This window comes from Durio zibethinus, chromosome 6 (genome assembly GCF_047325235.1).
Source record: "Durio zibethinus cultivar Kanyao isolate XHJ-2024 chromosome 6, ASM4732523v1, whole genome shotgun sequence".
NCBI classification, from domain to species: Eukaryota; Viridiplantae; Streptophyta; class Magnoliopsida; order Malvales; family Malvaceae; genus Durio; species Durio zibethinus.
The window spans coordinates 28,099,003-28,171,091 of NC_143167.1; the positions used below are offsets into that span (position 1 = coordinate 28,099,003).

The window sequence follows — 72,089 nt, forward strand, 5'->3', positions numbered from 1 at the left end:
CTTTTCTCTTGCCTCTCAAAAACAGAGTACTGCTTTTTTTTCTTGCAGATTCCACTATATATGACTACAAATTTGAAAAGAAATCACCCAGTAGTGAAGTTTCGCTCTGAAATATTTATATACACTTTCATATACTATCATGGGACAAAATTTCATTAGTGGTTCACATTGAGCTGGCTTGCAAGCAGAAAAATGGATAAATATACAAAGAAATATTGTGACGTTAATTTGGATTTAATAAATAACATCAAATGAATGGGGTATTTCCTTTTATTATGGACAAAAAAGCTTCCATTATTCAGCTCTTAAGTTAACGTTTAATCACATGAACCAATGGGACATCTCAGAAAAAAAGAATGCCCAATTAAAGAAAAAGATGCAGAGGCTAAAACAGAGAGAGGGAAAGAAAACATGCTATTTGTGCCATACAACCTGAAAAATGGGGGACCGAAATTGAGGAGATAGATACAATGACAAGGGAAGTAATTTTTGTCCAATTGTAATAACAAAATTATTATGTAATAATTTGGATAAATTATAAAATACCATTTCTCACTAGCATATGGATGAAAAAAAATTGAAAAAATTAAAAATTATTTAAAATTATAATGCTCGATTCAATTCGAATCGATTTTTTTATTTAATTTAAATTAAATTTAAATATTAAATATATATATATTAAATTCGATTTAGATTTCAAATTGAAAAGTAAAATATCAAAAAAATTAAACTAAACCAAATTACATATTTAAATTCATTTAAATATATTAAAATAATATAAACATTTAAATTTAAATTTAAAACACTGATAAATTGAACAATAAAATATGATTTGAATAAGAAATTCAATTTAGATTTAAATCAAAATTTTAAAATTAATAATTTTATATATTATAAAAAAATCAAATTCAGTTTGATTTAATCCGAATGATTATCCGAATTTTAACATATACAAATGCACAAGCTATTAATTAAATAATGACAAATCTAATTAGTACATCAAATTGGACCTAACTTAGATAAATTTTGAACTAATTAAAAAACTTAAGATTTTAAATCCTTTTCTTTATATATAATTGAAACTTGCTCAAATACAAAATTGATTCAAAATTGTCTTTCATTCCAAAACATAATTTGTATTTATATGTTTTATTTATTTTTTTTTGTAAAAAAAATATAGAGATAGATAAATTGTTCAGTCTTTCAGGTCAAGGTAAGATGTATCGTACTTGACAGTCTAAAACAGATGGTTACAGGTTATGCATTCGAGATGACCTCGATAAATGACCACTGATAAAACTTGAATAAAAAACTTTTTTATATAAAAAAATAACTTTAATCAATTGAACCAACCACTTAAAAATATAATTTATATTCACTCGCAATTCGCTCTTAAAAATATAGTCATCCTTACTTCCTCACATCAATATCCCATTAACCTCTTAATCTATTCTTATTTGATCACGAGGGGCAAAACAGATTGGATTAATTGTATATATGTACTCTTTATATGTGTTTTTGAGTTATAAAATGCGAACCATAATTTGTTTTCATCCATAACTATCATTGCATCTATTTTAAAATTAAAACTTGGGACTATCGAAATAAAATTTCAAGGTGAGCCTTGAATAAATTATTTTTTCTATTATAATAAATGAAACTGAAACTATGCATATAATGACACTTGAAATCATATTATGCGTCAATTCACATGAACTTATGAGATATTTTGGAATCACTGATTTAAACTAACCGTATGCCGTGGGCCATCAAAATTCTCTTGCTGGAAAATATGCAAATTAATATTTTTTTAAATCCTCCCCATCAACATGTGATTATACAGGCAGAGGATGATCTAGCCATCTTGATTGGTCTCCTATCATGTGGTCCCCTATATTGCAAAAATGAAGTGATTAACCAAACGATATTTTTTTCCCCCTCCGTAGTCATATCCTGAATCAGGCAAGTTGCCACTATAGCTGACAATATGGCTGTGAATCTTGACTGTGACCTACACAAAAAAAAGGGGCCATAGCCCATAGTTTTCATTATCTACAACACCTTGTGGCCCCTGCTTGTGGCCCCTGATTCCAAAAGAACCTTTCTAATTCTATACATTATATTTGGCTGTAGATATATAAAGCGGAGAAATTATCGCATTCCTTTTAATATAATAAAAATAATTTTAAAAATAACATGTGATAATCTTTCAACCCTACTTATAAAATTAAAAAGTTTCGCTGTTAATATATAAAAACGAACTCTATAAAATAACCAGATATTTTTAGATCATATATAAGAAAGATTAATAGTAGACATTATATGCAGCACAATACGTTACTAATATTTTCTTTGTCTCTCTTCTCTCTTCTCTTTCCATACATTTGAGCAATTGTTAAGGTCATCAGGTTAAACAAAAAAGGAGGGATAAACTTCGAATTAAGTAATACTTCTAATTGAGGGATGTCATGCTAACACCATGCTACGAGTTTCCAAGTTCTAATTTGGAGTTCAGGTATTTGAGTCTTAATATGAGTGAACTAGATTCATAGAACAATAAAAAAAAAAAAAAACAAAAAACTATTGCATCTTTTATTGTATAATTCAAAATCTAAAGCACGTATTAAAAAATTAAACTATGTTATGATCTATGTGTAAACTTAATTTAAACTTTAATGCATTATGCAATGTCATGATCAATCTTAAATTGAGAATTTAAGAGTGTTGATTATGGTATATATATATATATATTTGAATTTATAATTTTAAGATTTTTTTATAAAATAAAATTATAATTTTTTTTGTCAAAACAAATAATAACTCATACTTTGAATGCAGATCTCTAACACATTATATCATAGCTTCAAATGGTTGCATTCTTTGGAAGGGTAGTAATTATTCACTAATTACCTAGCACATATTTGGATGCCTACTTATGTATAATAATAGCTTATTTTCCAATATTTCTCTTTTAATTTATTTTTATTAAAATCAATAATACTGATTCCAAATTTATTTGAATGAAATGACTCTAATTTATCTAAGGCAAAAATAAAATAAAATTAATACTTATATATGCTATAAGAAAAATGTCGACACTATATCTTGACTTTGACAGAAGTTACAATAAACTTCACCAATTATATATTTCATATCTTCTAATTTCATTTTAAATTAAGAAAAGTGAAATATGCTACCATTTTAATTCAATATTATGAAAAAAAATAAATTAGAGATTTCCACAAGTTTAATCCAGCTATATATCATTTGAATTATTAATTAGAAACGTTAAATTGATCCAGAATTTAAAATCTATCGATTAATTATTTCAATTTTTTTATAGTAATCTCTTTAAGGAATGTGAAAATTGGATAGAATAATAGTTAACTTTTACCCAAAGGCCAAAGTTTGTCCGCATGTCAAATTATTTTCTAGGAAATGAATCAGCCATATCTAATTTTTGAACCTTTGTCTCAAAAAATTTCTGTTAACAGTGGTACGTAGGTCAACCAAATGACTAGGACCTCCACTGTCCACACTATGCTGCGGTCAGATTTTGTAGTATCCAATTTCATACCCCTTTTCTCGATATTTAATTCTTTATTAATTTTTCTAATTATTAAAAAAATTAATAATTGATGATCTAAGGCTGTATATAAATTGCACTGTTAGTTTTTTTTACTTGGAATTGGAATCAATCAATGAAATTAAGAGATTAATATTTTAAAAAATACATTATATTGTAATAGTTTAAATGATTAATTTATTTTAATTCGAAAAACTGAAGCAAAATTTATCCGAAGAAAAGATAGACTAAAAAAGGCAGTTTAAAATTTAATTCTCTTGTAGAAATTGATTGCTATAGATATATGAGAGGCGTGCAAGGAACCGGTATAAATAAAAAAGATAATTTGGGCAATGTTGGTTAACAGAAAGAAAAAAGTTTTTTTTTTTTCAAATCAAAATTAAATTGCAATGTTTTTAATTTTCTTATTAAGTTTTCAAAGATATGTAATGCCGATTAAAACGTCCAAAATAAAATTGATTGGCTTAGAACAAATACTCTAACCTAAGAATTAATATAAGGCAAAGCTAAGTCAAGTGAATTTATGATGAATCTTAGATTCAAATCTTAAATGTATGTGAGTTTGATTCAATTTTATGTTAGAATTGTTTAATTATGTTCTAATTAATTAATTAATTTGATTATTCAGTAATTTGTTATATATAATGTTATATTAGATATGATTGTAATTTTTTTTTAAATTTCAAAAGAGGATGAATATGAGTTTAATTTATTGATCCGGGCAATTACCTTTCAAAAATGATATTTTATAGATTAATATTAAAATCTTAGTACATATAATTTCTTTCTATATCTCAAACATAGACTTTCTTTGTAAAAAAAAAATAATAAATTTAAGGATTTTTTTATCAGATGCACGAAGAACAACACATTTGGGATAAATCACTAATTTAGAACAAGTGGTCAGTCTCTAGAAGGCAAACTGCTAACTTCTCGATCTACACTGTCGAGACCTCTCCCTTAATACAAAAACCATAAATTATATTCTAGCTGTTCTTAATCAAAATTGCCCTAAAACCTAGTTTTTCTTTCTTTCTAAATCAAACTAGAGGCCAAAACATTGTTAATCAAAGATGAAATATTGATAATAAAGCAGTGATTAAATCTTTCTTTTTCATAGATTCATGTACTTGTAAAGGCAGAGTAATAGTTAGCCAACTAGCAAAGTTTGGCAGCTGCCTTTTGAACTTAGCCCATGTTCACGTGATCTGCTTCTTCTAGCAAGGGCATTTTATTTTTTTCTTGCACTTGTCAATACTCTTATATAATTCCTACTTCTCTACAAGAATTTTACACATTTCCACTCTACTCTCTCTTTGTTTCAAAATGGACTCCAGCAAAATCTCAGCTCTCCTCCTCATTTGCATGCTTTTCATTTCCTCAGCCACTCCAATTCTTAGTTGTGCTTCATGTGGCAAGGCACCACCAAAGCATAGAAAGCCTAAGGGAAGGTCTCCTAAAGGCCCCATTACTTTGCCTCCCATTGTTACTATCCCTCCGATTGTAAAACCCCCAGTGACAGTCCCTCCAGTGACTGTTCCTCCAATTGTGAAGCCACCCATTAACCTCCCTCCTGTGACAGTTCCTCCAGTGACGGTGCCTCCTATTACTAACCCACCAAGTGGAAAACCCTGCCCACCCCCACCAGCCCAGGCCACTTGCCCTATTGACACACTGAAATTGGGTGCTTGTGTGGATCTGCTTGGAGGGTTGGTGCACATTGGTCTTGGTGACCCAGTTGTCAACGAATGCTGTCCAGTTCTTGCAGGACTTGTTGAGCTCGAAGCTGCAATCTGCTTGTGCACCACTCTCAAGCTCAAGCTTCTCAATCTTAATATTTATGTGCCGCTTGCTCTACAGCTACTTGTCACTTGTGGGAAGACACCCCCTCCCGGTTACACTTGCTCTCTCTAGATCCAAGTTAAGTACTTATAAATATCTCCTTCATTCCGATATGCTTTCTTTAGGTTCGACTTTTCTTGAAAGCTAAGATAAAAAAACAGCTTAAATGGTTATTTCAGAATTTATTGAAAGAAAATGCTTCTCTTCTTTGATTTTTCCACTCATTTGTTGATAAAATAGCAATGGTTTTGCAAGTAGTGTAACATTTTTGTAGTAACATGACCTCAGGGGTAAGATTAAGTCATAACATAAGGAACAAAAACCAAATAAAATTTAGATGCGAAGTGATTCAACCAAAAAGAATAAATAAAAAATGACAGTCTGGCATTTTGCACTCTAAATATTGAACGACTTTTTGCTTGTTAAGGGTTTTTTTTTTTTCTGCAGTTATACACAAATAATATTTCAATTTCCAGGAACCTTTTTTCCTCATTAGACTTTATGGCATACGGATTTGCAGGTTGCTAGATTCATGGACGCTCTGATGAAATCGACATGAGAGGATGTCGAGCTTTTCTCTTTCTTCCTTACCCCTTCCTCTTTCTCTCTCAATTGGATTGGAAATTATCTCTGCTGGTTAGCAGCTCTTATTGTGACACCATATTTTTTTTCTTTACTTTTTTAAAGATGGTTGCAAGCGTGTTTTTGTCTTCCACAAAAGAAGCAATCAAGAACGATATTTCTCTTTTTCATGATTTTCCGGGATTCTCATTTTGTTGTTTATGGTAGAGGGGCCGGGGTATATAACTTTTTCCATGCTTTCCTATTCAATTTTTAATCACTTCCTTCCTACAGTAACATGCATGTGAAAAGTCTTAAAACTTTAAAAGCCTTGAAGAAACTAAGATTTTGATTCCCTGAAGAATCGCTTCATATGATCATATGATGGTAATTCAGAAAGTTATAGCGCCATAGGACCCCAGTTGAAGGGCACTCCAATTAATGGCTGTGGATCCCCAATTTGAAAAAAAAGATGTTAAATACTTTAGTATACCAAAATCCACCATTTCAATCTGATAGCTTTCAGTTTTAGGTCATCATCTAAATATTGAAGAAAGAGAGATCAGAGATTTTAGTTTTTTTGCAGTTTTAGGTTATTTCAAACATTCTGGTTTTGGGTTTTTGAAGTCCTTACTCTTTAGTAGCCATTTTGATATTTTGGCCCTCTGCATGCTGACATGTTACTCTCAGAAACTATGGTTGCAGAGAGGAAATGCCTTTTAATTGCTTTTACAAAAACGACAGACAGAAACCCATACATGATATAAACTTTTCTTTTATTCTATGCATGAGAGGAGGCTTCAATACAAAGAGTCTGACAGTAGCCTTTTATAGTTCCATTCAAAGCCATTTCATTGTCCTTAATTCTTTTTTTCTTTTGTTTCTATGTCTGGTTTCCTCTTTCTCAAAACCCCAAATCCTAATGAAAAAAAGGGATTCATTCCAATATCTTAATATTATTATCAAAAAGTTTTTATCAACTAAACTAGCTGAAGACAATTAGACCTAGTTTGCGTTACAGGTAATACTAGATAGATGTGCATTATCACAAGTTAGGATTGCAAATTAACTACTGAAAAAGGTCTTAATAATTCCATTTGGATGAAAATTGTGGCACATTTGATGGCAAAGAACTCAATAATTGTACCGTCCCAATTTTTCATCTGAATATTATAAAAATCCGTATTTTTTATAGCAAAGTCATAAAACTTTCAAATTAAAATAATAATATCTCACGAATTTAGTCCGAATCTCTATGACTATTTTTTTTTCAGAATGGCATCAGAGATCATTAAAGAAGTCACACAAATATGTTTCAACAATATTGCTTTACAGATGCGTCGTCAATCATGGACGGTTCTGTTTATAAAATAATCTATTTTTCGTTTTTGGCATTTTTCAAATGGAATAATCAGGTAGAGGCTGGACAAACTTCCCATACATTTCGATGAAAATTTTGGTTAACCATGTTCAAATGGGTCCATTATAGACAAAGGGTCTTTAACTTATTCGTACAATTTTCATCTTACTCTTAACTTTTTCTCTCTTTATTTTCAATGAAATTACATTTATAATCCAATATTATATTTATATATTACAGATTACCAAAAAATCAAAACAAACTAATAAACTAAAACTAAATAAATCCAACATACTGAATATAACATTTTAAAATTTTAAAACATTTTGTTTACCATTAAACAAAAATCTCAATTACGGCAGGTGTCCTTTAATGTAAAACAATGGCAAAGAATTAGGAAACGACAGTACTCTAGAACTCTATATTAGTTTATCTTCTTGTTCTTTTGTCTTGATTTAGCTTTTCTGATTACTCAAGCACAAGATGGTCTATAGGCCACAGCTATGAATCGATCACAAAGGAGCAACTTGAAGAATAGAGTTTCACTAGAAATGGCCAGGATGAACCTGGCTAAGTTTAAAGGAAGAGGGGACAATTTTAAGCTATGGCACGTGAACCTTTTTTGTCTATATCTTCTATAACAACATGAGGTGTCTGTATGATAAGGGTTTCTGTTAGAATTCAGGAGATTCTTTTCTTTGGTTCACTCTAGCCATGTGGCAGCAAGTGATCCACGAAGAGGCTCCTTTAAGAATTAACAATCAATCAAGAAATGCTCTGTTGTTAGCCATTTAGCTTAATTAGACAATATTCTACAAACCTACCCAAGAAAATAATACTATATAAATTAAACAAGACCTTAACCTGCATATAGTTCAAGATATATATTATTAATAAAGTGATTGATTGAGTTTGATGTCCGGAATGAATCAAATGACGCCAAGCTCAAAACTCAAATTATATCATAATGAAATTTATCAAGGATATAATAAATATAATTTAATATAAAATTTAATTATTTTTTAATTAATTTGATTTCTATTCAAACATTTCAGTGGAAATACTACCAAACAATTTTATTTTTAAGGTAACTACTTTTTCCTCACCTTTTTTTTTTCTTATTTATTTTTCAACCCACATAATGAGTGTGTCAAAATCTAATTATATATAATGCTCTTGATTAAGTTGGTATCACAAGTCAATTCATACCAACTCAGTCAAGAGAATTTATAGAAATACCAAATTTAATAAAAATAATAATAAAATATAAATTTAGGATATATGTCATTTTTATTTTTTATGAACATTTTTTAAAAGAAAAATTACCCACTTTACCACATTTTTACTCAAATAACTTTCTTTTTCCTTTTCAAACATAATTAAAAAAAAAAAAAAAACACACGGTGGGCGGTCAAATTGTAGTACTAATATTAACACCTTGATTAAGTTGGTGTCACGTGTTAGGTAACACCATCTCATTATGAGGTATTACTAAAAATCACATGAAAAAATAAAAGATTATTTATTGTTAGAGGCATTATTTTAGTCTTTTAGTTTTATTAAAAGTGGATTTAAATATTTTTAAATTTATTATAATGCTTTTCTCTTTTTTAAATAACTGTACAATTACTTATAATAATAATGTTATTTTTTTCCTTTTGATATTTAAATAACTCTAGTTTTAAAAAGATTTTTTCTTTTTATTTTTTATAAAAAAAAAACAATTTATTATTTCACCATGACTAGTGAATGTGCATAAATCTTGTATCTATAAAAGTAAAAAAGATGGATTCAAAACCCCATTTTTCAAAATTTCAAAATATAAATGAGGTTTTAATAATCCTCAAATTTAACATATAATTAGAATTTGTTATCACCACTTCATATAAACATAAGACCAAAAAAAAAAAAAAAGCAATATTTGATGAAGCTTTGTTTCCTGGAAAGAAAGGCCACAACTCAATAAGATCATCTGCTTTATCAAGCAATTCCATATAATAAATGGTAACTGCAAGGGATTGGATTTTGGATATTTTAAAAGTTATGCGAGTCACATTAGAAATGGTGTCCATTCTTGTTCTCTACTATTACAAGGTTTGGTTTCAGAAAAAAATATTATCATCAAAGGTTGTCTTTAGCAGTGAATCAAGGTTTTATATGGACAGATTTTTGTTCCAAATTTTGGGTCCTACTCTACCGACCATAAAAATAGCTTTCAGGAATTGTAATCAAACACCAAATTGACCAGCAGCCAGATGCGAGCTGTTCTCATGTTTGCTTCGTTAGTACACTACAAAGCTGTCAATGTGGCAAACGCTGGTAAGATGTTTTTTTATTTAATATACAATCATGATAAAATATTACATCTTAATAATATATCACTAAATAATCAATTAATAAATTAAAATATAATTAAATAATCAAACTCACATATAAACTTAAAATCTCAAAATTATAAAAAAATTTTATTGCCATTAAACCGAAGCCTCAATTATACTTGTAAATTACGTCCCTTTTTGTTTGGATGTCTAATAGCACAATTGCAACGGATTTGGATTTGGATTTTATGAACTTTTGGATATCCAATTTTGCTTTGCGAACTTTGTGAATTTAAAATCATGTCTGGAATCTAAGCTTTGATTCAAAATTTGAGCTAGGTCTTCAAGAGCATGGAATGGGCCATGAGAAATTGAGAGAAACTCGATTGGAAATGTATAAAACGAAATGGACAAATGAAGTAAATCAAAATGGTAGGGCCTGTTGCCAATAGCTCATGAACAGTTGAGTTTTCTACGTAATGCATAACGAGAAGTAACAGTAAGAATAGCAGACACAACAGGGTAAGAAATTAAGTAAATTGAAAGGCAAGGCCACGACCCATTGGAATGAATGACTTTGGGATTTAAATCCAATATGAATAAAATCTATTCCGTTTCGATCTCAAGAGGCGCGCAATATCTCTCTATGCTTCAATACCAGAGGGATTAGCCACTAAAACACAATAATCCTGAATTAGAACTACATCTCAAATTCACAGGTGGGCATCAGCTCTTACCCAAACAATCAGCCAAACCACTGAAAAATGACCCCTACATATGGAAAAATGAAGGGAAAAACAAAAAAGAAGAAAAAACAGGAAACTTGTTATCTGAATTGAACTATATTATATGATACAAATCCTCTAAAAGGATTGCTTATCTACCTGCTAACTAGCAACTGAATGGTGGGCCAAAGGATTGAATTAGAACCACCCACACGACGATTAGGAGGATTTATTCAACTGTAGACTGCTGGGAAGGAACCTGACATGACTACAATGTTTTAACTTGGACAGAGCTTCTTGTGACTTACCTAGCATGAGATCAACATAAATCGCAGTCATAATGGCTTCGCTACTGTTTGGTACCAGGGACAATGCTTGCATTACAAAATGGTGGGCACGATCAAGTTCACCTTGTATCGCAGATAAGGTGGCAAGATTTGCATAAAGCGTTCCACGTGCCTCTTCTGGCTTAAGAAACATGAATTCCTGCAAGGCCTCAGGGGAAGTATTATTGGCAGCTGATGCTCCTCCATTTGATTCTTCACAATCAACAGGTTTTTCCACTCGCCACTGCTCACAGTCGTCTTGACCAAACGGCAATTTAACATTATTCCCCCCGGATAAATAAATGGACAAATGCTCCGCAGCTTCCTTAGGCTTGTTCAGCAAGCAGAGAGCCTCCGCTGCATAGACATGACCTAGAAAGATGTAAATTCTTGAACAACCTGGCAGTTCTAAGAGAGATTGTGCTGCAGAAAGAGCCTTCAAAGGATTTTCCAGTTCTAACTCTACATATGCCAGGTTAGCAAGAAGAGCTTGCTTAATCATCTGATTTTCTCTTCTGCATATATCTTCATAATAATAGATTGAGTTCTGAATAATCTCCTGATTAGTTCCCCCCTTTGGCTCTTTCAAATCCCCGTTTGAGTTAACTAGACCTACTAACATAGTTGAAGCCTTGGAATCAATCCCAGGTAAGTTATTATGGTTTGAGTTCCTGGAAGATGCTCCATCACTTGATTCGTCCTCCTCCGAGGACAAACTGGATGGTAAAACAGACTTTGAATTACTCCACTCAGAACAGTTCAACAAGTGCAGTGCATTATAGAGACACTGCCTAGCAAGGGGTAACGAAAGCTTGGGCTGCCCATTACCACCTAAAGCCCAATCATCCTTTTCAACAGAATCTACAAGTCCGTTTCTTGAAATCCCATCTTCAATTAGAAGTTTCCTCCACCTACCCTTTCCAATAACATGGACTCTAATTTCTGATCTGTCTGATGAAGCTCTACTTCCTTTTACAAGTCCTTTCTCTACAGCCATTAGACAACATTCAGCAAGCCGAAGCCACAAGAGGGGTCTTTTGTAGAAAATTAAACTTGACTTGTGGAAACAACGAGAGGCTAGTATTGGTTTCCCACAGGCCAAGTACTGCAACCCACAGTTATATGTTATGAGGAGAGATTTATCCTGTGAGAATGTTAAAAGCTTTAGAGGCTTCTCCTTCTGAAGAGATGAACAATTACTCAGTGCCTTGGAAAAGAACACTGCAGAAGTATGATACTTCCCAAGTTGATAGTAAATGCAGCCTAGATTGTTGTTAATCATGCTTGAAATTACTGCATCTGTCCGATTACTTGATGCCATCAACAACTTGATGGCCTTTCGATGGTTTCCACGAGCATACTCAAGCTGGGCCTTCAAGAGGAGAGCCACGGATGAATCTCTCCCTCGAGCAATGTTCATAGCATGCTTGACTTCGCGCTTTGCTAGCTTTACATTTCTAGTGAGAAGCAAAAACCGAACCTTGTAAAGTTGCAATTTGAGCTTCAGATCAACACCAGAGATAGATTTATCAACTGTGATCCTGGGAAGATCATTTGCAGATGTAAGACCAGCAGTCCTTGCCAAGTTCTGTCTACCAATATCCAGTGTTGAAAACATCTCATCCAGCTGATCCTCAGATAAAGTTCCAGATAGAGGATTCTCAGAGGAATTTAGACTAGCAGCTAAGTCTGAACTAGAAGCATCTGCGACAAACGTACCGCTTGGAAGTGAGGAAGATTTTCCAACTAGATTCATGGATTGTTGGGCAGCCATGTTACCATTGTCCCCTTGGCTCACATTACCAACGCCAAATGCCTTTTCCAAATAATTCAATACATCCTGAACATAATTAAAGCTGTTTCAGTATCAAAGTTATAAAATATAAACACAATTTAAAAAAATAATAATAATAATAATAACATAGTAAAACCTGCCATTAAAAAAACAAGGACACCCACAATGGATGTCATAAATGATAATGCCAACAATTCAGAATAGATGCTAGGAATTATCTCCTATATGCATCTCAAACCAAGTATGATCCACAAGATGTTAAACCATCTTCTCACCAATTCATTACAAAGTCCTTTCAAACAATAAGCAATATAAGGTGTATTACAAAAGAACTGGAGTTTGGTCAGAGAGCAAATTGGGTTTAGAATTGACTGAACTCAGAACATAGTTATAACTGCCCATACTGAAATGAAAACATAAAAGGTGAAGGAAATACAAGAACCAATATATCATATGATAAAATTTATTTTAGCCAAAAAATATTAAATTACACAACCCATGAAAAGCAGTACTGTTCTAGAATAAACTAAATTCTGGACCAGGAAAGGCTTTAAGCATTTTCCATGGAGCATGGAAGTTTCAAAACAAACTCAATCATTCCATTATCTTTTAGGTACATTTTAAGCAGGACAGGGGAAAAGATAGATAAAGCATCAACAGTTTTTTTTTTTTTGCCTAGTTGAGATATAAATGTGAAGAACTAGAAAAGTGAGGGCCAAAAGTAGCATCAAAAGTAAGTCATAAAATCAGAGCATTCTGCATATCATTTAAGACATTGTAATACAAATATAAATATGTAGTGCAAAACAATAAAGTTAACCAACAGTTTTTTTCCAATGAATTGCAACCGGCAACATATTTTATGCTTGCCTCATCACAAAGAACTTTGAAGTTTGAAATACTAATAACTAAAGATGCATTAGCAGACAATTTCAAAATGTTCAAAAAAAAAAAAATGCTGAAGTGGCTTCCAATACATAAAATGCAAGATGGAATAGGAACAAGGAGCGCAGCATTGTAAGGACAACAGTTTGAAAGAAGATTTTCCTTTTAATGCTGCAATTACATGAGAATTTGAATCCGAATTGCAGCATATGGTAAATATACATGCTATCTTTACCAACAATTACAGTATAAAGGGACATAAGTTCAACAATTGCAAGAAAAACAGTGGACCAATCACCAACAAATTATAAATTTTTTAACATAAAAGGAAAATAGATGTGGTTCGTTCTTCTTCAGTGGGTGGAAGAGCCAGAAAATAAGAATGCAGTCCTACTTTAAAATAAAAATAGAGAAAGTACCCAATGGTACATTAAGTATTTAAACAAGGAACAAACATCAGTAGTTTCATAGAGCTTACATAAATTAATAAGATAGTTTAAATACCAGGACTCTAGGAGGCAAAACAGTTTAGATATAGTTACCTACATATGATAAATAAAAAGAAGTGCCTTTAGAAGATAGGATTTGTAAATAATGGATTATGTTGGACCAAAACCTGTCTTCATGATTTAACTATTACTGTGTTACAACAAAAGAGAAAAACGGGGATACCAAAAACCTAGGATACACTCTTGCTAGACCGTGGCTGGCCTGTTTTCAAAGTTTTAATTTTGATTGGAGTACTCAGTACCTTTAATAGTTTGGCATTCCATATAATAAATCATTTTAAAAATTACAATAGGAGGAATATATCGGAAATTGGAGTCGTTTGTCATTCTAAAAAAACATTTCAAATCATCCAATTAAGACCATACAAAATGAAGACGGCTAGCCTTTGATGGATGTGTCATTCCCTAATCTAAAGGAACAAAAGCACCTTTAAATAAATTAGTCTATATTTAAATGTTCTAGACTGCCAAGCACTTCAATGCCCTCTAACAACAAGCATATTAGAGTTTTAAAGGCAGACACTCTAACCACTACAAACAAGCTATCTTTTCATATTTTTTTTGTTTACTGAACCCAAAAGTACAAGGCTAATGGTTAGTCATATCCATCTTACAGTGATCTCTAAAGTGATTACAGTGGAAATTAGCAAGGAATTATTTGATTTTGAAGTAACTACAAGTAATCACACTACAAATATTTAGAACTTACGGCAGATTTTGAAGCATCATGGCAAGCTAGCACAACATCCAGCAACAGGAGGCAGATATGAAGAGCTGTTGTCTGCATATAAATAAAAAGGGAAGCAATTAATGCAAAACCAACAAACATTAAAACAAAATGACAACAGTATAAAGATAAAGTACCTCATCTATTGGTTCGATGTTTTGATACAGAGGTTCAAGAACAGATAATGCCTTTGCATATTCATGAAGGTGGAACCAAATGACTGCCTATATTAGATTATTCAGAACAAACATGTTACTCCAAGCCACTGATGAAAAGATTATAGCGAATTCTTGAAAGGATAGCAAGAGGACATACTACGTTTAGAGCAGCCACAGAAGTATCAAATTCATCTGCGTAAATAACACTGGCACTATTTGAAGCAGAAAACAGTGTAGTTGTACCACTTCCTTTTGAACCTGAAATAACCTTATTTCCAACATTGCTACCGGTTTCCACCTGTTCCCCAGATGCATGTGCGAGCTCCTCACTTCTCTTCTGAACAAAAAAAAAAAAACAAATGATGCCAGTGCAAGTCAAAATAAGTCCTGAACATAGCAATACAATATTTCTCTCCAGACAGCAATCAACCTTCTCAAAATTGTTTTTTTTCCTACTTAGAGCAACTGAGAGAAAGAAAATAAATTCCTCACAGGCACCCTGATATTAGAGGTGAAATACAAACACACGAAATGAACTCAGGCTCAAAAAGTCTCAGGCCCAAATAAAATGGGATCAGATACATAAACCATTTCCATCACTATGCATTTCCCAGAGTCAATATCAGATAACTAGCATTGGTTTCATAGTAAAGCTAATCAAAGTTCAAATTGCCAAATGCCTAACACAATTGAAATCAGTAAATAGCAATTAAAAAAGACACAAACAACTTTGATTTTAGCTGAGCAGAGTTGCTTCACCAAAAAGATTTTATTAGAGTATTAGAAGATAGAATATTTTTGTTTCTCCTTTTTGTTCAAAATTTTTCCATAAATATCTGAAGCAGTTCGCCCCTTCACCCACCATCCATTCATGATTAGAGAAAACAAGACCTCAAAGTTACGAATTTGATGAACAGGCCGGGTCTAACATTCTTTCTAAGGATGTTAATCTTACCCATACTCAATGAAGAACCCGACTTTTTACTCGAATGGAGATGGGAATGGGTATTACATTGTCGGCATAGGGATGGAGATAAGTATAATTTTAAACTTTTATGGGATATGAGGATAAGAATGGGTAATATAGCACCCGCCCTGTACTCATAGCCTACATATATATTTATATATATTTAGTAAAAAAAATTTTTATTATATAATATAAATTATTATTTTAGATTAATTAGAATTAATATATTTTTATCGAAAAATATACATTAATATATATTTATAAAAAAATTACCAAAATATACAAGATAAAAATTAAAAAAAAAAACTAAAAAAGATTGGAATTTATTTTTTTAAAAAAGCTATGGGTATGGGAATTACTCATACCCATTAAATACTTGCGGAGATGGAGATGGGGATAGATTTAAAATACTTGTTGGGTATAAGTATGGCTACAGGGATAGGGATGGGTAATGCTCTACCAGCCCCATAGCCTGCCCATTGACATCCCTAATTCTTTCAGAAGGTACATGACTCATTAATAAGAGAAACTTGGTGGTGAGTGCACAGCCATGTAAACCCAAAGGTAGGGAAAAAAAAAGAACATTGTACCTTGACATTGTTAAGGACTTCAAGCAACTTCTTTGGATCTGAGCAACCATCCCGAAAAAACTCCGCAATTGCAATATTATGAAGAACCTGCTGAAAAATCCATTGGTTCAAAAAACTTAGACTGTGCCAACAGAAAGGGCAGAATCATAATAGATTGCAAAAGCCACTGATGTTGCTATTGGCAGTTACTGTAATTCCAATGAGACAGCAAAAATTTTACTCTTGCAATGAATAACACCAACAAACAGGATTATAAGAAGATCAACTATGTAATCAAAATTCAGAACATAACAAGAACTTTTTAGAAACGGCATTTGATTGAAATAGGACCATCACAATCAGTCTCATGACATTAAAATCTCTTTGAATTTCTCCAAAATTAAATCATTTATATAATAAAGCTATTTTAGGTGGTTTTGAGGCCAAAAAATTTCAACCAAAATAAAGTTTTAATAAAGCAAACAGAGTTTGGTGTTAGTGGAGGACCTAAAGTTCCTGCAGTGGCTGAACTTGTTCATGGTGACACAATTTAGGTACTACTTGATAAAGTTGAAAAGTCATTTCAACAAATTAAATGCTGAACTTTATTACTGCATGTTATAAGTACTAATTCACACTATATAAACTATTTTGGTATGCTACCAAAATTTTCATGCTGAATATATTTAAATGATTTGATAACTACAAAGAATAGATTGAAAGTTTTATGATCCTCATTTTAGCCTTAAAGCCATCACATCTTACACTATAATACCACTTGCACATGTTTTATATATCATGTTAGTATGCATTCTTTTTTAGTTGGTTTCGTTTTTGAATCAAGGCACTTTCTTTTTTGGCTTGGATAAAATTTTAAACGTATCTTTGAAACAGCCTAAAATCTTAAAAAAAAAAAGGTTTAAATATAATTTAAAATAAAAAAATCCATATTGCAAATAATTCATTCATAATTTAAAATTTGTATAGAAATTTATTTTTAATTAATATAGCTAGGTAATGTAGCCTAAAGAGTTTTTAAAACATCTCGATCAAATATAATCTACATTCAACAAAAACTAGTTACTAGCAGACATTTTCAACACTTCTTTCATTTGAAAGTTTTAATTAAGTAGCCCCAATATGAGTAACCAAACATTAACTTTATAATTTTCAACAACTTACTAGGTCATCAAACAGTATGCAACTTCACCTTAACATTGTTCTTTATCATGCATTACAACAAATATTTATATCTCATGCTAGTATTGACTAAAACACTCAAACATGCTTGAAAAATACAAATTTAAACATTTCCTTTCTGAAAGAGATAGCTCACATCAACATATCATTGCACATAACATAAATGTACTGCACACAGTTCTCCTGCCTATCTTAGTAGTACCAAAAAAAACATGACAGCACTTTCAACCGTCTATAAATCCCGTCTTTGATGAATATCTTCTAGTCCAACTTCATCAATATTGATTAACTTTTATTCAATTAAGCAAAGTAGATAAATTGAATCTGCACTGCCATTAAAGAAACCCCATACTTCGACAAATCCTACAATTACTAGCAGGACGGCATTGCAACGGAGTAGACTTATTGGTAGTACAGTAACATAAAAGAATCTGTTGTCACCAAGAAAACTACTATTGCCCAATACACCACTGGTGAAGCTAAAAACTCCACAAGCGACTTTATACATTTACCACGTGCCGAGTAAGTATAAGATTATTATCCTATATACACTGACAGTAGAGTTCAGAAACGCCACAAGCTAGTTAACTGATTACTACGTGTCCAAGTATAAAAGAAGAAATCAACAATGAAATTATTAAGTTAACATACATGGTGAAACCGCCATGTGACAATAATTAAACCTAGTTATGGGTTTTCTAAATTCCACAGTAAATGTATAGAATGATAATCATTAACTAATACAAATAAGGAAGTCAACATTGGATTGGATTATAAAGTTAATTGCTGTAAGAAATTCCAGCGATCGATTCAGCTAATAATCCAGTACCAGTGAGCCAAAAAAAAATACAGAACAAAAAACTTGAAAGTAAAGTTCAAATTCCAGCTTAAAAATATATAAATAAAACAGAAAAGAGCTAAGAAATGAACCGAGTCAATAGCATCAATTAACGGAACTAATGGATGCAAATGCGTAATAATTTGAAATAATTTACCTTTGGATCGTCTTCTTTGTTCTGTTTGAGCTGATTCAAGACATCGAGGCACTCGTCGAACTTCCTAGACTCGAAGTAAAGAGCGGCGTCTTTAGCAAGTGCGGCAGCGATGGAGAGGACGCCGTCGTGGTCGCCGGCAGCACCATCTCGATTCGGAGCCGACGACGATGATGAATCTCGCGAATCCATGACCAGATCAGACCAATTAGACTGGCTAAGAAAATTGAAAAAAGAAAAAAAAGCTCAGGCGTAGAGGATTTAAAAATATATATATATATATATAAAAAAACCCTAGCTTCTTTCAACTAAGGAAATGTCGTATAGTTTTTAATAAAATCCCCATTGGGAGGATATTTTTCGAAGGGAGCCTTCTAAAAGTTATAAGAAATTGCAAAAGAGGTCAATCGGCTTGCGATATTTTGCGGCTTGGGTGTCGCCTGATTTGCAGAAGTGGGGGAAAAAAAAAAAAAAAAAAGCTTTCGCGACCGAATTGGGGTATACTGTAGAGATACAGATAGAGACCGAGGAGAGAGGAGTGGTTCTGAGTCCAAAACGAGTTAAAACTATGGTCTTGGGCTAAATCTTGGTTTGGGTTTTAGACTGCTTTTACAAAATTGAAGTTTAAAATTTCAAATCAAACAGTTTCTTGTAGTTTGGCCGGTGGTGGAACAAGATCATGATTGACAACCATTTTTAAGGGGTTTTCTTTTTTTATTGCTTTTCTTCACTAATGATTTTTGTGTTGTTTTCTTGGAGATATTGAAGGTAATTTTTTAATTTCAATACGAATTGTCCCTTTTAAAACTTGCTTAACACTATCTTGATAAAAAAGAAAGTGAGAAGAAAAAATAAAGGGAAAGAAAGTTAATTTTTTATTGTGTTTGACATAATAGATGAAAAATAAAGAAAAAGAAATATATTAAAAGTAAAATTATAAATTAAATTGTTAATTTAAGTTAAATAAATATTTTTTCCCATGTTAGAAATGATTGGATTTGAAAAGCAGAAAAAAGAAATCAACTCATTTTCCTTTCTTGTTCTTATTTTTTTCCTATCAATCAAACAAAAAAGTGAAATAATAATAATAATAATAATTTTTCCTGCTCCTTTACTCCTACCAAACACAACTCTTTCCCTCCTACCAAACACAATATAATGTACCAAGAAAAAAGTCTTCAGAAATATAATTAGAAACAAAGATTATAAGTGCATGTCTTGATGATAATAGGTATCATAAAAAACAAGGTCATTAAATAATTCCACAAACACATTTGGACTTTTCTGCAAAGTGTATTTTACTGTAATTAAGAAAAATAAACATTATTATTAACATAATTTAATAACTTACATATAATTGTACCATAATTTACACCAAGGAGCGAAATGTGTGAAACTCTCACTCAACATCACTTAATTAGATTGCATTTATACCAGGCCTCATAGATAGAAACGGTCATGCAACTCTTCTCAACATCTCCAAGATGGCTTCTGAATCCCGTATGTCCTGACTCTCCTGTGAGTCCTCGTTTCCCTGAGAAAAATCAAGACTAGTATAAGTCCGGATCCCAGGTCCATGTCCACAGCAGTCCCTCTGCCTTCCTTGCTGTGCTTGTCTCACTTCCTTTTGATGCTCGGTTAGTTCTAGCCTTTTTCGTTTTGGATGCGGGGGTGGCTTATCCTTTTGGTTGAACTTACCAATCATACTCTCCATCAACTCTACTCTTTTTGAGCTCCGGTTTTGTGTTGCAGTGACCTTGCAACTCTGCGGTGCGGTATTGTTTCCTAGCTTACAGCATGTAGCCAGAAAAGATTTGCTTCTATTGTACAGGTTTATTCTTCCATTTCTCGACAGCTTGTCCAAAACATGAAGCAGATTTTGGGGATACTCCAGCTTGATTTGCTTGCCGTATGTGGAGTTCCAAAAGGTGATGGTAGGATCTGAAATTGAGGTATTTGGGTGACCAAGTGTTCTCTCAAGGAGGCATGCTTGAAATTTGAGGAAAGAAGAATCAAAAGTTAGCGGTGGCTGACTCCTTTGTAAACAATTAAGGCACTCAGCCCATAGGATTCCAAGTTGATCTCTGGCACTTTCATCCTGTATCTCTTCTTGTGACAGCCATTGAAGCAGTGGACAGGATATTATCTGCAGTTTAAGCATCACCGAATATTAAAACAACTGAATGCAAATTCCATGGGATAAAAGACTTCTAGAAATGGAAGTCCTGCAGAGGGGAAGAAGGGAGAGAGAAAAAAAAAATTCCCTCGAATAAGACAGGTTAATTACTTCGTCCTACTAAAGAGAGTTTTTGGGTAAAAATAGGGCTTGTAAACCATCCTTTTCAATTTTGAAATGTACTTTCATCTCTCATTTATGTGCTCTATCTCAATTTGAAAAAAAAAAAAGGAACACATGCTCACCTTCGCAAGTAAAAGGCTTACATTGATTTAACTAATGTGTTTGTATGAAAGTTGGGGTTTAAAATTGATCAGCTATATATTGATGGCATAAATGAGATGCAAGAGCTTAAAAGAAGTTCTACTTCAGCACAAAAAAAGAAAAATTACAAACCTCAAAAAATGAAAGAATATCTTGCTTCAAGTGAAGGCAACTAATGAAGCATAACAAGGCAGAAAATACCCTGCAACCCACTCACATAAGACAAATATAAACATGTAAACATTTATAAGAGAGAAAGCTCAACATGAAGCATATATTGGCAAGAGAAATGATTTACCTTGAACTCACAAGACCTACGGTTGGTTCTGTTCCCATATTTATGTACAGGAACTTCATGACTCTGAAGGATATTAAATAACAAATAAGCAACAGCTTTTGTGATTGGGGGAGATATTAAGCACCCTAATATACACACAAACAAAAACACCAGGGAAGATTTTCACTATCTAGTTATTTGAACTCAAATTAATGCCTGTTTGTTGATAGAAGTTTTTGAAAAATGTGCCTCCTTGATAATAGAATAAGCAACAAGCACAATTCAGATTTTTGCTGCAATAAAAATCTGATGAACTACTTGCCTAAGTTCTCATGTAGCTCATGATTGAGGTGGATTATTAATCCTTTTGCTTTTAGTTACCCTACTGAGGAACTTCTATGGTTAGGACAGCTTTGTAAGTAGCTGTTCTAAATGTTGAACATTTCATCCATAAAAATGATGCACTCTTAATTTGAATAGGCCAAAGGGGTTGGGAATTGTGATGCAGGCTGGGAAATGAACCAGTTGCAGCTGAAACATAGTAACTCCCAAAAGGGATTTCTGAAGATCCAGCACTAGTGCTGAGCAATTGAACTGTAAAAGATGTTAAAATTTTAACCTAATGCAGGTTAATGAAGGCTTTAGGAACATGAGTAGTTTTAAATGTTTTCATTTACCTGGAAGAAAATTCTAAAATATTGTTAATGCCACTGAATCTATTGCAGACACCAACACATTCTTTTCCACTTCCACATGAACTTGTATCTGAAGTCAGCTTCTGTTTCAAAATACATTCCACAACCTTGCTAGAGAAAGAAAGGCAAGCAGGCACCAGATCCTTGTAACATAAACCAAGCTCACTCTTTGACTGAAACATGCTACCATTTTCATCAAAACACCAATTTAACATTGCACACAGATCACCACCAAAAGTGTTTGTAGCAGAAGACTTAAAGCATGTGGCACTAACAGAACCATATAATGACTTCCAAACCTCAAAAGCCTGTTCAAGTTTTCTTTCTGAGGAAACAAAAGATTCTTTCAGGGAGTCACTAGCTATCCACAGGGTTAAATCTTTCTGAGAACAAGAGAACAAAATGAAAGGATATGATAAGAGATGGCATATGGCTCCATAAACAGAATTGTCAGTATCTGTTTTGAATAGAGAGAGATCCTGCATTCCATCAATATAGCCATTCAGACCTGTCACTATTGCCATCCATATCTCTATGTAATTAAAGCTCATGTGCCTGTACAATAAACCAACAGAAGCAAGAAAACTTTCCAGGGGAACATCCAAAGACAGTACAAATTTTAAAAAGCTTTGAAACCTCTGTAAAAGCAATTCCATCTCAGGAACATTTGTATTTATAGTTAATTGAACCACCAAACTGATGTAGAGTACAGTTAGATAAACCATAGGTGAAACCAATTCCATATAAGCAATAGAACATTGATGCAGTATTTTTGTATGTTTAATATCAACTGACTCCAGACTGCCAATGTACTTGATGTCTAAAGCCACCTTGTAAAGAGGGGATCCCACAATAGAAGGTTCTAACTCCTCCACAACAGCCTCCGTAAAATAAAGGGAAGTATTAAACAAGTCACCAGCTCCTTCCGAACAGGCATCTTCACCTATGTTCTTGATGAACTTTAATATTGTGTTTAAACAGAACATAATGTTATCATAATTATTTAATGGATTTCTAAACTCCATTCGGACTCCCTTTAAAACTGATCTAAATATCCTCACAGAGGCATCAAAAGCTGATCTTTTGCTTTCAGAGGCATTTGTTGCTGTTGCCACATGAGTAATGATAATAGAAATCATCTTTAAGTAGAAATCCAACTGACTAAGATCCCATGGCAACCATTTAATAGGATATTGCTTCAAAGAGTATCTGCCAGACATACAAGACCCAGGAATGAAGGTTCTAGATGATAGACAAAGGTTTACCTGGTCCTTTGAGTTAGAATTCAAATCTGAACAGTTTGCTGATGTACAATCATCAAGCAAATCCAGGCACAAATCCCATAGCCGCCAGATACTTTTGCTACCTGCTCCTATCTTAAAAATTGCTTGAAACATAGGATCCAATACCACTTTCATTACTGATGGAGAGTTGACGGAGGTATCAAGTTTATGCAGAAGATAACGCCATGTGTTTAGGCAGGAGAAGTGAACAGATACATCACATTTGCTCGAAATGATCCCTATAAGAGGTGTCATAATGAGCTTTAAGCTTTTTGAAAATCCATTTAGTTGCAATTCACTGCTTTTCCCTGGGGATGTTTGTAACTGTTGAATTTCATTCTTTAAGGTTGCATTTTTATTGCAAGCCAGTATTTGAGGGTGAACAAGGGCATCAATAAGACCTTCCCAAGCAACCTGCAAATTGAAGACACAACCATTACAAGGAAGATGTTCAACAAACCATAAATACTTCCAAAATAAATTTGTTTAGAGCCACGAGTAAAAGGTAATAAACAAAGTTGTTTGATCCTGAACTATGCCAAATCAGTATGCTTATACAATTCAAGCCCCTTCAGATTTTGAACATCAGAAAACTTGGGCTCGGCCCAGTCACAAGAGCCAGCATACTTGGATTAAGCTAAACAATTGTTTGTGTGTGTGTTGATTAGTTGTTGCACCTTAGACCTTCCTTATCTCTAGATTAATTCTGTTCAAAATTTCTCGTATTAAGTATTCACAAAGAAATAAATAGCTTTCTACATCATGTGCAAGCACAGCTAAACTCCGGAACAAGTAACAGAGAAAAAGAAATATTGAGTTATATTCAAGATAAACTGTGTCTGTGCAACAGATGGTCAAAGAGACAAGATAATTTAACCAAATCTAAATTTTTTAGCTGAATGCAATTTCTTATTCTGCTTTTGTAATTCCCTGTTTATTGGAATAAGATATAATTAGCCCTTCAAAGAAAAAGTTTTAAAGCAAAATTTTATCAATGATAAATTTTTTAGCTGAAAGCTATTTCTTATTCTGCTTTTGTAATTCCCTGTTTATTGGAATAAGATATAATTAGCCTTTCAAAGAAAAAGTTTTCAAGCAAAATTTTATCAGTAATACCAGTGAAGCAATCTGGACTTGTGGGTTGTAATCTGAAAATGTCTGCTCAGGGACTTTCAACATATCATTTACTAGATGTCTGTTCTTCAAGGCATCAGATCCTAGGAAGCAGATAAACCACCCCCATGCCATGACAGTCTGAACCTTCATGCCCTTGTCTAAAAAATCCTTCATCCCTGTCAGTAATTTTTTCCTCATGTCTTGAATAATAGCCTGGTTAAGAAAGATGATGCACAAGTGATCTAAGAGAATAGAATAGTAATCATGCAATGTTGCAAAACACCTTGAAATAAGTTTTATGATATTATACCTTGAAACTGCACCAGGGAAAATGGTTACAATTCTGCATTTCAGATGAGCGAAATACAGGAACTTAACAAACAGATTTTCATATTATTCAGCTCACACGTGTCTAACCTATAGGAAGCTTCATAGCCATTGGAAGCTTTATTTTTACGGTTAGGTTGAGATGTCTTGATGTTTGATATTGAAAGCTCTTCTTGTTGATCATAAAAGGAATAGAGATGAGTAGTTGGAACGATAGACTGGACCAGTTGTAAGCTTTAGATTCCAACAGGTGGGGCCAAAAAATCTTTCAATTAATCTCTCCCAGATAAATGGTTTGGGTATCAAATTATAGTGTAAATTTGTAAATTTCAACTTTTTATTATTGGCCTTTCCTGTGTACCAAATCTTTTGGTTGCACTTGTTCTGGTTGGAAACAAAGTGAATAGATGATATTTGACTTAAACATGCCGTTCTATTAAGTTTTCTGAAATTAAATGTTCTTGAAGCATAACATAAATGAATGTTCATAGAAGAATAACAGAATGTGTTAGTATTTGTGTGTATTCTTACGAATACAGTTTCAAGGGCATGTTCGAAATGCAGTTTATATCAAGCACACTCCACTATTCACTTCAGAAAATAGGAGAATAAATCATGGTAAAGAATGCAATTTAAACAATTGGTTAGAAGGCATTCCCTAAAAGCCAATGCGTTTCCCCTTTAACTAATAATGTTGGTAATAACTTTAAAGAAATTTTAATTTGATAATATCATCTTGTGCTGTAATGAATTATTGCAGGCTAGTGATATGTTCTATTTAGAATAATAAACAACTAAAGCTGGCAATCAGCCTACCTCTGTCAATAAGAATAAGGGAGGGAGAAAAAATGAATAAGTACCAAGATATGGGTAAAATTTGTCATGTCAATATGTAAAGCCCGTCATATGCACCCTTGAATAAATAGGGCGCCATGAAAAAAAAAGTGCAGTAAAAGACAGCAAGAGCACAACCAGTTAGAAGTACCTTGGAAAGACTTATTGGAGGAGGAAGTATTGTAGACCTAATTTTCAAAAGACATCTCTCTGACATATCTCGCTCTCTCTTATCAATGCTGAGAAGTCTTCTATATATTGGAGGTGTCCATAAGTGTGATGATTCTCTCATCATTTCACTCAAGTTGGATGCTAACTTTGCCACAGCCTAACACAGGTAACTGTAAGGAGTTAGTACATTTGACGAGGCAGTAAAAATCCTGCTGTAGCAAAACTTAAATTTTAAAGTTCAAGAGACCATAAATAAGACATTACAAATTGAATTCAAAGTTAGAACTATAGCAGCATGCATAACCTCTCACCTTTTTCAACAAGCAGTATCATGGATCTTTTTTCTTTTTGGCCAGCAAGGAATCATAGATCTTTTTAACACATTCTATTTAGGAGAGGTTTCCAGCAAATTCAGGATGTTATTGGAGGAATAAATAAGTAAATGAGTCTTTTAATAAACTTTGGCAAACATCTGAACATGATTATCAAACTACCAAATCAATAACTATACCTGCATGGCCTCAAACGTTGTTGACAACGAGCCAATAGGATTATCAAGGGCATGAACAACCGCCTGTAACAATGTATCGAAGAAGGCAGCCAAAAGTGTAGCATCAAATTGCTGGGTTGATATACACCACACGCCTAAATTGCAAACTGACTGCAATTAAGAAATGAACAAATTAAAAAGTTATTAACATAAAGTGCCAAAAGAATTATAGGGAAAAAAAAACCTACCATTGTACTATGATAAATTATTTACCTTCATTTTTGTAAAAGTAATGAGTTTAGCCAATGATTCTAAAACCAGCCTACCATCTTCAGCTACAACAGTACAACACCAAAGACAAAGGGAAAAAAAATAAATCAACATTAAATTAAAATTTCGAAATCTTACTTAAAAAAAAAAATAAAAAGAATTACCAGAAATACTTTAAAGATAAATAAATAAGAATTACCAGGAATTGTAGCAACAAGGCAAGGATGATAGATCATAAATCCCAAGCACTTCAACGCTTGAGCAGCTCTGCAGTCAACCAAAAGGATAAATAAAAAAAAAACCAAATCAACAATTAGAAAAAAAAAAAAAAAAAACTAGTCATTATATTTTACATTTCTTCGTCTTCATCATGGATATCGGAGACGATTAAAGCAATAAGATGGCGAGAACTTTGAGCTAAGGCTTGGATTGAAGGACTGTCACTGGACTGTTCTTGCAAGTGTAACAGAGTAGAGTAACCTAACGATTGGTTTGTTTTTGAATTTGATGATATTAAAGTTTTGATTTCTTCGATCTGATCGGTGATATTGGACATTGTCGAAACGATTTTCGATTGTGAAATCGAAATAGGTGAAAAACCCTAAAAGGTTTTAATTTGGGGGTTTTGCGTTGGCTCCAATTTTCGCGCCAATTGATGTTGTGTTCGCGCGGTGGGTAAAGGGACTGTTTGGCAAGGATAGGATTTTGAACTCAGGTTGCAAAAAAAGGTACACTCTTTTTCAGACTAAATTATTTTCTTTATCATCCAGTTTTTTTTTTCCTTTTTTTTTTTTATTTTGTTTTGAGTCATAAACATTAATATTAATAAGTATTACTACTTTTATTGCCTTCTTGTTTTGATGTATTTATATTTTTATTTTAAACTTGATTTTTCAAAGATTTTTTAGGGTTTAAATTCAAGTTAAATTCATATTTTTATTTTTTATTTTTTGCTGGTTTTTACTTCTTTTTTATTTGTTTGGATTTTTGTTGGTGTCTTTTTCCTTTGGATGATACAATTTTAAAAAACAAAATTGCAATTTTTTTAACAAAATATATCTAAATTTTTAATTAAAAAATAACTTCATATTTGTAAAGAAATTTTTTATGGTTTGTATTTTATTTAAAATTTTTGTTCATTTTATTAATTTTATGATTTTTAAATTTATTATTATTATTATTTGTAATTAAAGTTATCAAAAATTAAACTCCATTCACTAGAATGAGCAAAATCTATGATTGTTGGTCATTTTTTTATAAGTAAAATTTTTAAAATTTTTCAATAAAAACTTGTTACGTGACAAGTAAATAGTTTACTACATGATAGCCAAAGAAACCACTTAAAGATAAATTTTAATTTATGTTATAGAATTTTGGGATTATATTATTTAAGACCCTCAATTCAATGTTTAATATGAGATATCACTCTAAAAATTATGATAATTTATATATATATATATATTATATTATTGTATTTAGTAAGCATTTAATGATTTTACACGATGATGATTTTGAATCATTAAGAGTGATTAGGTCTCTACTTTGAAGAATTATCTAATTCTCATAAAACAAGTCATAAACTTTTATCACTAAAATGAATTGATATATAAACTTAACAATGTCAATTTTACTCATTTAATATATGAATTAAAATTTTATTACATCTTAAAATTGTAATTATTTTATGTTATAATTTTTATATTTTCCAATTAATATTCATTATAACAAGTTTAAAAAAACTTTTTTTTTACATTTTTAATATTTTATATATAATATTATTTTTTATTTTTTATTATGAATTTAATATATCGGTTTCATTTTATAATTTAAATATTATTTTGCAATTTATATTAAAAAATAAATTTACCTATCAATAAATATATTTATTAATTTAATAAATTAATTATATTTTATTATAAAATAAATAAAAATTACTAATATTTTACAAATTATTATCTTTATATAATCATAAAATTATTAATTTATGTAACTATTAAAATATGCATGGTTGTTTTCGTATTTTTAACAAAATAATATTTGATTTTTAATAATATCAAATACAATGATTTTTAATTTCTAAAAATTAATTATTGTTAACCAAACAATATGATTTTAAATCACGAATATTAAAATCATCTTGGTAATAAAATCACTTTAGTAATTATATTACCATAATGATCTTGCAAAAAATACCAAATGCTATCTTAAGAATAATTTTTTTTAATACCTTAGGGAATTTTTTTTTTTGATACCTTAGGGATAGTTAATTGATACCCTTTAGTTGGAAATAAAATGTTGTCATATATCTCTTCAAGGTGTGTTTAGTATATAAAATTATGATAAAACAAACTTGTGAGCTGTGCAATACACAAATCAGTTGTTTACTAAAATATTTATAAATACATAAAATTACTATTTTATAAACACCTATTTTAAACTTTAAAAAATATAACATACTTAAAATTCAAATATTAAAATGATATATTAAAAAAAACACGATAAATAGTTTTAAATTATAAAATAAAAAATACATGATAATAAATAAATAAATATTTGCATCTATGCCTGTATGCCTATATGTTTATATCATTAACAAAAAAAAGTTGCCTATATGTTTATATCCTTAACAAAAATACGTTATGTTTATTTTAAAAAGTATGAAATTATGTTATGTAGGGTTTATTATCAAAATAAATTTTTTAGATTTTATATATTCCAATTAAATAAAGTTTAACTTTTATTTTAAGTCAAATAAGAAACTTTCATTGCTAATAACTTGAGTTACTATAAGCAATGATAATATCTGTAATACTTCTCTAGCATTCTTCTATCTAAATTACATTATCAGTAATGCAAAGATCAAACCGTGCTAATACATTAGTACATTACCCAACCTAATTGACTTTTAGTCTAACATGCTTCATAAAAATAGAAAATGGAATCTCTTCTCCCAAGCCTTACTTTATCTACAAAGTTACATATCATTTAAAGGTATGTTAAAACTATTTAGATTGGGTTTATCATGCCTTTGCATCTCATTCAAGCATTTTGTATATCCTGTGTCCTTAGCTAAAAGCCTCCATTGTTGTAAGATTAGCCATTCTTATAAAACTAAAATGCAACAAAAACCATCCTATCCCTATTTAGGGCAAGTACCGTTATCCCTCAAATTGTATATGTCACACAAATAGTTTCATCAAAATTAACTTTAATAAAATTTAATTGTTAATTACTTCATTAAATAAAAAACCTCTAATTAAAAATTAGATCTGATTATGCTTAGTGCGTGAAAGAGTCATGTAGCTTTACTAAGCTATTTACTTCTCTTTTTTCCACTTCCCATTCTCTTTCTTGCTAGCTATCCATCAAAATTAACTTTAATAAAATTTAATTGTTAATTACTTTATTAATAAAAACCCCTAATTAAAGATTAGATCAATATAAAATAAAATAAAACAAATAACTAAAGAGAAAATATGAATAAAAATTTTTGAAATTTTATAAGTATTCACTGATTTATCACAAACATTACTACTAAAATAACCAAAAGTAAATACAATGTAATAGTAGAACTCACATTTGACTTCCTTTTATACTACCTTTGACCTATCCTTATGATTTAATGGAATAGAAAAATAAGCAAGATTACTCGATTATGCAATTGTAAAAGAGTTTTCTTTTTTGATTATATTAAGAGGACAAAACCATAATACAAATAAAGAGAAGGGGAAGAAACTTGATTTGAAACCAAGTTCTTAATGTCTTCTCCAACGCTTTTAACCATTAAACTAAAAGCTTGAAAACGTTGTAAGAGAGTTTTCACGTGAAAACCAAAATTTCAAAAGCTTTTAGCTTTATAGCCTTTAGATTGTTGAAGGTTTGTAGCTTTTCTTTTCTCTTACTCAAGCTAAAATATATCATTTATTTATGTAGGATTTTTTTTCCTTTTTCTTTGGCTAAAGATCTAAAATCCTTCTTTGCAGTAGCTCACTTTATTTTTAACTTTTTTAGTTTATACGGACTTTTCTCTTTTTCTTTTTCAGCCTTTTTTATTTATAAAAAAGTTTTAAGAGTTTGATTTTTTTGATGATTTATTTTTAAAATATTTAACTAAATCATATCACATAACAATAATTTAAGAGATATTTATTTTTTTCAATTTAGCTTAAATAGTTCAATTGAATTAAATTTATTTAATTAATTTTTTAAGGTTTATATAATCTAAATTTATTTAAAATTCGTATATAAGATATAATATTATCATACTTAAATTATAAGAGAATATTTGGTAAGAAAAATTTTGAACTAAAAAGATAATTTTTTATTTTTGAATTTTGAATTAAGAATGATTGATTTTATTTTTTTATTATATGTTAAGTATAAGTTAAATCAAAACATAAATAATTAAATATGCATATGATTCAGTTTAATTTAAATTTTAAAAGCATTGGATAATTAAATAATTTTTTAAATTTATTTATTTGATAAATAGCATAAAATTAGAAATTATCTTAACTATTGATTTTTTATTACCTAAATAATATATAATTAGATTTAGTTATATCTAGATAAAAATGGATTTAAATTCAAATCAATATTTATATATTTTGAATATTTAATATGATTTGATTATTTAATTTGAAATTTTTTTTATATTTGATTGTTTTGAATAATATTTAATTAGAATTTTTTTGTGTCATTCAAACAAATTATCTAAATAAGCATTCACTTAGACAAACCCTATCAAATTTTTGTCTATGTTGTGATATAATATTATATATGATATATGATATTATAAGATAAAATGATATTATAAATAGATTATATTAAAAAATGTCATTCTATTTTGTGTTTGATGTATTAAAAAATTAAGATAAAAAATTTATTTATTTGTCAAAATTATATTTTTTCAAAGTTTATATAATTTAAATTATTGATATAATTTTTAGAAGTCTAATTGTACATGTAAGTTTAATTCTATAAATTAAAAACAATCATTTTCACTTGGGGATGATTGAATCATTTTATGTTAAAAGGATGATTAATCCTCTATATAATCATATCGCTTTCTTTATATACAAATTAAACATAATATAAAATGATTACTATCATATTCTATCAATCATTGTAGCAAACATGAACTCAAAGACTTAAATGCTTAAACGTTCACCTTAGTTGTTGTTGTTTTTTTTGTTATTATTATTACTTGGATTCACTTATATTTAATATATATTTTTTATTTTTTATTTTTGAATCAAAATAATTAAGATTAAAAATATTATTTTGATACGAATTAATTATGAATTTAATTTTGATTTAAAAATCAACAAAATATAAAACTAAATTATTATTATTGTTATTATTATTATTATTATTATTATGTATATAGGTCTAAGAACCAATCCATTGACACAACAAAAGGAGTCACCACTAATTTTTTATCTAATTGTGATTTACCAGTTATGTGAATATATTCTTTTAAATGCTATCCTAAGTCTAAATTAAGGGTCCTTAAAAAGAATAAGTAAGAAATCTTTTAAACAAAATTGGGTTCAAGAGTTTAATTATATGTAGAAAAAGTTATAGTACCCTTACATGCCTACAAATTGGTACCAATTAATCTTAAATTATCTTTAGCTTTTATTAACATGGTCCTAACTTATTTTTATTATTTATTAATTTATTTGTTAATTTTAATATTTAAATATTAGATATATTTTTAGGTTTTCTCCAACACTTTAATCGACCCCTTAAAAGTATTTAAGTAACATACTTGTTTTCTTAAAGAGGTTTCATTGTTGAATTAATTAAATATTTTCTGAAAAAAATAATGAAATACAAGATTCAACACAAATACACAATTCAATAAAATACAATTTAATCAATCATAAAATCATCACAATTTGTTCCCAATTTTAAAATTTTCAAATTAGAAATAAATAAAAATTATTATATTGAGATCAATTTCTAAATCCTCCAATGTTTTGAATGAATTTAGAAAAAATTCTCTCATCTAAAAATTTTCAAGAAAATTACACATTCGTAACCTATTTAAAATTTCATCATTGTATAAATTTTATTTATTCCTAAAATTGCATTATGAAATGCTTTTATGATTTTTCCCTTACCAATCAAACTTTCTCTATCCTCTTCTAATAATTAAAATCATATACTGAAATTAAATATACATAAAACCACAAACAAAAAAAAATAATGGAAAAAAAAATAAAAAAAGAACATGGTGCCAAATCAATCCATAAGTTTTTATTATTTGGGTTAAAATAAAAAAAAATAAGGCTTATCAAGTGGATTTGTTGTGCTTGGAACAAGCAACCCTAGCTTTAACCTTGTTTCTCTACTAAAACTTTATTTTTTGTCCTATACTCTTATTTTTTAGTTTGCTAGTGTCCTTTATTTCTATTTTATGGCCTTTTCAAGACACTAGCTACTAACCTTGCCTAGAATCAAATGAAGTGTCACTGTTCTTCCATTATGTGTGGCTAAAAAATATGCAAAAAAAAAAAAATCCCCTCATCCACCTTTCAAATCCAAATCCAAACAACAACTACCTAATGCCAAAATTATACTTTAAAGAGGCTAATCCACCTCTTCATTGCCGAAATTTTTTCTTCTTCATCGTGTTCCCTCTTTATGTTTTTATTTCGCTAAATTTATAGGGAACACATCCCATTTGTGAAAGAGTTTTTGATCAACAAGTTATCAATACTTACAAATCAAATCAATTTTAACACTTTTAATCTTTTGCCAATTCTCTTTTGTTATAGTATCAACCAAACAAATCTCTTTTTTTTCTTTTTAAATAATAATAATTCTAAACTAAATACAATACAAAAAATATAAAATAAAATAATAAAATAACATTCAAATCATAATCTTAAAATGTAAATTGACCTCAAACTAAATAAGGTATCTACAACTGCTCCTCTTTATGCATTTTATTTAAAACAAGAGATGTGTAAAAATATAGATATCCATTACGTCTAAATTTGACATGAAAGAAAAAATCTAGAGATTTTCATAAAAATTCGTATTTAAAAAATTTTTTAATAGTTTTAAAATCACATCTTAATAAAATCCCGTGGACAAAAACTTAGCAACTTTGATAAAACATAAAAAGCTTGTCTCATCAAAGGCTCAACAATTTTAAAAAATATAAAATCCAAAAAAGATACCTTGAGGTATCAGAGATCATGCCCTAAGGTCTTAAAAATCATACCTGAAAGTCTTGAAAATTATGCCTGGAGGTATTGAAGATTATGCCCGAAGGTCTTACAAAAAAGTCAATATTTTTCTTTTTATATGCCAACCTAGTTGGACTTAAATTTCACCATTTACCAGCTAATCTTGTTATGTCAAATATTTTCAACATTTTTTCAATCAAGAATTGTCCAGTCCAAAATTTTCATGAAAATTCTTAGAATTTTAGTTCCAAACTAAATGCAATGAATGCTATAAAACTCCAAATTCAACCTCAAAATTCAAACTTTATTTTTTCTGAGATTATGCTCAGAGATCTTAAAGATTATGCTCAAAGGCTTAGAAATCATGCTCAGAGATCTTACAAATTATGTCTAAAAATCTTATAAATTATACTCGAAGGTCTTACAAATCATGATTGGAGGTTTTGAAAATTATGCTTGAAGGTTTTACAAATCATACCGACAGGTCTTAAATATTACGCCTAGAGGTTTTACAAATAATTTCTTATCTTTGAAAAAATTCCTTCTTAATAAAGGCTTAAGAACTTTAAAAATCATTTCTTTTGAAATAAAACATCTCATCTTGGAAAAAGTTTCACCCCATAATCAAGGCTAAACACATTTACAAATCTTATTTTAAAAATTTTCTTAACCCAAAATTTATCACTTTTGTCATGAAAATTTTTTCTCAATTGAAAATTGAAATCTCATACTCGAAAATTTTTTCTCAATTGAAGGTCAAAATATCATATTTTCAAATTCTCAACCTTTCAAAACCAAAATCCAAAGTTAAAACTAAATATGTAATGAATGAGATGAATATTATGCATATAATACAAATAAAAGCCCATGTCATGAACCTTTAATTATGGTAAATAGGTCCTCAAGCTTTTTTCTAATTTCTTTCATTATGCTTTAAAATTGGCTAATAATTTATCTTAACTAGTTTTCATGAGCAATCTTTCACTACTTTCTTTTGACTCAAAACATTCCAATTTTCAAAACCATTCCTTTTATCTATGGATCTTTTTCAAACCTTTTACCTTGACCATTCTACTTGTTCCAAAAAGTCATTCTATCATATTAATATGAAAATCACCTATCTTTTATCCACACTAATTTATATTAGTTCAAATACAAACGTCTTTACAACAAATGCCCAATATGTTCATGACAACCAAAGAAATTACCCCATATAACTATTTCATGATCCCAAAAAATGCATATTCTTTTAAAAACATGTGATTGAATATCTTAGAAATTGATGATTATTGTATGAAATGATAAAAGTGAATCCCAACTTAGTCCATTCAAGGAAATGAAATGGTTCGACACATTGAAGATTTAAAAGAGATTTTAACACTAGACGAGAAAAAGCAAATTAGTATTTTTTTATGCTCATCAATGAAAAATCATCTTTTAAATCATAATCCACTTTTGCACTCTCTTAGTTTTTTAATATGTGGTATTTTAACAAATGTTAATACTAGCTGTGATAGGCCTAAAATTTTTGAAAAAAAAAAGACTTAAGTTTCTAAACAAATATTCAAATTGGGGTTCATCTTCTTGGATTTCTCAAAGGTTTTCATTGTTCATTAGTTTCTTCAAAATCACTTATTCTAATAACATTACTTGAGTTGTTTTGACTTTTGCTCTAGATTTCCCCTTCAAGTTTTCACCTTGGAGCTTTATTTAGTTTTTTCTTTTTACTATTCCATCATACATTTAAAAACTTAAAATTCATCAAAAATAAAAAAGTAATGGTGATTTTTCAAAGAAAAGCTCTTCAATTTAGATATCCACGCTTGATCAAAATAGATTTTTCAAAAGATGTAACGCATGCTAGGGTTTGGGGTCGTTAAAAAAGGATAAATAAGCCCAAAAATGTGTTTAAGATTAATCAAATCAAGGATCATTTCTTTTTTCAATGACATTTTCTTTTCCACATTTTTCATCTTTTTTTTTCTTTTTTATTTTCTTTGAATTCATTTCATTCCTTTTTTTTTCTTTTTCATGTTTTCACTTCTTGACAAATTGAGTCCAAAATTTTAGAATTTACCTTTTGACTATAGGCATACTTTCTTATCATTAGCTTTAGATCTAATACTTTTTCAAAGAGATCTATGTTTATACTTACCCCTAATGTAAAAGGTGATCCTTATTATGGTTTCTTCAAAAAGAGTTCAATAAGCTCGAGAAGGGTAGTAAATGGATATTTTCTTTTTTATGAAAGGAATATGAAAGATGACCATTTATCATAAACAATGTGGATACCTCTATTAAAAAGCAATTCATATGAGTAAATTTATTCTTTGATTTTGAAATCCTTTGAATATCTCATATACATGATGTTACAATTAATTTTTTTTCATTTTTTTTGTAACTCAAGCTCAAAATATATTTTCTTACTACATCAAATGAAGTCTCAATGTAACAATCTTCATTTTCACAACTCACACCAAAAGATGAAATCAATGCCATGCAAATAAAAGGATATTGGAAAAATTGGATACTTTGACCTTTTAGTAAATTTGCCTCAATATGTAGATAAAGGAAAAATTTAAGACAATGAAAGAAAAAAAATGAATGTTGCATAAATCAAGATATGGAACAAGGATACTGAGGGGATATGACCTTTTCAATGATTATATCTCAAGAAAGAAATTGGAAAGGTTAGGCTATGTTTGGGCTAACCTTGACACTTATTAAATTACCAAAATCTAGAATCTTTAAAAGAGTACCTCATGTATTGCTTACAAAGATTTTACAAACTTCATTGTTCATGGCCTTAATGAAGATTATTAACATTGAAATCCCTTTGGGTTAAGTGAAAATCAAGTTTGTGAGACTTGGGAAGTCAGGCATTAGAATGATGTAGTTTTCAACTGAATTGGAATACAAATTGGTTATAATTGGGTATGTTCATTCTTGACAATAATTATCAATTTCTCTAAGATTATTTTCACATGTAATATAAGAATTCATATGCAGATAAAATTGAAAGCAAAACTTATGCAAAAACTCATATAACTTAGACCAAAAACTCAAAATTTTGAAATCTTCCTATAAATTATTGTCATAACATATAGATTTGAAAATCTGTAGCTAGATTTAACAAATGAATAGAGTCGTCACTAATCTTTTTTACTATGTGTGATTGGCCACCTAAGGAATCTATCCCCTTAAGAAGCTTCTAAGCTTTAACTAAGGGTCCATAAAAGAATAAGTTTGGATCTACTAATCAGAATATGGTTCAAAAGTCGGTTACATGTGGGAAGGTTATAGCACCCCCACATGTCCATCCGAAAGATGTTACCATATTATTCTGAATTTATCCTATGGTCTTGAGTCTAATGGTTTCAAATTTTAAGTTAAATATTAGAAATAATTTTTAAGATTCTCTATTAATCTGGTAAAACTCTTAAAAAACACTTCATCACCTCAAGAGTATTCAAGAATCTCATTTGATTTCTTGAAGAGGCTCTGTCATCGAAAAAAGGTTTATTTATTATTATTTATTATTATCATTTTTTTATTGAAAACAAATCTAATTATTCCATCATTTGGGCCAAATTAAAAATATTTTCTTTTTTAAATTTCTAAAATTTTCATCATTTGGGCTTATTTAGAAATTTTTTTTTCTTGGAAAGAAAATAATATGACAATTATTTTTATTAAAATTTTATCTAAATTATTCCACAATTTTGATCAAATTTAGAGAAAATTTCTCACCTAGAGATTTATTAAAAATTTACTATTTAAAATTTGTAAGAATCTCATCATTGGATAATTATCATATATTTTCAACCAAAATTTTTTATTTGAAAAAATAATACAATTACTTTTATTGAAACTTTCATCTAAATTATTTCACAATTTGGGATAAATTTAGAGAAAATTTCTCACCTAGAGATTTCTTAAGAATTTAACATTTAAAATTTCTAAGAATGTCATCATTTGATAATTTGTATTTAATTCTCACAATTTTTATTGTTATTTTTGTTTGAAAATAAATATTAATTATTATTATTAAAATTTTGTCTAAATTATTCTACAATTTGGGCCAAATTTAGATAAAATTTTTCACCTAAGAATTTTATAGAAATTTATCATTTGAAATTTTTATAATTTTCATCATTGGATAAATAATATTTATTCCCAAAATTTTATTTTTCTTATTTTTATTTATTTTCTTTCCCTAAATTTAATCATGAAAAAAAAAAACTAAAAAAACACATATAAATAAATAAATAAAATACTAAAAAAAAAAACCAAAAATGGCTCGGTTGGAGTTGCTCGAGACAGCTTGACTACAGACTCAAAAAAAGGTTGGAACAACTCAGCCTGGGGCAAGCGGCTTGGCTCGACGTGACTGAAGGGTTTGGTTGGCACACGGGTCAGAAACGGGTTCACGCTCGAGTCGGGTCGCCTAATGGCAAAACGCGCAGATCCTTTGGGATTATGAAGGTCAAAACAACGTCGTTTCGTAGGGGGTATAAAAGGCTGAGTTCAGTTCTTTTTCCTCAGATCCCTCATCCTCGCTCTCTCTCTTTCTTTTTTTTTTTCTCTCTTTCTTTGACACCCTAAGAACACCAATTGAATTCCATCGGATTCTAAAAAATTTGATCAGAATATGAGTTTTTCGCTGAAAGTTCATCGAAAAGTTTAACGATTTATAGAGATTGATCAGAAATGATTGATCAGAAGAATTTTTTTATCAATCTTAATTTCATTTGGGATTGAGATTCAATCTTTGAATCTAATTCTAACTCTGTCAGCCCTAAAATTCATGGTCAAATCCACTTTCATCATTTTTTTTATTATTTTTAATTAATATGATCATTATCTCCTAATTAATCAAGAAAAAAAGATAAAATCCCAAAAAAATGATAATAATAATAATAAAAAATAATGATTCTAATAATAATAAATAATAATAAAAATAAATAATAAATGAAAAAATAATAATAATAATAAATAAATAAATAAAATAATGTAGGCCCATCTTCCCTATTGGGACTAGGCCCAATTGATTCAGACTTAAACTAAATTGGGTATCTACAATTGTTTGATACTTCATATAAAAAAAAAAACTATTGTAAAGCTAATTTTCATTGCTTCATAAGCTTTATAGTCAAAGTGCCATTATTGATAAGTTCTTCAATCTTCTCTTTTAATTGCTTACATCTTTTAGTATAGTATCCAATTATCCCCATGTGATAATTACATCTACCATTCGAAACATAGTTTCTTACTAATGGATTTGGGGTTATTTTCAAAGAGATAAGGGGTAAGGAATTAGTGTTTTATTCGTAAAGGTAATAAGCCAGGAATTGGGATTGGAATTTTTTCTTAATTATTCCTTGATCTTTTTTTCTTGCTCACTGATTAAGTGACAAATTGAGTGACAAAGGCATGGGTAGTTGTTTGGGGATGAAATCTTAACTGCTACATAAGTTGATAAGAATAAGGATTTTGGAAAAAGTTATTTATAGAATAAGGTGGGTACATCGGATAAGGTTGATATGAGGTAAAGCCTTTAGCCTGTTGCCCTTTATAAATTGTAACTTGAGCATCTCCTTACGGGATCATCTCTCTTTGCATCATTTGTACCATTTTTCTTAAGTTTGTCATTCTTGATTGTATTTTTTATTATCTCTCTATAAATCACCATATCAGTAAAATTCTTTATAGCATATCCAATCATCATTTCATAATATAAGGCTTTGAGAGTATTGACAAATAGAACCATATTCTCCTTACCATTAAGTATTGGTTGAACTTGAACAATAGTATCTCTTTACCTCTAGGCATATTCTTTAAAGCTTTCAATGTCTTTGTTTTCCATATTTTGTAAGGACAAATGATCTGAAGTTAAATTTGTGATGTGTTGTATTGTGTGATAAATGCCTTAGCTAGTTTCCTTCAACCACAGATGTGGGACCTATCTAATTAGACATATCACTTAGAAGCAGATCTAATGAGGCTATTTTAAAAAACATGGATGAATAGCTTTTCATCATATATATGTGCAGTCATTTTGTGATAGTACATAGTGACATGCATTATGAGGCATTTAATTATATCATATTTTTTAAATTCAAGTACCTTAACTTGGGTCGAATTACCACGTCAAAAACTAAGCATAGTTCAGTAGTATTCATTAAACCATAAAAATCTATCTCTTCAATAACTCGAAGCTTTTTCTCAATAAGATCTATTTTCTGTTAAGATCTAAAGCCTTCTTTAGTTTTTACTATGTTTGTCTTCAACTTTTTTTATTTCTTTGGACCATCTAAATTAGAAACTTGAGTTTGATTAAAAATATGAGCCATATGAGTAGGAGCAACAATTGAAGGCATGTTAGTATGCATGTAAAGGTAGCTTACCATAAATAGTATTTAACCCTTGAAATGGCTATTTCGAATATAGGCTAAAACTAACTGGGTATATTGGATCATCAATCTTTTCAGCCACTACTTTTCCTTTGTTTAGATTCTTTAGCAATTTAGTCATATCTTCTAATTGCCTTTTCATAGCTTTTTGTGTCATTTTTACCTTTTGTTGAAAGTAGAGTTTGTTTTTTTGTCATAATTCTAGCGTGATATAGAGATTGAGCTATCCTTAAACATTTTTATTATAATTAGGATGATATGTTACTAGATGTCAAAAATCATCTTGACTTGTTAGAAATATTTTTCTACATGCGTGAATGAATAGATGAATGCACATGTTGAATGTGATACACAACAATTCAATAATGCATAAATGGATAAATGCATGCACATAACAATTTAATGATGCATGGATTGACAAATGACTGCATAAATTGATGCATGAGTTAATGTTTACCCCATAATAATTGATGAATGAACAAATGATTGATTAGGTTAACATGACTAATCTATGATGCATAAATAGATGAATAATTGCCTAGGTTAACATGACTATTTTATAATGCATGAATGGATGAATGTATGCATTTGATGCTAAATACATAAAAATTCAATGATGCATGAATGAATAGATGTATGAATATCTTAATATTTACAGCATAACAATGCACGAAAAGCTAATTAAACTTAAACTCTTTCAAGTTTGTCATAAAATTCATACAAATAAAACTATAAAAGTTCATTCATATGTCTTAATTTGGGTTACATTCAACAATGGGCTAACATGGCTTTAACCTAGAGTTGGCTTCTAAGGTTATTTTATATGTTGATTTAGGATATTTTGATAATCTAAAGGTTTTTAAATTGTTCCCTACATCATTATCCATTATAGACTAATAAGACATCCAATCATTACACATGACAGGTTTTAAATGAAAAATGTTCAATTTAAGTGAGAGTTTTTGCTAGCTCATATAAAGGTTATACCTTATGAGAATGTATGTACTTGCTCTTTCCTAACAAAAGACAAAGCTTGGGAATAGAGTTTATGTATAAAGTGCATGTGTAGTGTGTGTTAAGAAACATAAAAATAATTAAACAAACTTTCTTATTCAAATAAATAAATGAAACAAAAAGAATAAACAAATTAGTAAACATGAAAAAAAAATAAAAATAAGTAATTAAGACCATCCAAATAAGGCTTAAAATAATTTACGATTAAGAACTGGCTCGACTCTCTAAGTTCTTAGTGGAATCGCTAAATTGTCATAATGTGTATAGGTCTTAGAGCCAATCCATTAGACACAACACATGGAGTCAACACCAACCTTTTTTATTTAGATGCAATTGATCACCTATGTAAATTTATTCTTTTAAAGGTTATCTTAACCTAAACTAAGGGTTCATGAAAAGAATAGATTCTGATCTTTTAAATAGAATTGGGTTCGAGAGTTCGATTATATGTAAGAAGGGTTATAGCACCCCTATAATGCCTATAAATTGGTACCAATTAATCTTAAATTATCTTTAGCCTTAATTAACATGGCCTTAACTTATTCTTATTATTTGTTAATTTTAATATTTAAATATTAGACATATTTTAGGTTTTCTCCAACACTTTGGTTGACCCCCTAAATATATTTTTTACCTTAAAAGTATTTAAGTAACATACTTATTTTCTTAAAAAGGTTCAATCGTTAGATTTATTAAATATTTTATGTAAAAAATAATAAAATACAAGATTCAACGTAAATACACAATTCAATAAAATACAATTTAATCAATCATAAAATCATCACAATTTGTTCCCAATTTTAATTTTTTTCAAATTAGAATTAAATAAAAATTTTTATATTGAAATCAATTTTTAAATCCTCCAATGCTTTGATCGAATTTAGCAAAAGTTCTCACTTAAAAATTTATAATAAAATTACATACCTATAACTTTCTTAAAATTTCATTATTGGATGAATTTTATTTATTCCTAAAATTGCATTATGAAATACTTTTATGATTTTCCCTTACCAAATCAAACTTTATTTATCTTCTTCTAAAAATTAAAATCATATACTGAAATTAAATATACATAAAACCACAAACAAATAAAAAATAAATGAATGGAAAAAAAAGGAACTTGGTGCGAAATCAATCTATTGCTATTTATTGCTTGGGTCAAAATTAAAAAAAAAAACTGAGGCTTATCAAGTGGATTTGTTGTGCTTGGAACAAGCACCCTTGGCTTTAGCCTTGTTTCTCTGCTAAAACTTTATTTTTTGTCCTATACTTTTATTCTTTAGTCTACTAGTATCATTTTTTTCTCTTTTGTTGCTTTTTTAAGACACCGGCTACTAGCTTCGCCTAGAATCAAATGAAGTGTCTCCATTCTTCCACTATGTGCAACTAAAAAATATACCAAAAAAAAACTCTTTATCTACCTTTCAAATCTAGATCCAAACAACAACTACCTAATGCCAAAATTATACTTCAAAAAGGCTAATCCTAAAAACTCTTCACTGCCACTGAATTTATAGGGAACATGTCCCAATTGTGAAAGAGTTTCTGATCAACAAGTTCTCAACAATTACAAATCAAATCAATTTCAATACTTTTAATCCTTTGTCAATTCTCCTTTGTTGAAGTCTTAACTAAAAAAATCTCTTTTTTTTTTCTTTTTAAATAATAGCTCTAAACTAAATACAATACCAAAAATAAATAAAAAAAATAATATTTAAAGTCTAATATTAAAATGTGAATTGACCTCGAATTAAATAGAATGTCTATAATAATAATAATAATAATAATAATAATTATTATTATTATTATTATTATTATTATTAAAAAATCAACCTTGTTTCTTTAACAATATCTGAACTCTTACCTTTAAAATTCTCTACTTAGGCTCAATTTGGTAACTAAAAATGAGCTTATGGAAAAGAAAATATTTTCAATGAAATTAATTTCCAAAAAAGAAAATAATTTTTGTTGTTTGGTAAATTTTTTGAAGTTATTTTCCAATGTTTTCTATTTTAATGAAAAATACCCAAAATTTTGTAATTTCTTCATGTTTAAAATTTCATAATCCATATTCAAACTAACCAAACACTTGATTTCATATTCATATTTTATTTGTTTTGGATGCAATAAAAAACTACCCATATTTTGAAAAAATTTGTCCCATACCTTTTGGTTTTGGCTCTTGGTTAGCAACTTGATGGGTCTATTTAACAAAAATTGATGTTGCTTGGTAACTTTCTATTTGGCTTGGTAGCTTACTTTTTGATAGCTTTCAAAATAGAATATTATTGTAGAGAGAAGAAGCCCAACAGGTAAGTGGTGATGCTATGACTATTTCAGTACATAAATGTTAAAACTTAACTCTAACAAAGCAGATCTAGAAAGAGTAAGAGAGTTTGTTTACTTACTTTTTTATGTTCGATTTTATGAGTTGTTCACTTTTAGGTAACATAAAAAGTGAGAAATCAAAGGGAAAAAGAAAGACAATAAAAAGCAAAAAGAAGTCAACAAATGGACTAGTTACTTTTAGTTAATCTAAGGAGGTTGTCACCAATAAAAGAAAAAAAAAGGTGATAGTTGACCTCTTGCTAAGTTTGAGTTGGTGTCTCGAGTTCATGGCGGCTTGTAGTTGTTGGGTTAGAGTGTTGATGTATTTTGAAAATTGTCTTCCCTCCAAAAGAAACAAAAAATAATTTTCATGTTTTGCCTTATGATTTTTTGTTGACCAAAAGTTATTTTCTATTGACTTTGTGAATTTTAGTCATCCAATCAATGAAATTAAGGAAATAAATTTCCAAAAGTCATTTTGGTTATCAAATGGAACTTTAATTAAAATATTTTTAAATTTCTCATTCCACAAACCAAAAAAAGAAAAAAAGAAATCTATGTGATGTGAAATTATATCCATTCCTTACTCTTATTAACTAACCTTAAGCAGTATTCGTAGATATGCTAGTTAAAAAAAAATTCAAATGATGCCATCAAACTAGACCCCACTTTTAAATCCTGCCAATCATCACCCAATGTATACTTTTCATGTCTTGTCTTAAAAGTTGTTAACAAAACTCATCTCTTCCATCTCAACCTTATCTTCAGTACATACTCAACCTATCATCTAACTTTCATTTAAGCTACATTCTACAATCAAACTCCATGATGCATTGAGTCAGTTACTTGTCTCCTTTCATCAAAACATCACTTAAAGACCTTGTTACACTCATCCAAAATGGATAGGTGTCATTAGGATAATGGAAAGTTTAACCCTTCAATCTAAAAGGGTATTTGCTTGTAAAAGTTTCAAAGTCATGCATGTTGTATGGCAAAAAGATGTGAAGATAATAAAAAAAAAAGTTACGATGTTTTATGCTTTTGATGTCATATAGATGTGTGTGTCTACCATATATTTATGTTCGAATGGTTTTAACCTATCCCATGTGTCATTATTATTTACTAATCCCTAGTTCACTGATGGCGCGCTTCTTATGTAAGGTGATGTACACATCAAGTAGAATGGTTGCAGATTCGATTATGTTCGGCTCAATGGTAAAAATATTTTAAATATAATTAAAAAATCATACAATCCATTATTTTCATATTACAATCAATCAATTCTTTTAATATTTATTTATATTTAATTAAATTTTTATTTGAATAAATAAATTAACATTGCTGAAATTTTTATCAATTAAAATAAAATTTTGTATGAAAATAATAAAATTGTTAGGTTTATAGTAAAAAAAAACTTATGTTTTATTGAAGTAATGAATATATATATACAAGTATGTAATTATTCTAGACTTAAATATATGGATTTAGTTAATTATTAAGGATTTTACAATATGAATACAAGGAAATAAATAACAAATAATTATGCAAAATTGATTTCAGCTATGAAGTGCTTTTCATAATCTAACATTCCCCCTTAAATTGGAGAGTGAATGTCATGAGTACCCAATTTGCTAAGGAGATACTGAAATTAATGCTTTTCAAATGCCTTAGTGAAGAGATCTGCAAGTTGATATAAGGTGAAAACATGAGTAGTCTAAATAAGTTGTTGTTGTATTTATTCACAGATAAAATGACAATCAAATTCTATGTGTTTAGTTCATTAATGATAGATAGGATTTGCAGTAATGTAGAAAGTAGCCTTATTATCATAATGCAAAAAAATTGCTATACATTGTTGAATACCCAAATCACGGAGCAAATATTGAAGCTAAAGTATCTCGTGACCTGCTAAAGCCATAACATGATACTCAGATTCAGCAAAAAAATATAAGTATGTTGTTTCTTAGTTTTTCAAGAAGTTGGCAAAGAATCAAGTAAAGCACAAAAACTAGCGATAAAGTGATGAGTATATCAACAACTAACCTAATTTAAATCATTGAATACTCGAAGTTGAAAATCAAAAGTTGGTAAAAAATATTTTTGATCCTGACGATGATTTGAGATAAAGAACAAGGCGAATGATAGCTTCCATATATGGCTTTCATGGTTGATTCATAAACTGACTAAGAATATGCACAGAATAAGTGATGTCTAGTCTTGTAATTGTTAAGTAAATAAGTCTGTCAATGAAATATTTATATTGAGATGGATCAGACAACATTTCTTCTTCCAAAGCAGATAACTTAGTGTGTTGTTTCATAGAAATATATAAAGGTTGTGCTTCTAGCAAGCCCGTGTCAAAAATAAGTTCAAGGATGCATTTTCTTTCAAACAAATGAATTTTTTATTTGGAGCAAGCAACTTCTAAGCTAAGAAAATACTTTAAAGTGCCCAAAATTTTCAAATGGAATTGCTGGTGAAGTGTTTTCTTAAAAGACTTAATAAGGCAAAGATTACTTCTGGTAACAACAATAACATTGACATAAACCAATACTGCCAAGAAGCCACTAGAATAAGATTTAGTAAATAAGGAATAATCAGCTTAAGATTGAATAAAATCATCAGATAAAAGAGCTACAGAAAATTTTGAAAACCACTGTCGTAATGCTTGCTTTAAACCATATAAGCATTTATGTAACTTGTAAATAGAACGTTCTCCCTTACAAGAAAACCCAGGTGGAAGTGACATACAAATTTTTTTCATCAAGATCAACATGAAAAAAGCATTTTGAACATCTAATTGATGCAAAGGCCAATTTTTTGTAGAAGAAATAACTAAGAGGCACTAAACAATAGTCATATTGGCATTCGATGCAAAAATCTCATAAAAATTAGTTCCTTCTTGTTAAGTGTAGCCTTTGGTTACAAGTCTAGCTTTGTATCATTCCATCATACCATCTTATTTTTATTTTACTTTAAAAACCCATTTAGATTCAATAAGAGTTTTATCATAAAACAAATCAACAATGCTCTAAGTATTATTATTTTTCCAAAGCTTGTAGTTCAGGATTAATGGCATCTCTCTATTTAGGATTTGTAATAGCCTCATGATATGTTTTAAGCTCAATGATGGAAGTAATGCTTAATACAAAAGAATTATAAGATGAAGATAATTTATAATATGATAAAAAATTAGAAATAGGATAGCGTGTACCTCAAGTTGAAAAAGATGATGAAAGTGATTGAGTATAAGCATTGTTGCAATGATAACCTTTGAGATAGATTGGTAAACAAATGGTTTATTATGGCTGATTTGGTGGATCAAAGGTTGTGGAAGGAGTGACCAATGATGGATTAGAAGTTGTTGGCAAAGACACTGACGAAGAATTCTTTATTGAATTTAATGAATCATGTAATGTGACACATATGGAGGTAAGAGTGTCCACATGAGACGTGTCATGTAAATAGAAATAAAAAGGAGTGGTGTTTGCCATAAGCAAGGGTAAAACAATATATTTGTTAGTGGAAGTGGTATTATTATTTTGTTGGAAAGGAAAAAATGTTTGATAAAAAATAACATCCCTACTAACAAAGTATTTTTGTGTTTGTAAATCATATAAGCCATACCTTACTTTACACAAAGAATATCCAACAAAAAATGCATTGTTTAGCACGTGCACCAAATTTATCTCGATTAAAAGATAAAGTGGTGGCATAACAAAGACAACCAAAGACTTTAAAATGATTATATGGAGTTGGTTTTTGAAAAAAAATTTCATGTGGGGTTTTATTATGAAGTAAACATGTAGGAAGTCAATTAATGTGATATGTAGCAGTAAGAACACAATCTCCCTAAAAAGATAAAGGTAAGTTTGCTTGAAATCTCAAAGCTCTGGTAACTTTTAAAATATGTCTTTGCTTAAGCTTAGCTACCCCATTTTATTGTAGAGTTTCAACACAACTATGTTAATGGATTACACCTTGTTCATTAAGAAAATTAATACTTTTTTTAAAGAAAAATTCAAGTCCATTATCGGTGTGAAGTGCTTTGATGGTATAATTGAATTGGGTTTTAAAATATGCAAAATTTTTTTTAAAGAGATAAAAGACCTCTGATTTATGTTGCATAAGAAAAACCTAAGTGCTTCTTGAAAAATCATTAACTATGGTTAAGAAAAATTAAGCACTTGAATGAGTAGGTGTAGAATAAATCCCCCAAATGTCACAGTGAATAAGATCAAAAGGTCCATGAATAGAAATAAAACTTAAAGAAAAAGGCAAATGTTTTTATTTAGCAATGTGACAAGTGTGACACTAACAAAAAGAGCGAGGAACTTTAATGTTATTATTCAACTTTGTTAATATCGATAATCTAAAAAATGAAAAATGCCCTAAACGAAGATGCCATAGATCATTGGAAGGTAAAGAAACTAAACAAGCATTTGACATAGCCTTTCCAAAATAAAAATGATAGAGTCCATTAACATTTTTAGCCACTCCAATTGTTTCCACCACAGATAGGTCTTGAAAAAAACATTGATCCATGTACAAGACAAAAAAAATGAAAAATTGTAAAGTTAATAAAGGACAATAAAAATGAAAAATTGTGAAGTTAACTTGTTGATGGAAAGAAGGTTATAACCAAAAAAAGAAATTAATAAAACATTTTCTAATAATAATGTGAGAGTTAAATAAACTAAACCAACATAAGAAACTTTAACAAAAGAACCATTTGGTAATTATACAGGTGAAATGTGAGATGCATTAGTATAAGCACATGAGGGTTATGGCAAAAAACTATAGTTGTAAAATTAACTTGAGGTGATTGGGCATTACGCAGAAAACTAAGGAGTTGTTAAATTTAATTAGTTGTCTAAAATGCCATATTGGATGAGTGAACTACCTTAGCGTCACTAGATCATTTAGGTTTAGAATTTGATAACACTTTAGAACTTAGATGAAACTTGTGGCTTAAAAGATAATCATTCAATTTGTAACACTTACTCTTTATGTGTCTTGCCAATTTACAATAATTGCAAGTTGGGCTTAATCTCTAAAGGGACTTGGAACTATTTTGAAAATATGATGGGCCTCTATTGGAAACAGCAATAGCAGCACTTTTAGAATTGATACTAGGGATGGTAGTGACTTGACATTGTTTCTTTTCTTGAAGAAGTAAAGAAGAAGCTCATTTAATGGTGGAAAGAGCATTCATAAGTAAAATCTGTTGTTAAATGTTATTATAAGACTCATTTAGACCCATAAGAAATTTTGTCAATTTCTCTTTTTGTTGATAATCATGAAGTGCCTTAAAAGAGCCATAACTACAAGGCAGTAAAATCTTATACACACTAAGTTCATCCCATAATGACTTTAATTTAATATAATAAGCACTAATAGTATCATTGTTCTGTATTGTAATAGTAATATCACAACGAAGTTCATAAACTTGTGGAGCTTTCAATTATGTGTACCTTTCTCGCAAATTAGCCTACATATCAAATACCAAAGACTCAAACATGATACTAGATGCAATTTCCTTTGAGACGGCATTGAGAATCCAAGACTTGACCATGTCATTGGAACAATTCCAAAGCAAGAAAAGTGAAGAAGAGGAATATGGTTTTGTTTGAGTTCCATTCACAAAACCAATTTATTTTTGGCACTCAAAACTGTTGTCATGACTTGATTCCAATAAGAATAATTCTCGCCTATTAACAAAGCAGAGACTAATGGTGTTCTTGAGTTGTTTAAGTGGTAAAGAAAGTGTGAACTAGATGGATTTGAAATAGGTGAATTGAGGAAATATTCTATTTAAGTAAGAAGATTTGAGACATTTTAGGTGTACCTATGGACATATTGAAAAATAGAAATACACAAACTACTTTTAATGAAATATAAGAGATGAACTTTTCACATAAAAGTAACACAGGAGAAAACTTGGTTTGACACCATGTTAGGTTTAAAGTTAGAAAAACTTATCTTTCATTAAAGAAGTAGTGAATATATATATATATATATATATATAAACATGTATTATTCTAGAACTAAAGATTTGGGATTTAGCTAACTATTAGGGATTTTACAATATGAATACAAGAAAATAAATAACAAATAATCATGCAAAATTGAATTTTGCCTTGAAGTGCTCTTCATTATCTAACAAAAATGGATTAAAATTTATGGTTTAATGCAATTAAAAAATTTTCTTTTTTTATTTTATTTCTATTTTCTATCTTTTCTCTAATATTCCTTTAAGGGTTTAATAAATTATAATTTGTAGATTTATTGATTAAAGTTTGTTTCGCTTATTTAAAGATTCAAAATTTAATTAAATCGAAATAAAAAATTAAAAACTTGATTAATTATAATAAAATATTAAAAACTTAAATGATTATTAAATTATAATTCAAAAATAGTTTTAACTCTATACCAACTTTGTAATCATGCCTCCATGGGCTCCCGAAAAAAATGAGGTCATGTCTCCTGCCAAACAAAATTTTACCTATAGGCCAAAATAGCTACTACTTACTTACATGAAAAATTCAAGAAACAAAAGTGATCGTGATATTGATATGATAATTTTAAATATAACATGTTAATATGATATGAAATTAATGTAATTTATAATTAAAATATATATATATATATAAATTTAATAAAAAAATATTTTGCATTTATCATGTGAACATGTAATTTTATGTTTACTCATATTTAACACAAGATAACTATAACATAAATATATAAATTATCATATCCACAGTTATGGAAGAAGCAACAAATGGTTTGATTATTGATGTTGATAGGTTGGTTGCTCAAGAAAAAATGTTAATAATAATAATAATAATATTATTATTATTATGCAAACCCTGGATTAAGACTGCCGTGGGATTCTAGTTTTGTTGGTTCTTGCTTTTTGAAGCAAATATCGTCGAACGTGGCATTGAATTTGGTACATGTTCTGGAAAACTGGAAAATTCAAAGAACAAATCTTGTTAGATGAGATAATATCAAGGTGAAATTTGACCTAATACGATCAACAATTGATGATTCGAACCAACTGTAAAGCTCAGCTAATATGTCATATATGAGGCGTGATTAAATCTTTATCCAAATATGTACCAAGCGTAAGACTCCACGTATAGTCTCCAAGGTAAAAGGAAAAAAAAAAATCCTAAAAGTTGACACATTAGATTTACGTGTTTCTATATATATACAAATATATACACGAAAATGAAACTTTTGTAATTTTCGTATAAACCTATTATTATTAGATTAGATGCATTTTCCCCGTATTCTGGATTAAGGCATTAATTTGTTTTTGTGAAGACATTAATTAATACAGTTTTCTTTTACTGAGTCATGGCTTAAATTTAATTTGTTCAATCTCTTAGGTTTATCCTTTAGAGTTTAGAGAGATTATCGTGTACCATAATTAATTTTTGTACAAAAGAGGTTTAAAATAAATGAAAAGATTATTTATTAAATTTTAATTTTAAATTTATTAAATGTTAATTTTTAAAAAAAATTGCATGAATTGGTTGAGGTAAACCCTTAATTCTTGCATAGTCTTTGATTCTAGCTTTCTACCAACGAATTTAGCTCTATCAAAGTGTAAAAAGGACGAACTTGAATTAATGGATAAAACCCAACCCCATGGGAACGCTATTACCCCTAAAAAGGATGAACCAATGGAGCCCCCGGGTTCAGACAAATAAATCTCATCGTCGATGGGACAAGTTTCAAAAATTCATCTTTAATTAGTTTAGCTTTTGTTTGTTTCTCAACAAAATGTATCCATTCCCATCTGAATTTGTCCAGATTCATTGCTAATGGTGCATCAATTCTCTCCCAAAGAAACAGCAACCGAGGCAAGACAACCTTAATTTTCCCTTGTGAAATGGAACAGGTCGTATCATCAAAATTATTACTACCAAAAAGCACCCAAAAAAAAAAAAAAAATTCTGGCACCAATTCTAGCACTGATTGAATCCGTTACTAGATTATTGATGCTTCACTTTTTGAAATGATGACATCATTTCCGTTACCATTTAAAAAAAAATCTATTAATTGATCATGGATATTGTTTTATTATTACTATATATCAAACTTCAAAACAAAAATATCAATTACAAAAATAAAGGAAATTCCTGATTCCAGATCTCTCCTAGTTTCAGGGAAAGGTGCAGCCCACTCGCCATGTTTGGCTCGTTCCCCCTTAGCTCCTTACCCAAAAAGGCATAAACCATTTAATTTATCGAAAATATGGGTCCATCCCATGAACTTCTGACATGGATAATCAATCATTCTTCATGGTTGGTGTCTTCGTTCCCCGTTACGTATTCGATATTTTCCTATACGCGAAGATTTTTCTGCCTCTTGTTTAATTTCAACAGTAAAAAATAATAAAAAAAAAGTCCCTTGCCTTGTAAAATTTTATAAAGAAATTTCTAAAAAGCAGCCATTTAATGTGGTGTGCCACGTGGAAATTAAAAGGCCAAAGCTACGCGTTTGGTTTTTGGTTAAGCGCATAAGAGACGTCAAATAGTGCTTACGAGGACAGTAATCATCCTGCATTTAAAAAAATAATAATAATAATCCACGGCAACACGAAAACAGTACCCTGAAACTGAAGAAAGCTTTCGGGTCGGTCTAAATAAACCTACAAATATGATTGGTACAACGTGGAGCAGACGTGGCAATCTAATCTACCGTCAAGTTCAACGGCTTAACAGACTTAAGGCGATCCGCCCCGTTTGATAGGTAGAGCGAAAACATTATTAAACCCGACAAGAAAGTGCGGGACGACGAAAGAAGGAAAAAAATGGTGTCAAATACTTCTTGTTACAGTTCACGATTCTTAGCTATAAATAGGAGTCTTCCTTCCATTTACCTTCACTACAAATCTAATCAACCTCGAAGTTTACTGTTCTTCCAAAGCTTTTCAAAGCAATTTTTTCAGAAACATTTCAATTCTGCTATTTCAGGTGTTGGAGTTTCCAGAGTTTCTCCGAATCCAGCGTTGTCGGTTTTGTCTTTTAAGGTAATTAGGAGCTCTCATTTTATTTCCTTTCAAGTTTTTGCTGTTTTGAATTTATGGTTTCTGAATGGGTATTTTTCGGATTTGCAGAGAAGTGATTTAAACCCACCTTTGTAAGAACATATACAAAGAAGGAGATGAGTTAGAAGGAATGACGATTAAACTTGCAGCTAGGATCGCTGAGAGGAAATTAATTGTAAAGGACCAGACAATCCTAACCGGAGTTCCCGAAAATGTGATCGCGACGTCCGGTACAGCATCCGGTCCGGTCGAGGGAGTTTTCCTGGGAGCGGTTTTTGATGAAGATAACAGCAGGCATGTGGTCCCCATCGGCACTTTACGCGACGTCCGGTTCATGTCCTGCTTTAGGTTTAAGTTATGGTGGATGGCCCAGAAAATGGGAGATCAAGGCAAAGACATTCCTCTCGAGACTCAATTCCTATTGGTCGAAACCAAAGAAGGGTCCAACCTTGACTCAACCGAAGAAAATCAGATCGTCTACACCGTATTCCTCCCTTTGATTGAAGGCTCATTTCGAGCCGTCTTACAGGGGAACCAAAACGACCAGCTAGAACTGTGTTTAGAGAGTGGCGACGCCGACACCAAAGCGTCGTCGTTTACCCATTCCATTTTTATCCACGCTGGTATCGATCCTTTCAGCACAATCACGGAAGCAATCAGGGCCGTCAAATTGCATCTCAAAACGTTCCGTCAACGGCACGAGAAAAAATTACCTGGAATCGTTGACTATTTTGGGTGGTGCACCTGGGACGCGTTTTACCAAGACGTTACTCAAGAAGGCGTCGAAGCTGGGCTCGAGTCTTTAGCTTCCGGTGGGACCCCTCCGAAGTTCGTCATCATCGACGACGGATGGCAATCTGTCGGTGGGGATCCCCAGCAAGAAGAAAATTCATCGTCATCGGCCGATCAGGCCGAAACAAAACAACAGCCGTTGCTTCGTTTGACCGGGATAACAGAAAACAAGAAATTCCGAAAGAAGGATGATCCAACGGTGGGGATCAAAAACATCGTCAAGATTGCGAAAGAAAAATACGGTTTAAATTATGTGTACGTCTGGCACGCGATTACGGGGTACTGGGGTGGAGTGCGGCCCGGAGTTGAGGAAATGGAAGGATACGGATCGAAAATTCGGTACCCGATGGTTTCGAACGGAGTGGTGGATAATGAACCGGGTTGTAAAACTGACGCGATAGCGGTTCAAGGGTTGGGTTTGGTGAATCCAAAAAATGTGTACAAGTTTTACACTGAGCTGCACAGTTATCTGGCGGATGCGGGTATAGATGGAGTAAAGGTGGACGTGCAGTGCATTTTGGAAACACTTGGAGCTCGGTTGGGTGGAAGGGTGGAGTTGACGAGGCAATATCATCAGGCTCTTGATGGCTCGGTGGGGAGGAATTTTCCCGATAATGGGATTATCGCTTGCATGAGCCATAACACTGATGCACTATACTGGTAATTTTCTCCTCCTTTCATTTCTTTTTTTTTAATTGAATTTTTTTGGGGGGTTTTGTTTGTTCTGATTTTGGAGTTGTGCGGAAACAGTTCGAAACAGACGGCGGTGGTGAGAGCATCAGATGATTTCTACCCGCGTGACCCAGTATCACACACCATCCACATTGCGGCGGTGGCTTACAACAGTATTTTCCTTGGGGAATTCATGCAACCGGATTGGGACATGTTCCACTCTCTTCATCCGGTCGCCGAGTACCACGCCTCAGCACGTGCTATTAGTGGTGGCCCCCTCTATGTTAGGTAAGGACTAAGTAGGCCAACCCCATCGGCCCCTTTTGTTTGCTTCGTTTATGATCAAAATTGTTTTGGTTACGAGTTCATGGTTATTGGTGGCTAAACGTTAAGCTTTTCTTTGCAACAGTGATGCGCCCGGAAGGCACAACTTTGAGCTTCTGAAGAAATTGGTGTTGCCTGATGGGTCGATCCTCCGGGCTCGTTTGCCTGGACGACCCACTCGTGATTGCTTGTTTACAGATCCAGCCCGTGATGGCGTTAGGTAAGCTTAGCTTTTTCACTCTCCTTGTGTGGAATGGGATAGAAATAAAAAAATGTTAGAACATAGCCTTTTTCTTGCTTAACTTTTTACATATTAGGACTTTGATGTTGTTGATATGAAAATTCTACAAGCCTTGGAAGTTAAATTTGGTTTAAAAAGCTCCATTAGTAAACACATATTAATTTTGATATGTTGTTATACTCGTTGGCACTTCCTTACTGTTATACTCTTTCTTTGATTGCAGCTTGTTGAAGATATGGAACATGAACAAGTACACCGGGGTTCTTGGTGTGTACAACTGCCAAGGCGCAGCATGGAGCAGCGCTGCAAGAAAAAATACTTTCCACCAAACCAATACGGAGTCCATATCGGCCCATGTAAAGGGCCGTGATGTCCACCTCATTGCAGAGGCCTCCTTGGACCCTGACTGGACTGGTGACTGTGCAGTTTACTGTCACCGGACCAGTGAACTAATCACCCTTCCATACAATGCAGCCATGCCAGTGTCCCTGAAGGTCCTTGAGCATGAAATCTTCACACTAACACCTATCAAGGTTTTGGCACCAGGATTCAGTTTTGCGCCCTTGGGACTCATCAATATGTACAACTCGGGTGGTGCCATTGAGGGGCTAAAATATGAAACTAAAGCTGGTGGCAAGTTATCAGAGCTTGATGTTGGATATGGAGGTGAAAGCAGCAGTTTAGGCGGTGTGAGATTGGAGAATTCTAGTAATGAATTGGTAGGGAAAGTTTGCATGGAGATTAAAGGTTGTGGCAACTTTGGTGCTTATTCATCAGCTAAACCAAGAAAGTGCACAGTTGGATCTAATGAAGTTGAATTCGATTATGATTCATTGTCTGGATTGGTAAAGTTCAGCTTGGAAAAATTGCCTGAAGAAGGGCAAAAGGTCCATGTTGTTGAAGTTGAGTTATGAGTTTGATGCAGCAGGTTACTAGAGTGTCATATTCACTAAAGGGATATGTTGGAAAGTAGTAGGTTTTGCTCTGGTTGGGGTTTATGCTTATATTCCCTCATATTTTTTACCCATTTATTCATTTTATGTATCAAGATGGAGGGAAGAAATTGAAATAAAAGTTTTATTCATTTTATGTATCAAGATGGAGTGAAGAAATTGAAATAAAAGTTTCTTCTTGCTATTCAAGCTTGTTTCCTTTCCCCCTATGGACCACGTTTACAGCTGCAGTTCAAGAACCAAGTTAACCTAAAATTTGATGTCCTAAAATTTTTTGTCTTTTGCTTGAGCAAAGGTTCACCAAATATGAAATCTAATCAAATTCCATTTATCTCGTAACATTTTTACTCATCTCTCCAAAGCCTCCCACATAGATCCTTCAACATTTTATCTTTTAAAGCAATTTTGGGGGCAAACGCAAACGGGAGCTTCGGCTAGAGCCCAGAACCCTTATAATTCCGCCCAGGCAAGTGGGCACGTTACTACCGTTACAACACAACACAACACAATGGTTTCACCTGCCATTGCTTAACAGCTCTAGCATCTGGAACAACACTTTCAGACTATTGAATAATCAAAGTGCAAATTTCTGATAACTGAAATTTCATTAAACATTTTCATAGAAAACATTTTACATGTCTTCAAATTCAGGTGCCCGTTTCTATATATATATATATATATATATATATATATATATATATATATATAACGATATTGATTTTATATTTCATTATTACTAACATAATTACAAATGATACCAAAACCAAAACCAAAACCACCTCTGACACTATTAGTTTGACAAAAATCAGGGGACGATGCCCTGCATTAAAATGAATTCTTGGGGAAAAGAATTTAATCATGTTGATATAGTAGCTGTAAAACTTCATCAGCAACATTGTTTTCCCGCTCATTTTCTTGCAGTTGTTCCTCTTCAGCCAGCTTTTGGTTCATTCCAGTCCGCTGATAAAACGCTTCTCTTTGGTTGTTCCAGTTCTCATCTATCTTCTCCACTATTTCACTAAGAGATTCCGTATTTTCTGATATATGTTTTATGTTCCGGACATCCACAACCTCTCTGGCCTCTTTAAGAAGAAATTAAATTTAAAACAGAATAAGAAAATGATTAGATACTTCTGAAATAAAAGAAATCATAAACAGGTTAAAACCAGGCAAACAGGAAAAGTAGCTACACAAGCCATGAGTAGAAAAGTTTTAGAGATTAATTTGGCACTATAGGTAATGCAGAATTTTAATATTAATGCAGAGGGAAGCAGCAAAGGAAAACAAAAATTTAAAGATATTCATGGAGAAATAATTTACCAACAAAATGAAATGACGAAATCATGGACATGGATGACTTATATTTCAAAATATTTTTGAGATAAATAATATTGGCGTTTAGATTCATTATTATGATCACTATTATTGGGAAAATACTAATAGAGTTCATGATATTCATCAATATAGGTTTATGAAATATGGGAAAAGGCAAGTGTAACTGACCAAGAGACATAACACATATAATACCAAATCAAGGTGCTCAATATTTGCTACATAAAAATGCTCATTTACTAAGGACATCCTCAAAGTCAAATGCACTTCAATCCAGGCCCAAAATGATAAGCATAACACCATATCCCCGTATTAAAGTAATCAGTTCAAAAATATATAGTCATGTTTAGGCATATTGTAATGGCTGATAGAGTGCCAGAGAAATAGCAAAAATTGTACCTTCAATGGCTTGTTTCTTGGCCACTGCATATTCTGTGGACATTTTCTTTATCATATTAAGGTCAACCTCCATACCCTAGTACATTGAGCATTAAGAGCACGTATCACATAATTGGAAGTATTTTATCGCAAAACCTAATTAAATAAGGATTACAAGAGCAAATTCATGGCACACATTGCATATATTCTAAAGCTCTTGTTGTCTACAGAATGGGAGCATGCAAGTGAAATTCTAGGCCTATCCAACAAGACAAAATTGAACATACAGATCTAAATTTAACATACAAATGTCTTCTGCAGTATTCATGGATTGCAACCAGCTAAGAACAAGTCACAGCTTTTATTTCAAACAACATTGTCAGCACCACTTACAATTAGAAGGCAATTGTGTCCCTTCTAATAGTAGTCATGGCAGTATATAGGAAAATTAATATCTGCCACAAAAGCTTCCTCTCATAATTTTATTTCACGAGTTGTATAACATACCAAGTCCATGTGGAGGTATTGCTCAATCTCAGTATCGGTAAATAACCTATTAGTGAAAAGGAAACCAGCAAAGACATAAAGAAATGTTAAAACAAAAACCATAACAAATATAATAAAACAAACTAGTAAACGATAGATATCTGAACCTACTTCTCATATGCAACTTGTATTCGCGCATCTTGTAATTTTGTCAGACTGTTAATTGTCTCACTAACTGAACCTTCATTTAAGTCCACAAACCCAAACAGAAACATATTTTTTTCCAGCATCTTTTTCACCAAAGTAGACACTACTTTTATACCCATTTCTTTTGCCTCAGCAACAAGGCTTTTAAGCTTCTTCAGCTCTCCTGTCAGTTAAGGATTCGATAGTAAGGCAAAAAGAAAAAGGGAAGAAGAAGAACAACAAAAAAACATAGAGGGGGCAAAACAGGGGATGCCTGGTAATCAAAAATAATTTTAGCATTGCCATTCTCATTATTCTTAGTTGTTGTAACGAACTGTGTTTTAAGATAGAAGTATCACATTATCACTGTAAATACCATTTAGTGGAAATAATCTGAAGTAATTGTACAAATATACCCAGTGAGAGATAAATCTTGAAAGCTGGTTTGAATGGTTGAGTTTCATAGAGGCAGTAGAGGCAATAGAGCGCTCCTAGTCTGTGAGATAAAGAATCAACATTGACCATGTAACCTGCATAAAAGCATAGGATAGTCAGCAAAGGACAAAAAATCAAAAGGCAATTTTTCCTCATTTTTAGAACCAAAAAGAAAGTAGCAAAAATAACAACCAAACGGAACTTAAAGTAACAAAAGAAAGGAAAAAAAGAGACTTTGACATACCAATAGTATGGGCATAGAGTGATTGCATAAAGAAAGCTAAGTTTGTAGAAGGACTGGCCTCATAAATGTATGAGAATTTCCTCGATAACCATACTCTCTTCATGTCATTCAAAGTTGTCAATTCACTCTGTCAATATAAAATCAAACAATTACCATTAAAAGTTTAAAACTAACACCCACAACCAAGACTATGATAAAATTGAGAAAGGAATAGAAAAGACTGTACCTGGACAAATTCAAGAATAAGCTCATCAATGTCCTGCTTGAATGGAGACAAATCCATCTTCAGCTTTTACCCTCCGCTTTCTTGAGCTAACCCTCGTAACTAATCATCTGGTGAATTTTGTTGAAAATAAAAAGAATTTTAGTTGCGGAGAGAGGACTCCAAAGAGAAGGACAAGAGGAAGAAAGGTAAAGAGAAGAGAGAAATATTTATAGGTTATGCCCGGAGTGCTGGAGCAAGGCCAGCGGCGAGCTCAGTGGAGAAGGGAGAGTGAGATGGAGAGAGGCAGGTATGATGGTTTACGGTTTAGAGAGAGTTTTGGAAGTCAGTTTCACAAAGTAATAAGTGAAAGAGGGAAAAAGAAACTGAAAGAAGGGATGTAGCAATTAGTATATCTGTGTCATGTTTTGTGGGGTGTTGAAACACGTGCGTGACATGAATTACAAAACGTATTAAATCCTAAATACGAACACAACACGTTTATAATATATGTTATACATGACACGACATGATTAACTCATTTATAATTAATTTGTTTAACAAGACACACACAAATAGATATAATTAACACCAATACAAGTATACAAGAATAGACATGACTAACACGGATATACATGGTTAAAATAATAAACAACTATCCATTTATGACTAGCCATGCCAACCCATTTGTACCCTCTAAGGCTCTAATTCTGAGTACTAAACAGTAGCTTATTACACATCTAGACAGTGTAAATTACACTAATCCAAGTCCTAGTCTCCAACCTCCAGACCACAAGTGATGTTTCAGTAAAAAAAGGTGGACATTCCAATTAAACTTGATAAAGAGAAAGAGGAAACAGAATACGTGAAAACAAAAAACTAAAAAAAAAAAAAAAGAAAAGGAAAATGAAGCATGTTTTCAATTATCAATCTGTTTATTGAACTAGAAACTTTACCAGTATAAGCCTCTTACATTCTGGAAAAAAGCAATAAATTTATTGGAAAAAAACGAATTTATCAAATTGTTCAGTCATTAACTTAAAAGAAAAAAACTGTCCAGTAAATAAATATGTATTAACATTTTCAGACTAACCTGGTCATTTAAAAGTTAAAACTAGTGATAAAGAAAAAAAAAAGTAGCCATTAATTGATAAAAGTTGCGACACTAAAATAAGAAGTGAACATTTTACCACATAAACCACTGGTTATTAGTATATATTAAATATATAAAAAAAAAAAAACAGGGCGAATAATGATAAGAAGAGGGAGGAGACAATGTAATTGAACAATTGAAGATCATAATTTCATTTTAAAAAATTGGAAATTCAGATTATTAGTTTATTGGAAGAAATTGAAGTCAACAGGAAATATAGCTTCAAGAGAAAAAAAGCTAGAATGTTTGACTAAGGGACAGTAATTTAACTAGAAATGAAGTGAAAGCAACGGTAGGAGAGTGATTGGCATTTACCTGATCGACGGTGGCGATGGAAATAGAATCAGAGGAAGAGGACGATATGTTGGAATTATAATCAACTTTAACACCTCTTAATGGTCAGGGGAGTCACAAGGCAGGAGCAGTTAGCGGACTAATCTTTGATTTTGGGGTTTTCGGGCTAGTTTAGGTTTCCGGCGAGATTAGCGGCACGATGGAAGGGACACAGTGGCTCTGTTGATCGATGGATCGAGTACGACTGAGAGGAAGATTGTGAGAGACAGGGAGAGGAAGAAAGGAGGCAGGAGGGGGCGACCGGCGACCGGCGATTAACAGAGTGACTGAATGTAACTGTGTTTTGGGTGAAGGAGAGGACTGTACACTGAAGTCTGAAGGGAAGGAAGGCTAGGGTTCTGTTACTCAGTAGTTAGAAAGTAATCTGATGCAAAATTGTAAATTTTAAAATAAAATAAAATAAACATAAACTTGAATTTTAATAAAAAATAATAATATGATGTAAACGTGTTATACTATACATGTTCCATGTGACAGTTTAATTCAAGGTATTTATTGTAACTTACATAAGTTATACCATACATGTTTCATTTGTCACGGTTTGATTTAACGAATTTATTATATTTTACACATGTTAAACATTTATGCATATATAATTTTTTATTTAAATATTGTTTTATTTTTTACATACATATGTTAAATGCAATATGTAAAATATAAATAATATTATATCATAATTTATATAGATATAATTAAACATGAAATATGTTTTAAAAATTTATACATAATTTTATCATATTATTTTCATACTATGTTATTATTACCGAACTCAAATTTGTTAATTCTAGTTATTTCCGGCCCAAAACCCAAAATATATTTTCCTGGGAAAGGTAATTGGGAAAGTCTTAAAGAGGCGGTGAGTGTGAATTACTGAGCCTGGTATGAATTGGTGCTAACGTGGCAACTCAAAAATCAAAATGCAAATAGATATACGGATTGCATTTCATTCAGTTTCATGCTGTATTGATTGACATACGGAGCTCAAACTTGTTGAGATGCAAAGTCATAATTACTTCAGATTGAGTCGTTTCAGCGGCCCAGCAAAAATACATGTATGCAAATCTGCACTGCACATCCATAAAAAGTTGAGAATTATTAATGAGTAAAAGGCAAAATATAGGATAGTCTGCTTCTTACTAACAAATTGATATCCATTCAACTAAATAGAGTAGCCTTGTGTCTGAGGCCGATATTTAATCTTTAAGTTCGTGTGATTGTAAGATTTGAATGTATAATAATTTATATTTTTATGAGATATTATTTATTGTGATCTTTTTAATTTTATGTTTTATTTCATAAAAAGTGTTTCATAAAAAAAATCGATATAAACTTTTATATTTCAATATCAATTCTAATATTCAATTGATGTAAGATTTTTTATTTCACTCCAAAACCATGACATCCTCCTTTAAGATCACGGCATCTTCTCTTACTCTAACGAAAACTCACCATCTTCGATGACACATCACTAGTACTTTCAAAATTGACTATGATATCATTTGTTACGGATCAAAACTCAATCTCTAAGTCAACATGACTCTAAGATTTGGACATACACTTATCCGATGTCTTGCGTGACTTTAAAATTCGCACATATATTCATCCGATATCTTATATCAATCTACTTATCACGATTTATATTTTTGTGAGATATTATCCGTTCTAACTTATCTGATCTCATAATTTTATCCCACAAAAAATACTTCACAAAAAAAAAAACGATGTGAACTCTTATATTTTAAGATCAATTTTAAGACTTAATCGAAGTAAGATTTATGACTTCACTCTAACACCGTGACACTTAAACTAATCACCAGTCTAACCCAATCAAAAGCATACTTGGTATTAGGACATTTTTTGTGCCCTGTACAACCTTCAAGAAGCATGAAATGGCAAAAAAAAAAAACCTCTAGCAATTAAGTTTTCAAGTCCAAGCATCCATACAATTCTTTCTAATTGTACAAAATACAAGCCTAAATCATACAAAATACAAGCCTAAATCAGGGACGGCAATCAAGCCCGTCCCTGACGGGTTTTGACCCGACCCGACCCTATAAGATCGGATTTTTTTTTTGAATTTCGGGTTTCGAGTCAAAGTCGAGTCGAGTAAATTTAGTAATAGTCGGGGTCGGGTCGGGTTCGAGTATGCCTAAAACCCGACCTTACCCGACCCGACATTATTAAAAAATTATTTTTTAATTAATTAATTAATTAATTATATATATTTATATTTATATAATGATATTTTTAAATATTTATATTTAAAAAATAATATTTTATATTTAAAAAATAATATTTTATTAATTTCGGATCGAATCGGATCGAATCGGATACGGTTTACATATTGTCGGGTCGGGTCGGGTCGGGTTTGATGAGCAAAAAAATCGAGTCGGGTTCGGGGCGAGCAAAACCCGACCCGATGCCATCCCTAAGCCTAATAGTGAAATAGAAAACCAAATATGATACTTTGATGGAAGTAAGACCTACATCTAAAATTCCATTTTAACAAGTGCATTGCTTCATATCCATTATGAAGCCAGTCCTTGGCACAGATTAGGGCTTCGACTGTCTCTGGTCGTAAGGAGCTACGGTAATCATCCAGTTGCTTGTCTATGATATCAAAGACTGAGTAAGGAGCAGCAGCAGATATTGGAATGGACAAAATGTCACAAGCCATCTTTGAAAGGGTTGGATACTTAAGATTATTCAGCTTCCACCAACCTAACACATCAAACTCTTAGACAGGAGGCAACAAGGACTCTTTCAAGTACTGATCCAGCTCAGACTTCATCTGCTGGCTAGTAGTCTCCATAATGTAGACATCAAAATCTGTTAAGTCCATTATCAGAAAGAAGATTTCCTTGATGAAATTCATCAGTCTTTCCCTTGTTTCCAGGATTTCCTTCTTCTGCATAAGTTGGTGTCAAAGGCAGTGGAAGCGACACATATTCAACAAAGAGCTCGAGAATTCCATCATCAACAATGTTGTTATGTGTGGGAGCATCTTCACCATAAATTTTTGTGAAACTGAACAAGTTTCATTGTGAATTGAGGATCCATGACTACTGCAATTGCCAAAACGAGGCTAAATCCTTCCGGTACTTATCAATCTTCTCTTGCATTGATTTAGCAAGATTGCTGATGAACGGATGCTCACTAGTGATGAAACGACCCAAGTCTGCATGTATTTTCCACGCTTCATGAAAGAATGTAATTGCAGTAGGGTTAGTTGTAGTTGTAAGGATGCTGCCTGCATCAAAAAGAGCTTTCAAGAAAGTGCATAAAGTCTCAGCTAGCTTCCAGTCTTCCATTGATGGGGCTAGCTTATAATCAGGATCAGAAGCATCCAAACAATTAAAGACTTCCTTCAATTCACAAGCAGCTGCAAGCATGTGGTATGTTGTGTTCCATTGAGTTTGATTATCAAGAAATAGGCTCTTTTCACTTGGCACTTGAAGCAGGTTTTTAACTTGAACAAACTTATCATCATGGGATTCTGATGTCTTCACATACTTTACACTGTCGCGGATTTTCTTGATGATCCCCTGACCTGCTCTGAGCACATCCTTCGCCATAATGCTCAAAGTATGAGCTGTGCAGTTTCCAATTAACAGCTGAACCTTAAGAATAAGGGGATTTTTAATGCAGAGTAAAGGCCTAAGATTTTTCAGCTCAGCTTCACTTGGTGGACGATTGAAGGTGAGGGAAAATAACTTGCCTTCCAAACTCCAGTCTGACAGGCAAGCAGAAACAGCATGACCTAGAGCAGAATTGGAGTCAGGATATTGTTCCATTATGACATTGAGAACCCGTCTATGCAACTTCCAGTCACTATCTACGAAGTGTCCAGTTATAAACACATAACCCAGGGTTTGATTTAAAGTCCACATGTCCGGTGTAAGACAAAAGCGTCTAGGAATACCCTCAACAAATTTCATGAGGCTTTGCTTTTCCCTCAGGTAAGTTGCAACACAATCCCCTTGAACAGTGTTGAAACGCATTTTGTCAAACCGAGGCTGAAGATTTTGATCAAAAGCTATGAAATCAGGATGCTCAACCATGTGAAGAGGGTAATCATGCAGGATGATCATTCTTGCAATCTCACGGCGGCAACGGTCCTGATCAAATGGAATGTGAGGGGAACTAGGAGATCTGTAGAGTCACTTTGGTGGTTCACTTCCACCCATCCTTGGGTTATACGGGGTCAATGGCTTGTTATCTTGGCCTCGTAAGAGTGCTGGGCAGGAATGTAACGTTTGAGGTGGCTGGTACCTGCTACCTTCGAACCAGCGCTATAGGCAAAACTTTGCTTGCAATGCTTACAGCATGCTCTTCTACATCCAGCACTCAAAATTTAAATGGTAAAGTATTCCCAAACCATGGACTTCTTTTTCTTCGCTTGCTAGGCTGTGTTTCAGGGGTGGTCAGGGCAGGCTCATTGTTATTGTCCCCAGGGGTTGTTTCCATTTCTGTCCAGAAATAAGCCTTGATGCTGAAAGCAAAAGAAATTTTAAAAAGAATTAAAAATATGTATATATAACTTAACAAAAGAGTAGTTCCAAGTACCATTAAGGCTAACATAACTCGGATGCTAGAAAATACAGGAAATGATGAGGTTTTGCCAGAGCACTCAACCAATTTTAACAGACACATTCGAAACAGAATCTTCCCATGCAAGAGCTTCAAGAGAGAAAAGAAACCTTAATCCATTTCAACTTTAAACCGCAGAACAGTCAGGGTTTGAGTCAATGATGTCGTATATGCCCTCATCGTTGCAAGTGTAATAAACTACACTGCATGATATGGTTATAGTATGTGCATGCTACACTGCGTATTTCCATGGGCAGGCAATCCACAACTACAAATAGGAGCTGCTTTGATCGGGAAGAAAAGAATAAAAGAATCCAACAATGACTTTACCATCAGTAACACCTTATTAAACATATGCAACTAAAATTTTATCCTAGGTAGTTGAACATTTAACAACATATCGTAATCATATTGCCTATATGAACATTAAGGCTGAAATCATTAGAATAATTGTCGTTATGATGTGTTTCATACTAAGGACATTAGATAGTTTCAACTTGGGATGTCGACACCACATGATGCAATTAAGTTAACAACCAATGTACTATCCCTAAATTGGTTCATGGGACAAATTACATTTATCTCCCTTTTTCTTTTGGACATCTGAGGAAAAGGTGGCTGGTATGAGTAGCCATGTTTCCTGAAAGCATGGCTCTCAAAGCGTTCACCCGCTTACAGCCAAGTCAAACTCACTTACGGGATAGATGTTAAGCCACTGGATGAAGGAACAATTGGGCCTGGGCCACAGTCCGGTGGGTCCATTCCAAAACCAAATCATATGATAACAACTAACATTACATTACCAGATATAAATCAAATAGGCCCACCTTACGGACCACGGGTAAAATAGGCGTCTTACATCTAAATGAGCTTTGACCGATGATATCTGACAAAGTAGATGTAGGATTTCAAAAATATAATAAAAAAACATTAAAGAAAAAAGAAGGAGCCCAGATCAAACTCAAAGTCTCAAATGCAACTGCCCAGATCAAAAAGGCTGAAAAAAAAGAAGAAAAAAACCCATGTTTGCCTGCTCAGATCAACAACAAGAGCAAAAACCCATTAACGTACGGAGTAAAAAAGCAGGAATTGAGGAATCTACTAAACTACCCGGCCAGATCATCAAAACTCAAAAGGACAGACCCATCAAAGCCTGAAACAAGAAACGAAAGCCATATATAACAAGGCAAAAGCGCAAAACGAGGAAAAATGAAAAGGAACACATCGTTTCATTTTAAAACAAAGTATTCAACTTCCATAACTGTAAAGACAAAAATTCCAACAATCTCTTATGTTTGTCAATATAATCAAAAGCAACTATCGTAATTCTCATAACACTGAAACATGAAACCTTAAAAATCGAGCCCAAAACTCAAATTAACAATGAACAAGAAAGCAAACATCAACAAAATAAGAAGGGGAAAAAAGACAAAATTAGAGTCAAACAAAGGAAGAGAGAAATTAAGTAGGTAAGGGTAATATTTTTACCTATCAAAAACCCAAAGAGAAACGATCTGGCAGCGGACTTGAAGCCCGGAAAAAGACGTTGAAGACTGAGGGGTCCAGGGTTTTGCGTGAAGAGAGAGAGAGAGAGAGAGAGAGAGAGAGAGAGAGAGAGAGAGAGAAGTAAGAGGGGAGGATTTGGGGTTAGAACAGACCCGAAAGTGCTAAATGGACCTGAAAGGAGAAAGGTAGTTATTGGGATGGGACTTTATGGTTTTGGGGATAAGGGTAATGTGGGGTGAGACTTTGTGTCTTGAGAGATTAAACTTAAGAAAAGGAAATAGGCTCATTATTTCTTTTTCTTTTGGGTATTGGACTTTTGGGGTGGGGTGGTCCATTACTCCAATCCCATCCCTACTAAATACTACAACTACTATTTCGGAATCTGAATATGTTTCGGTTCCAGTTATTGGTGCATACTTGCACGACACAACGCAAATAGACCGAGACTTTGATATATCTACGAAGAGGACCACAAAGCCAGCCCACATCCTCATCCCCAGCACCGATCACTCTTCTTTCTTTTTATTTTTTTAGTCTTTTTAGGGTAATTAAAGAAACATACTGAATAGACATATAGAGCGAGGCGACCGTTGCCCATCGAAAATATCAATGGACTATGTGTTTATTGGTGAGGGTACACTCTTCGGGGATATTTGTTTTGTTTCGGCCATGGCATGTGTCCACTTGAATTTTTCAAATCATGACTTTGTATCAATGATGCCCCCTTCACCACCTTGCCCTTCTCTTTTTCATGTGAGGAGTTTGGTCCATCAATTTTAGAGTTTGGGGTGATTTTTTTGGGCGTAAGCAATCCTCCCAAGTTTCAACCCACTTTCTAACATAATTCATAATCAAGCCTTATCTATCGTTGCCTTTTTCATACCTATACTCGATTAATAAGATCAATTTCTCCATTGGTTAAGTCACTATAGATTTGATTGTTACGTCATTACTAAAGAGAATTAACATTTTTTGTCACAATACAGGCTTGCCCTTACGTATTCGTCCATAGAAAGAACTCGTTCAATTATCACTACTAATATTTTATTAACAAATCGCCTTACTATAAACCAATTTACATTAAATTTGCTTAGAATTATTAATGCAACCCATGCCCTTCCTCGAGTTCCACATATATTTTTCATCAATTATTAATAACTTTGATTATATTGTCATTCATTGTCTCATATATAAATAAAAAAATATATATGTATAGTTATTTTGAACCTATTTTTCCTAAATTTCCTTTACATTCTCTACAACTTACCTTCTATCTCCAAAAAAACCTAAACATTTGATTAATTAGAATGTCGAAACACGTCCTAAAAAACTAATTCCGACACCTTTTAAATGTATTTTTTCTATTGCAAGTACAAACCATTTCCAACTCACTTTTCAGATCACCATTTGACTCACTAGTATCCAGAACTTTATCAATAATAATTTTAGCAAGTTCTCTATGTTCCTACTTGCCATTGACTTGTGATTCCATCTTATTTAGAAAAATTGCACATTCAAATGACAGGAACTTTACAATATTCTTTTGGGAAATTAATAGAATGTTATTAATAGGGGGACACAAAAACGGCCATGGCTAATGATTTTTGCTTCTGGAATACTTTATTTGAAGAGCATCGCCAACTTGATCATATTTTTAAAGCAGTCATAGTTCATGTTTTTGTTAGGTGAGGTCTCGTTTCTTTACCATTAGACATGATTATAACAAATATATATCAGCAAGTCAATTTGAATTAGTATGTAAAGTAAGTGCAATAAGGAAAATTATGTAATAACATCCAAACATTATTCCCTCTTCTTTTATTATCAGTTTTAGACAAGTCTTGTATACATCAACCCCCCAAAAAAGGGAACCGTCACAAGGATTTATCATTTTTTATTGAAAAAAGAATTAAACGATATTTATAAAGAATGTTAAACTCAAGAAATTCAGCTGGTGTGTTTTTTAAAAGTTTATAGAATTATGAAGAAAAAATTCAAAGTCCAATAAATTAACATGAAATTCATTGATACATGACAATAGAAATTATTTATCAATAAAGATCACGAGAAGCATGGTATGGCGAAAGGACTGACTAATAAAGATTGTAATGAGAAACTCATTTGCAAGTTTTTTTTTTTTTTCCTGCAAAGATAAGTTGCAATGGATTGATGGACATTATCGTATTGTAATTAGTGGATAAATAAGGTTTCTTACTTAATTTAACAAAAAAAAAATTGTATTAAAAGAAATTAAGTAAAATATTAGTCTTAAGATGACAAGGATTTATACTCACCACTGTATATAGTGATCTCCAAGGATCCTACATACATTTTTCTTATAGGTTTTGAATAAGTCTTGTTCGAATATAGATTAGGTCAAATAGACTCAAATCCATTAGTACACGTATAAAACATTACATAACTCCAAATCGATTGGCCAAAGCAAACTCCAAATTAAAATTGATTTAAAATTTTATTCCTAAAAGGTGGTGTATGTCTTATACATATAAATAGGCAAGAGTTGCTACTTAGTTTGCCATCACAAATTCTTATTCTTGCCTATAACTAGGATTAATCTAATTGGTAGGTTTAAATTATACATGCATTCATCAATTTCATTAATTAGATATATTCTTACATATATCTTCAAATATGTTACTTCATATTTTTTAATTCTCAAAATGTCAATTTATACTTTACAATGTTAAACCCTAATTGTTAAAAGATGTAGTATTTAGCTGTCTATATAAAACAAAATTTGAAATAAGTTTTATTCATATTATAATTTTGGTAATTATCAAGTTTTATTTCCAAATTTAAAATTTAGTTGACCTTTTCTAAACGCTACTTTACTTGATTTATTCTCTTCACTTGAAAACAAAATCCAAGAATCATACTAATTTCTTTTTTAATATTTAAAATTATTAAAAATTAATCAAAATTAAAATTTTAATATTTTATTAACAAATGACTCGAACACTCGCAACCATAATAATTTCACTTTGTCAAAAAGAGTGGGAAATGGCCCCAAATGGGATTGCTAGTTGCATCCGAACTCCAAAGGAAAATGGAAATTGCATATTAGGTAAGTAGTTCGGTGGACAATGGGGGGAATTAGCTGTCATATGAGGTTATTTCCCAGCTATACTTGGTCCACTCCTGGCCCACCCTCCTTACGATTCATCAGAATACAGAATACTAGGCTTACTAGCAATGATTCATAGCATTATAGATATCTCAGAGGGGTGGACCCGAGAGAATTGCCGTTGGCCCAAAAAAACCAACATTTTCATTGGGAAAAATTGGACTAGACATCATGGAACAGATAAAACAAAGATCCAAGCTATTGAGTTTCAGAAAAGACAAACCAATTTTGGTGGTTCTAATTATTGCTTTTTATCCTACTCAAAGTGGAAAATTAATTTATATTTGCTGGCTAGTTAAGCTTATGACATGAATTTAGCTTTTCCTATGTGATTTTACTTGAAACTCAAATTCAACTACAAAAGAAAGAAAAAACTAAAATAAACTATGATGTGATTTCTTTATATTTTTCTTCATTCAAAATTGAGTAATAAATTAATTATGGTTCAAGTTCGCCACGTTAGAATTAAATTTGTCTTAAACAATTAACTTATATTAAATATAATAATTTTAAATATGATATAAACATATATCGATATTTAATATGATATAAATATATGAATTATTATCAAATTTAATTACATTTTATTTCCATGAGCAATGAGACCTGATTTTTTTTCTTTGACATAGGAGCACTTCAAGATAATTCCAACATCTGTGTATTTGAAGAGATAATCATAGAAGTGGAGACACAAAATTGGACTTAGAAATTTGTACTCCATTAAAAAGAGGTTTGAAGTGACTGTCTGACTGATATCCACAGTGGATTATTGCAGGGGATGTTGGATTGGTGTAGATGGGTGCCAAAGGCCCTTCATCAAAATCTTAGATATGTAATACATACAGAATTTCCGCTAGGTCCTTGATTGTTTTGTAGATTAGAAATGGGAGCTGGTTGTGAAAGTGACAAACTCGTCTAAAAGTTGAGAATACTGATGCTCGCTCTAATGCTTAATTAACAATGTTTTGATGTTTTCTTAAGGCAAAAATTTACCTCCACCCGATCAAGCAGAAGCAGTTGCAAGAAGTAGCAGCTTAATTGAACGTGCATGTTGGAAGCAGTTTCAAAAGTTTTGTTCCCCATGGCCATTCCACGATGGCAGCGAGCACCCAGCAGGCTCTTTAATCCTTGCCTGCGCCCAATGGGTTCTTAGCTCACTTTCCCCTGGCCAGACACTGTGGAATTTGTAGAAAACATCACAAAACCTAATGGGTAATTTGGTTTTGAATTTTTGATGGTTTGGTGAGCACCAACTTTTTCTATTTGCGTTGATAAGTGTTCTTGGTTTAATTGCCAATCTTCCAAATAGGGCTTTTGGTACTTACAGTTGTTAGATTTTGATTTTTGGTCATCAGAACTAAATGTTCAACACTCTACCATCAGATCACTTAAATCTATAATAAATTAACAATATAATTTGAATCCTTATTTGTTTGGAACATTATTTATTGCCAATCTTCCAAATAGGACATTCATCAAGTTCCTGGATTCTGATCTTTAATGAAGTAAATTATACAGTTTTCTGTCTCTCTTTTATTAATTTTTTGAGTCAAATGAATTTGATTTCAATTATTAATTTTAATAAATTTATAAATTTATAAAATTTTAAAATTTTAAAATTCAAAATTTTCAAAGCATATTTTTTAAATTTTAATTCAATATATATTTTAAAAAATAAAAATCAAAGTTAAGTAATTTAATAAAAAAAAATCAAATATGAGCAAACAAAATGGAACAAAAAGAATGTTCAATAATGTAGTAACTAATACATAAAAAAATTTTGATTTACATGTGGTATAATAATAATAATAATAATAATATTTTATTAGATATCATACTCATATAATTGTTTCTTCGGAATCTAAATTAAAATTGATTTCATTTTCAATAAAAAAGATAAATAATAATTTAAAAATTAAAAAATAGAAGGAAATGGAAGAAGAAAAGCTGAAAAGCAAAAGCAGGACAAGTAATCGGGAAAGGGGAGAGACAAAGTTGTGGGTTAAATCGAATGGACAAAGGCAGTTTGAATCGTGTCGGGCATGTGTTGATTTTTATGCGTTGGAACGATTAGATAGCGTCAGTGATATACTGACAAATGACTACATGCATTTCCATGCAATTGTCGCGATGCTCTTACACGAGAGACCCCCAGCTCCTGTTTCTGTCTCGGCCTCTGCCCCTGCCTCTGCCGCTGCTTGTTGGGGAATTAGGGATAAAATTAGGCCGTTGAAAAAACACACGCCAAATTAAGCCGACGACTAGTGCACACTTTCGTGGTGCAGTCCAGAGCATCCCCTTTGTCTGCTCGGCTTGTGCTCTAAATCATCACGTTCTTCGATCCCAGGGTTAGACTTACAGGTGAGTTTGTCAAATTGGATGACCTGGAGATAAAGGGGATGCAGGGGAGTGGTCATGGCCTCCCAAAATTTTGATAATATTACGGTCTTTAACTTTGGCCCCATTAATATAAAACTCAGATTCTCTTTTCAACTTGATTCACTAATTTGACTCTTCCATGATTTTGCTGATTTAGCCCCTGCATGTAATTACATTGTCTTGAAATGCAAGTATATTGTATTCATACACAATCTTGATAAATTTTGTGGACTTTAAGGAGTCATGAAGAAAATTTTGCATTTAAGAGATTTAGCT

The 72,089-nt window shown here is 31.4% G+C and overlaps 5 protein-coding genes and 2 pseudogenes across 15 annotated transcripts; 2 read left to right on the forward strand and 5 right to left on the reverse strand.

Annotated features, from left to right (window-relative positions):
- Positions 1-4,878: 4,878 nt before the first annotated feature.
- Positions 4,879-6,183, forward strand: LOC111286641 (uncharacterized). Its single transcript, XM_089762550.1, has 2 exons — positions 4,879-5,506; positions 5,949-6,183. The coding sequence occupies exon 1, from the start codon at positions 4,913-4,915 to the stop codon at positions 5,498-5,500; it is 588 nt and encodes a 195-aa protein (XP_089618676.1). The 5' UTR covers positions 4,879-4,912; the 3' UTR covers positions 5,501-5,506; positions 5,949-6,183.
- A 4,046-nt stretch (positions 6,184-10,229) lies between these two features.
- Positions 10,230-19,188, reverse strand: LOC111286139 (uncharacterized). 4 transcript variants are annotated; one of them, XM_022875958.2, is made up of 6 exons: positions 18,524-19,188; positions 16,350-16,439; positions 14,950-15,129; positions 14,772-14,858; positions 14,617-14,688; positions 10,230-12,558 (listed from the first exon to the last, which is right to left on the reverse strand). In XM_022875958.2, the coding sequence occupies exons 1-6, from the start codon at positions 18,710-18,712 to the stop codon at positions 10,612-10,614; spliced, it is 2,565 nt and encodes an 854-aa protein (XP_022731693.1). In that variant the 5' UTR covers positions 18,713-19,188; the 3' UTR covers positions 10,230-10,611. The 4 variants fall into 4 exon arrangements, with proteins under 4 accessions (XP_022731693.1, XP_022731691.2, XP_089618677.1 ...); XM_022875956.2 differs by having other exon boundaries at positions 16,350-16,436; positions 18,524-19,057; XM_089762551.1 differs by having other exon boundaries at positions 14,950-15,126; positions 16,350-16,436; positions 18,524-19,006.
- A 639-nt stretch (positions 19,189-19,827) lies between these two features.
- On the reverse strand, positions 19,828-27,371 carry LOC111286137 (uncharacterized). 7 transcript variants are annotated; one of them, XM_022875954.2, is made up of 11 exons: positions 26,777-27,360; positions 26,623-26,690; positions 26,427-26,488; positions 26,175-26,324; positions 25,644-25,820; positions 24,332-24,544; positions 23,198-23,629; positions 21,915-22,315; positions 21,259-21,321; positions 21,093-21,162; positions 19,828-20,666 (listed from the first exon to the last, which is right to left on the reverse strand). In XM_022875954.2, the coding sequence occupies exons 1-11, from the start codon at positions 26,977-26,979 to the stop codon at positions 19,977-19,979; spliced, it is 2,529 nt and encodes an 842-aa protein (XP_022731689.1). In that variant the 5' UTR covers positions 26,980-27,360; the 3' UTR covers positions 19,828-19,976. The 7 variants fall into 7 exon arrangements, with proteins under 7 accessions (XP_022731689.1, XP_022731680.1, XP_022731682.1 ...); XM_022875945.2 differs by having other exon boundaries at positions 21,915-23,629; positions 26,777-27,371; XM_022875947.2 differs by lacking the exon at positions 24,332-24,544 and having other exon boundaries at positions 21,915-23,629; positions 26,777-27,371.
- Positions 27,372-48,423: 21,052 nt separating this feature from the next.
- LOC149518536 (uncharacterized) lies at positions 48,424-49,352 on the reverse strand (annotated as a pseudogene).
- A 2,925-nt stretch (positions 49,353-52,277) lies between these two features.
- On the forward strand, positions 52,278-55,607 carry LOC111286096 (putative galactinol--sucrose galactosyltransferase 6). Its single transcript, XM_022875892.2, has 5 exons — positions 52,278-52,423; positions 52,511-53,893; positions 53,984-54,193; positions 54,315-54,449; positions 54,694-55,607. The coding sequence occupies exons 2-5, from the start codon at positions 52,572-52,574 to the stop codon at positions 55,382-55,384; spliced, it is 2,358 nt and encodes a 785-aa protein (XP_022731627.2). The 5' UTR covers positions 52,278-52,423; positions 52,511-52,571; the 3' UTR covers positions 55,385-55,607.
- A 522-nt stretch (positions 55,608-56,129) lies between these two features.
- LOC111286098 (Small nuclear RNA activating complex (SNAPc), subunit SNAP43 protein) lies at positions 56,130-60,553 on the reverse strand. The gene is made up of 8 exons (XM_022875893.2): positions 60,155-60,553; positions 58,711-58,817; positions 58,485-58,611; positions 58,222-58,335; positions 57,791-57,989; positions 57,641-57,686; positions 57,155-57,230; positions 56,130-56,505 (listed from the first exon to the last, which is right to left on the reverse strand). The coding sequence occupies exons 2-8, from the start codon at positions 58,765-58,767 to the stop codon at positions 56,276-56,278; spliced, it is 849 nt and encodes a 282-aa protein (XP_022731628.1). The 5' UTR covers positions 58,768-58,817; positions 60,155-60,553; the 3' UTR covers positions 56,130-56,275.
- A 1,534-nt stretch (positions 60,554-62,087) lies between these two features.
- On the reverse strand, positions 62,088-64,857 carry LOC111286097 (zinc finger BED domain-containing protein DAYSLEEPER pseudogene; annotated as a pseudogene). The gene is made up of 2 exons (XR_016342980.1): positions 64,760-64,857; positions 62,088-64,685 (listed from the first exon to the last, which is right to left on the reverse strand). The product of XR_016342980.1 is annotated as a zinc finger BED domain-containing protein DAYSLEEPER pseudogene (transcript).
- Positions 64,858-72,089: the final 7,232 nt, after the last annotated feature.

Excerpts from the sequence above, each read along its gene's own strand:
- LOC111286139 (XM_022875958.2), bottom strand. The coding sequence starts at position 18,712 with ATGGATTCGCGAGATTCATCATCGTCGTCGGCTCCGAATCGAGATGGT. Across the intron at positions 15,130-16,349 it reads AAGTCCTTAACAATGTCAAG|AAGAGAAGTGAGGAGCTCGC; the intron begins GTACAATGTTCT and ends TTTTTTGTTCAG. Across the intron at positions 14,689-14,771 it reads ACATCGAACCAATAGATGAG|ACAACAGCTCTTCATATCTG; the intron begins GTACTTTATCTT and ends ATTTATATGCAG.
- LOC111286098 (XM_022875893.2), bottom strand. The coding sequence starts at position 58,767 with ATGGATTTGTCTCCATTCAAGCAGGACATTGATGAGCTTATTCTTGAA. Across the intron at positions 58,612-58,710 it reads TTATTCTTGAATTTGTCCAG|AGTGAATTGACAACTTTGAA; the intron begins GTACAGTCTTTT and ends TTATATTGACAG. Across the intron at positions 56,506-57,154 it reads CAAGAAACAAGCCATTGAAG|AGGCCAGAGAGGTTGTGGAT; the intron begins GTACAATTTTTG and ends TTCTTCTTAAAG.
- LOC111286641 (XM_089762550.1), top strand. The coding sequence starts at position 4,913 with ATGGACTCCAGCAAAATCTCAGCTCTCCTCCTCATTTGCATGCTTTTC.
- LOC111286137 (XM_022875945.2), bottom strand. The coding sequence starts at position 26,979 with ATGTCCAATATCACCGATCAGATCGAAGAAATCAAAACTTTAATATCA. Across the intron at positions 24,545-25,643 it reads CTCCAATAAGTCTTTCCAAG|GCTATTATTCAAGACATGAG; the intron begins GTACTTCTAACT and ends TTTCTTAACCAG. Across the intron at positions 21,322-21,914 it reads ATTTTAGAATTTTCTTCCAG|AGTCATGAAGTTCCTGTACA; the intron begins GTAAATGAAAAC and ends AATATCCTTCAG.
- LOC111286096 (XM_022875892.2), top strand. The coding sequence starts at position 52,572 with ATGACGATTAAACTTGCAGCTAGGATCGCTGAGAGGAAATTAATTGTA. Across the intron at positions 54,194-54,314 it reads GGTGGCCCCCTCTATGTTAG|TGATGCGCCCGGAAGGCACA; the intron begins GTAAGGACTAAG and ends TCTTTGCAACAG. Across the intron at positions 54,450-54,693 it reads CCAGCCCGTGATGGCGTTAG|CTTGTTGAAGATATGGAACA; the intron begins GTAAGCTTAGCT and ends CTTTGATTGCAG.